Source organism: Myxocyprinus asiaticus, chromosome 39 (assembly GCF_019703515.2).
Source record: "Myxocyprinus asiaticus isolate MX2 ecotype Aquarium Trade chromosome 39, UBuf_Myxa_2, whole genome shotgun sequence".
NCBI classification, from domain to species: domain Eukaryota; kingdom Metazoa; phylum Chordata; class Actinopteri; order Cypriniformes; family Catostomidae; genus Myxocyprinus; species Myxocyprinus asiaticus.
The window spans coordinates 23,730,453-23,794,916 of record NC_059382.1 but is presented as its reverse complement, the minus strand read 5'-3'; the positions used below and the strand labels follow the sequence as shown (position 1 = coordinate 23,794,916).

Here is a 64,464-nt window from a genome sequence, read left to right as displayed (position 1 = left end):
GAGAGATGCATTATGTAAATTGGGAATGTTTTTTGGAATTGCAATAATGATAGGAGGGCTATTGTTTTGTTGTGTACTTCCTTTATTGAGGTCAGTAGTTATCAAAGCCATGGTTAAGCAAATGGAAATGTAAGATGTCAAGAAAATGAGGAAGAGAAATTAAAAAGGGTGAAAATGACTAATAAGAAAATTGTATTTTGTAACTTGAGTATGAAAAGTAAACCATAAATGTGAAAACGTCACATTCATGTGTCTGTTTTATGTTCTGTCTGGTCCAGTTTATGAGAGAATACAATATTTTTAATAATAATTAAACACTATAAAGTCTTGATATCTAAATGTAAAAACCCATGATTATTTGTTTTGTTTTTGATTTTCTATGTGTTTAAATATGTCTGGAGAACAAATTTACATGTGAGTTGCAACTTTATCGGTGTAAACTTGATCAATCAACAAAACTAAGATAGGTAGAGTTTATTATTTTTGTTAGGGACTGTCTGGTGGAGAGATTGAATGAGACCTGTTAGACCCCTGAATAAACAGGGACCTATGACCCCATGCTCTGTAAGGAGAGGGAGTGGGAGGGGTTATACCCCTTACTCTCTAAGGATGGTGTCTGCAGACTTTGAATGGGAGAACTCATTTCTCTTGGTGTCTCCACTCAGACAGGGGCGCCCCGAATTTAGAAAAAATAGATAGCAGATTGTTTTAGTTAAGATTAGATATGTTTTATTTTATTTTTTGTTTTATATAACAGTGTAGACAATGGTTGATCATGTGTATACTGAGAAGATGCCTTTGAAACAAAAATTAAAGGAAAGAACATTAAGAATAATTTGGATCATTTCATGTTCTCTGTTTTTTCAATTTGCTGAAGTTGTGCTCTTAATATCTGTTCTCATGATCTTTGTGTGACAACCTTACCAACATTGTGATGCATTTTCTTAGGTTTGTTCTGTGACCAATCATGCCAGATAAAATGGAAAATAAAGTCCCAACCTCCAATAAGGAGGCAGAACTAAGCAAACGTTGTAAACAGTTTTGCTCAGATGCTCTGATATCTAACAAAATAGAAGTTTACTCGCGATAGAAGTTCTGATTTGAAGATGTAAGAAATATCTTGGACCTATTTGATTGTAAAAATTATTGATAATGCTAAGGAAAAATTAGTGATTGGTAGTAAGTGAAACCCATGAAGAAACATTAAGATTAAAATTGAACATCATAAATAACTTCATACTCATGCATCTAGTCTTTGATACTAACTATGTTGTATTTCTGTTATCATCATTATGTGTATGTTGTTTCATTAACTCAGTCTGGAACCAGTCTCTCACCATTGCAGATGGCTAGGCCAGATGATTTATTAAGCTGATAATACTGCAGGAAGAAGTCCGGAGAAAAAACACTGAGAATGATGTGGGCTTTTATACGATTGATCCTCCCGCTCACATGACTGCTGGTAATCATTACTGATTTAACATTTCAAATGTGGATTCAAATCTCTCTGGATAAGTTGATTTCAGTCTTATACCATCAATGAGATGTATAATTTACCAGACTGCCATCAATGGGTTGAATACCCAGGTCTAAATTGTTCTGAGGGTCTAAATTTAAATCCAGCATCTAACCGCTGATTTATTGATGTGAAAAGTAAATATTACAAACTTGATGGCAAAGTTAGAGTTACCTATTGGATTGGTTACTCCCCCAAATTTTCCAGAGAGTACCCTCACTTTAAAGAAAAAGGTTAGTGGGTGCTACAAAGAGTTGATTGAGTTTCTTTTTCTAGTAAACTATTTCTATTTGGAGATTAATCCATGAAAGTATCACTTTAGAGGCCTACAGTTTCTGCACTGTGAATCTTGGTTTTGCCATTTAACTGAATCATTTGTCAAAAAAAATACTGAGAAGTATAAAAGAATAATAACTGAAAAATCTTATTGTTAAATGATGCTGAAACAGTCAATAAAAAATAAATAAATAAATAAATAAATAAAACAAGAGAATGACGGGAAAAAGAAAGTTGTATTAAATGTAAAGTGAATGTTGGGGAAAGAAAGGCAAATGTTGTGTTTTACTAAATATTTGATAATTTTTGTTTTAGGGATCATTTGTGAAATCATGCAAGATAAGCAGTTGTGAAAAAAGACAGAGATTATTTTCACAATATTGCATTCGATCTCGTTCTGCTCAACTAACAGAATTAAAATCTCTTACTACTGCATGTCAGTTAGCTAAAAGACAAACAGTTAACATTTTCACTGACTTGGTTTATGCTCATGGTGTTTGACATCTATTTGAAGCAATATGTAAACAAAGAGGTTTTAGAAAAAGTAATGGAAGCTTAATTTAACATACAGAACAGATTGAACAGTTGATTTCTGCAGTGATGTTACCTAAAAGATTGGCTATCATTAAATGTCAAACCCACAAAAAGGGCAATGACTTTGTCATTAAGGGAAATAATGCTGTGGAGTTAGAAGCCAAGAAGGCTTCGGGCTGTCAATTGAAGTATTATTGAATCATAACCACAATAGGATGATATAATTCAAAATAAAGGTCCATATGAACATACTACATAGGAAAATAGGGGTGCAAACAAAATCCACAAGGTATATGGCATTCTCATGAAGGACAGATTGTTGCATAAACTACATTTCTCAATGTTTTTATTTATGATGCGCATGGTTTGACCATTGCGCGAGGGGGGAAGTGATAAGTGATAAGGAAAATTAAACAGCAGGGATGTTGGTCTCCATACTTATATGCAAGGATAGACAATTTTCTGTCCATATGTGAAGTCTGTACTCAAAACAATGTCAGAAAAGAAATAAAAACACCTATAGGTAACATACCAGTGCCAGAAGGACCATTCAAGCATTTGGTTATTCAAGCATTTGGTTATGTATTATGTGGACATGATAAAGAAAGTGCATGGAAAGCATTATATGCTTGTAGTAATATGCAGACTTAGCAGATGGCTGGGAGCAGTACCATCAGCTGCTCAGGGGTTAGGAACACTAATCAAATGTATAACAAGAGGGGTAATACCTAGATTCAGAATACCAAAAGGTTCTACAGTTTATGTATGTTGTTTGAATGGACAAAAGAATGTAAGGAATGAGTAGATTCACTGCAGGGCAGTGGTAGCTCAGCAGTTAAGGCTCTGGGTTACTGATCAGAAGGTCAGGGGTTCAAGCCCCAGCACTGCCAAGATGCCACTGTTGGGCCCTTGAGCAAGGCCCTTAACCCTATCTGCTCCAGGGGTGCCGTATCATGGCTGACCCTGCACTCTGACCCCAGCCTAGCTGGGATATGTGAAAAAGAAGAATTTCACCGTATATGTGCAAATGTATAATGTGTGATAAATAAAGAAAATTATTAATTATATTAGATTGAAAGTTCTGGAAGAAGTTTTCGTGAAGATGATTTAAGATGGGAAAGTTTGAAAGCAGTTAATATAATAAATTATTATAATAATCACTATTTTTACTGTTGAAGAATAACTTAAATATTTTATTGTGAGATGTAAAATGAAAAAGAAGGAGTGACTGGAATGACAGCGGAGACAGTGTGGGGGAGTGGAGTGTCCCCCTCCGAGTTCCTCCCTCACCAGGCACTCTTTCACACTCTCAGTCTAAGTTTGATAAGTGTCTGCTTGAGACAGAAATACATAAGCAGATGTTGAAGAGTGTGCTAAAAGCACATCTCTAAACTGTTTTATATTCTTTTGATTTTCTTTTCTTTTCTTTTTATATGTAAAATGATGTGATTTGGCAATGATGTTAGATACAGTGAAATGAAGGAGAGGTTCAAACAGCTTTCCTCATCATGATTAAAGATTTTATATATTCAGAGGACATTTTGAAGTTGTGTTTATACTAAAGATAAGAGATTCAGTTTAGCGTTCATCTGAAAGAATAAATGTACCTTCAAAAACTATCTAGATACTATTACTGAATTAAGGTGATGTTTTTTAATTAAGCTTCCTAGAAGTTTGACAGAGGCTACACTTTATTTTGTTTTGTTTTGATGTTAGTCCCCACCATGATACATGGTCTTTTGTGATGTTTGCTAAAGGAGCAGAAATACAACTTGAATGAAAATTAATGAACTGTAAATGAGTTCAATTGTAGCATTCTTACTTTTACTTTTAATTTGGGCAATTTTAATAGATTGTTGAATTTCGAATAATGCTTTGTGAATTTAACCATGTTTAGAACTGTCTCCATATTTAAGCAGTTGTAGATGGTTCTATTGGCTGTGACGGTTCTCAGGTGATACTCCCTGAAACAACAGAAAATATCTGTTTACTGATACAAATTATTAAGGATTGGCTAATAGGACTGAGCGGTATCAAGACCAGTGTCAAGAGGTGATGGCCCAATGACGGGTAAGACTCTCCAATGGCAAGAAAGGGGGGCAACCTAAGGCAGGGCATCACCATCCTGGAAGGGGTGATATGGGTTTAAGGAAGTGGATGGATGTTTTTAGGTCGGAAGCATCAAAAGGGAGGTATAGAAGAAAGCTGCCCGAAAATTTTGAGTTCCACTTAACCCGAATGCATTTCAAAAACCGCTTTATTAAAACATTTTATCACAGAGTTAAATACCAAGCATTCTGACACTGTGCCAACAGGGAATCATACCCTGTGTAGAAGATTAATTATAGATTTTGGGGGTAAAGTTTTGAGAACTGTTGCAGACAAACGAGTGCCTGACTTATTAAAGAAGTATTGAAGAAACCTGGGAATATTTGTATGATGAAGAATTAAGATTGAAAGATGATTTATTATTTTTACTTATGCTTTTATTGAACTCATATACATTTTAATATTAATGAAGAATGGAAAAGAAGACATGGTGGTGACTAAAGATTAACATTGCTTGTCTTGTTTGTTTATAACCATTTAAATAGAATTGTTTAAAAAATGGGGTACATGATTGGCTAAAAGTAATATAATGATTGGAATAACAATCCTTGTGGGAAGAATAATATTCTGTTGTGTGTTACCATTAGTAAAATTATTCTTGATCCAAGCAACAGTGAAGCAGATGACACTGACCAATGTGAATGATCCAATGCAATACAATTACAACTACCCTGAATGGACAGAAAGACCAAATTGGGAGGAAATTGATTCCTCCAATGAATATATATGATGAAATAAATGATGAGCCATGCCCCGGGATGAAAGTGCTAGCCTAACCTCTCCCCAGAGGTGACCCTCTACGATGCGCAAAGTATCTGGGTTGAAGATATCTACACTACAAAAGAGAACTCTTAATATGATAATGAATATTTGTTTCATGTATTCTACATAACTGTGACAACCACAGGCAAGGCTGAACCAATTGCACGCTCATGATTACAGTATAACATGCTTATAGGTTTAATTTATTGAATGAAGAGATAAGGAGACAGAATATTTTTAATCCATTCTTAATCAAACTTGGATGGAGGCGTTTGGTTCTGTAATCTCCACCGGAGTGCGGTTGCATAATCTGGTCATTGGTGATGAAGCTGTGTGACTTAACTTAGTCACTAAATAGCATAACTGAGGCAACAGAATTATGAAACTGCACTCTGGATAAAGACAGTGAAGGTGAGACTTATGTAAGTCTCAGAGGGGGGATATGTGGCATATTTTTATCAAGTTAAATATAAATTAATCAAGTATAATCAATGTAAATATAGCCATTTTTGTCTACAATTATTTCTAAAGGTCAAGCATGGATTTTACTGTGTGTTTGGGTGTGTTTAGTGGCCTGTGGGAATGAGGCCCCTGAAAATGGAATGTGTAATCACATATGGTACTCATATATGGTAAACTTGAGTCTCATGTTTTGACACTAGAGAAAATATAGGATAAGGCCCTGTAAAGAGGTTCCAGATGGAGAGGGTCCTCTCTCATAGTTTAATGTTTTCTAAGCAGACTAAAGACACAGAACAAAATGTATGGGGTGTATTGGTCACGCCCTAGGTGAATATGTGTATATAGGCCTGTTTGAATACAGAAAGTCAGTTGTGCTAGGAGCAACTCAGCTTTGCTATCTCTGATAATAAAGTCCATCTTCTGGCATCAAAACCCTAAGACTTCAAGAGTGATGTTTCACAGAGGTGGCAGAAGCCACAACAAGTGACAGATAGGGAACGTCCTGGTTACTTGCGTAAACTCCGTTCCCTGATGGAGGGAACGAGACGTTGTGTCCCTCCTGCCACAACGCTGAACTACCCGCTGAAATGGCCGGGACCTTATCTCGGCTCCTCAGCACAAAACCTGATTGAGTGGTTGCATACCAGCTCCTTTTATACCAGTATGTTCGGGGGAGTGGTATGCAAATACCACTCGCCAAATTTCATTGGCCTTTTATCAAAGACCAGAGGTGTCTTGGGCTCCCAAGAGTGACCCCTAGTGTCACTACATCGACACAACGTCTCATTCCCTCCATCAGGGAATGGAGGTTACGCAAGTAACCAGGACGTTTTGTGTTAAAAACGCACACCACACAATTCATCAGATGAGAAAAAGGATGAAGAAGCAGTAAAAACCACCTCATGGTTCAGGCAGTTGTAGCCCTAGCCCGAAGATTCATCTGACCCAGGTAGACTGTTTGTGCTTGGGCAGGTTAACATATTGTTCCCGAGCAGCTTTAGGCTAGAGACAGTAAAACAGAGGCATATACATTATATAAACTACAGCTAACTTCCTTGAAGATCATGAATGAATGAAGGTCATTCTGTGACTCTGGTCAGTTGGCTGTTATTAGCCATATTACTCTGGTCAGTTTCAAATATTTAGATATATATAACCCTTAAAACAAAGAGTACTACACATGTGCTTGGGGAATTTGAAAACTTTAAGTCATGAGCCAGGACATTTGCATTTTTTTGCTAAACTCTTTCATTAAGACATGATGGCAAAATCTAGCAATTTTTTTTTCTTATAAGCACATATTTTAGCATATTTACAGCCTGCTATCTTCTAAATTAAGTTAAAAACACCAGACGAATTAATAATAAGCTATAAAACTCTCAATTGTACACAATGTGCGGTGAACTACGCAAAGGCAAAAGAGACATAAAAGTGTTTTTTAAAACACGTTTTAAAATACATAGTATTAAAATCACGCCATTTCTGATCTTTGAGCAGCATATCTGAGACAAAAGTGAGTAGGACATTTTATTTCTTGTTTCAGTAATATTTAAATATTAATTACTGTATATAAATGACACCTCATAGATGTAACATTTTAAACTTTTATTATAAAGTGTTTTAATATTTCTATATTTCATCAAAGGTGGCCTTGCGTATCCACAGCGTATCCTAAAAAAAAGAGCAATCTGGGTAACTCCATATTAAACAACTAAAGACCAATCTCAAATCTTCCTTTCATAGGCAAGATCATTGAAAATGTTGTTTTCAATCAACTGAACAAATTCTTTAACTCAAATGGCTACTTGGAAAATGTCCAGTCTGGTTTCCTACCTCATCACAGCACAGAGATGGCACTCTTAAAGATACTTAATGATATTCGCTAAAATACTTATTCATTCAAAGTATCAGTGCTGGTATTACTGGATCACAGTGCTGCCTTTGACATTGTCGACCACAACGTCCTCCTTGACAGACTGGAAAACTGGGTAGGGCTCTCTGGGATGGTCCATAGTTGGTTCAGGTCATATCTATAAAGAAGCGGTTACTATGTGAACATAGGCAACCTTGAATCTGAGTGGACATCCATGATATGTGGAGTCCCACAAGGCTCAATTTTTGCTCTGCTGTTCAACATGCATATGCTTTCACTAGGCCACATTATGAAAAAGAACCACACTGGGTACCATAGTTATGCAGATGACACCCAGATCGACCTAGCCCTATCACCAAATGACTAAGCCCCATAGACCCTCTGTGCCTGTGCACTGGCGAAATTAACAGTTAACAGAAAAGAACAAACTTCCTTCAGTTAAATAATGACAAGACTGAGGTCATTGTATTTAGCAACAAAGTCGAAATTCCCAAAGTGAACACATCCCTTGATTCCAGGAGTCTAAAGAAAAAAAACAAAAAACAGCCAGGAACCTTGGTGTCAATTTGGAGTCAGAACTTAGTTTCAATAGTCAAATCAAAGCAATAACTAAATCAGTCTACCATCATCTAAAAAATAAATATATTACTGTAATGAACTCCGCATCTGCCATCCCAAAAAGACCATTAGACAGCTGCAGCTCATTCAGAATGCTGCTGCCAGTGTTCTGACCTGAACAAAAAAATCTGAGCATATTACTTGTCCTCATATCTTTACACTGGCTTACAGCCAGCTCAGAATTTAGTTTACAGTACTATTACTAGTTTATAAATCACTCAATGTGTCAAGTGTTTGTGTGTTTTTGTTCAATTTCATGTTTTCATGTTTTGATTTCATTTCTTTTATTCCTGTTTCATGTGACTTCCTTGTCTTGTCATGTGACCTTCATGTTTCAAGTGTTTATACTCATAGTTTATTAGTCTTGTAGTTTTGTTATCAGTTCTGTACTATTATTGTTCTTATGTTACTAGTTCTGGTCTATGATTGGTTGTCTTGTTTACTTGTTACTCATGTCTGTGTATTTATAGCCCTCATGTTCTCTAGTCGGTTGTCGAGTATTGTTGGTGTGACGTCTTTGTCATTGTTCATGATTATAGTATAGTCAAGGCTAGTTTAGTTTATGTTCTGGTTATATTCTGTTTTGTTTTCACTTTGGATTCACATTTTGGATTTATCATACTTTTTAATATAAACTGCACTTGGGTTCACAATCATCTCGTCATCGTCCTCATCCTGCTCTGCTCTGCTCTGCTCTGCCTGTCTATGTTACAGAATACACGACCGACAAAATGAACCCAGCGGTGAGACTTATGCTCATAGTACATCAAGGGGATAGTCCCATTGAGGAATTTTTTATGGAGTTCTGTGGACTCTGCGACCTTTTGGGTTTCGAAGATAGATCCCTGATATATCCCTATTTTTTCATGTGGGATTAAACGAGCCTGTCTAATCTCTGATGCCACCAGGGGGAATAGACTGTACTCTCCAAGAATATATTGACTTTGCCCTGTTATTGAGTGGTCCTGCCTTTACTGTTGGAGTGGCAGATGAGGAAATCAGCACTCCTCCAGTGGCCACCACGCCACAGTCCAACGCCATGTCACAGTCCACCGCCATGTCTGCCATGTTGGAGTCACCCACCACCACCGCCACGTCAGAGTCTGCCACGGACCAGCAGCCAGCACCCACGCCTACCATGGCCCACGAGCCAGCACCCAAGCCTGCCACAGCCCATGAGCCAGCATCCATGCCTGCCATGGATCATGAGCCATCAGCCAAGCCTGCCAAGGACAACGAACCAGCAACCATGCCCACCACAGACCACAAGCCAGTGCCCACACCTGCCACAGATCACGAGCCAATGCCCATGCCAGCCACGGACAAAGAGCTAGTGCCTGAAGCCACAGCCATCCTAGAGCCAGCGCATGAAGCCTCGGCCATCCCAGAGCGCCTAAGGCCTCGGCTGTCATGTCTGCCTAATCATGCCATGTTGCCATGTCTGCCTTGTCATGACATGTTGTCACGCCTGCCTCGTCAAGCCATGTTGTCATGCCTGCCTCGTCAAGCCATGTTGTCATGCCTCCACCCAAGTCTTCTGTCACCATCTCTGGTCCCCGGTGGTCTCCAGTGCCCTCTGGTCCCCCGTGGTCTCCAGCACCATCTAGATCCCCAAGCCCCACCCCCCACCCAGTTGCCTATTGAACTCATGGTTTTTGTTTATTTTTTGGCATCGGGAGCTGCCCAATGAGGGGGGATATGTTTACATGTTTTTGTGTTTTTATTCAATTTCATGTTTTCATGTTTTGAGTACGTCTTTTATTTTGAAATTTAGTTCCTATTTCATGTGACTTCCTTGTCTTGTCATGTGTCCCTCATGTTTCATGGGTTTTTATTCTCATTGGTTTATGCTTATTAGTCTTGTTATTTTGTTGTCAGTTCTGTTCTGTTATTGGTTCTTATGCTATTACTTCTGGTCTGTGATTGGCTGTCTTGTTTACTTGTTACCAATGTCTGTGCATTTCATGTTCTCTAGTCCTTTGTCGAGTATTGTTGGTGTAATATCTTTGTCGTAATTCATGACTATAGTATAGTCATTGTTCATAGTCAAGTTTAGTCAAGTCTAGTTTAGTTTATGTTCTGGTTATATCCTGTTTTGTTTTCACATTGGATTTACGTTTTGGATTTATCGCAGTTTTTAAAGTAAACTACATTTGGGTTCACAATCATCTTGACATCTTGTCCTGCTCTGCTCTCTACATTACACAATGGCCTAGAGACTTTATACATTGTAGGCATGTTTGTTGAATATAAACCTAACAGACCTCTCATTAGGACAAGTCAGTAAGAAATACCAAGCGTTCACTCAAAACAAGGTGAGACATAATTTAGCTATTATTCGACCCGCAGCTGGAACCAGCTTCCAGAAGAGGTTAGATGTGCTCCAATAGTAGCCACATCAAATCCAGACTGAAAACACATCTGTTTAGGTGTGCGTTTACTGACTGTCTACTGTGCTTTACTTACTGATTGCAGTGTATAATTTTACGGAGTGACTATTTGCACCCCAGTGTAAATAGAATCTGCCATACAGTGCAGGTGTTTTCACCCCAGTAGTCTGAAGGAACCACAGAAATATATGACAAACTAGACAATAGGTGTCGCTGCAGTGGTGTGTAAAGATGGTGTGAATGTGTAGTGTTGTCCAGGTGGCCCTGGTTCGATCCTGCCATTTGTCACAAATTCTTTTGCACCATCTGTTTTCCTGTTTCTACTGTAGAATAATAAATAAAAATGAACATAAAGGTTGATTTCATCGGGTTAGAGTGGAACCCTCTGCTCTCCCCTGAACCCTCGCAGCTTGATGATTGGTTCCTGGACTTGCGGCACCGCTCAAAGCAGCCACGCCCCGCTCCGGTGCCATTCTTCCCGGAAGTGCATGAGGAGCTGACAAAATCGTGGGAGGCCCCGATTCCGCAGTTCCCCCGCTCTCAATACCCTCGATGGCGGGGCAGCCAGGGGCTATACGGCGATTCCCCCGGTGGATAAGGCGCTCGCGGTGCACCTATGCCCGTAGAGTGCCGCCACCTGGCGCAGATGCCCTAAGCTCCCGTCCAAGCCCTGTAGGCTCATGTCATCCCTGACGGCTAAAGCCTACTGCGCTGCTGGACAAGCCACCTCTGCCCTGCACGCCATGGCTCTCCTGCAGGTTCACCAAGCCAAGGCGTTGAAAGAACTGCACGAGGGTAGTTACGCTCCAGATTTGATACAGGAACTGTGCTCAGCAACCGACCTAGCTCTCCAAGCGACGAAGGGCATGGCGAGGTCTCTCGGGCGGACGATGGCCACACTAATGGTCCAGAAGTGCAACCTTTGGCTCAACCTGGTCGAGATGGGTGAGGCCGACAAGACACGGTTCCTTGCTGCCCCCATTTCCCAGGCTGGCCTATTCAGCGACACCATCGAGGACTTTGTCCAGCAGTTCTCGGTGGTGAAGCAGCAGACGGAGGCAATCCAGCACATCCTGTCCTGGCGTGGCTCAAGATCCCGCGCCCCTTCTGCTCATCACCAAGGGCATCCCCCTGCGGTGACTGCACCGGCCCAGCCCCGGCGTGGAGCCCACAGCAGGAAGCAGATGCCACCCATCTCACAGTCGGTGCCTAAGAACCCATGGACATCGTCAAAGCGCCCCTGAGACGGGCGACCCAAGGACGAAGGAACCCACTCACCTGGAGCTGGTAAGAAGACCACTCCATCCCCCGGTGGAGGGCCGGGTGGAAAATCTTTTGTTGCCTTTTTGTTTGATTTCGCCGCATGCCCAAGTGGCTGCGGTTCCCAACAGTTCAGCAAAAGAGCAGTTTCCTTCCTCCCTGGGCCACATACCCAGTGTGCACGGTCATCATCACGACTACCATCCACTGGTATTTTCTTGCAGGATTGGCGCTCCAGCGGTGGTCTTTTCACCCCTGACACCCAGCTGTGGCACACAGCCTCCCCCGATGTGGCAGTCTCCACGGGTTACGAGGACAGGCCTCTTCCTCCCCCGTCCCAGGCTGTTCTGGGGGTGGTCACAAGGAGCCAGGTAAGTGCTTCGATATCCCTAGACTCAACATGGCCACGACGTGGTGTGGCACCTCGAGCTCCGCCCCACCGCGAGGCCCCACCTGCCAGTACGTCTGACGACGTTGTCCCCTTGGTCCCCCTTGCACGGAACTTGGACACGTGGCTTCCGCTTTCCAATCCGTCATGATGGCTGATCCAGACCGTCCGACTCGGCTACACGATTCAGTTCACCAGGCGACCGCCCAGGTTCAGCGGTATTCACTTCAACTTGGTCAAGAACAAAAATGCTGCTACCTTCCGCGCGGAGATCGCTACCCTCCTACGGAAGGGCGCGATAGAACCTGTCCCTCCAGCCAAGATGAAGAAGGGGTTTTATAGCACCTACTTCATCGTACCGAAAAAAGGCGGTGGGTTGTGGCCAATCTTGGACCTGCGAGTACTGAACCGGGCCTTACACAGACTCCCGTTCAAGATGCTGACGCAAAAAGGCATTCGGGCGAGCATCCGGCATCAAGATTGGTTCGCGGCGGTAGACCTGAAGGATGCGTACTTCCACGTCTCGATCTTTCCTCGAAGACTGCCCTCCTGACTATGCTCACTTCCATGAAGAGGGTAGGAGACCTGCAAGCGTTCTCTGTCAGCGAAACGTGCCTGGAGTTCGGTCCGGGTTACTCTCACTTGATCCTGAGACCCCGACCGGGCTATAATTAATAATAATTATAATTATTACACATATACAGTGAAATTCTTTTTTTTTCCACATATCCCAGCTAAGCTGTGGTCAGAGTGCAGGGTCAGCCATGATACAGCACCCCTGGAGCAGATAGGGTCAAGGGCCTTGCTCAAGGGCCCAACAGTGGCATCTTGGTGGTGCTGGGGCTTGAACCCCTGACCTTCTGATCAGTAACCCAGAGCCTTAACCACTGAGCCACCACTGCCCAGGACATGCCACCCCTGGTAGGGCTACGAGCCCATTCTACCAGGGGTGTAGCGGCTTCCTGGGCCCTGGCCAGGGGTGCCTCTCTAACAGACATTTGCAGAGCAGCAGGCTGGGCAACACCCAACACCTTTGCAAGGTTCTACAACCTCCGGGTGGAACCGGTTTCATCCCAGGTAGTGGCACACAATACAAGCGGATAAGCATGGGATAGCTGGCCAGGTGTATCGCTTGTACATAGCGCCTTCCACCTCCTTTTGAGCTGAAGACGTGCGCCATTAATTCCCAGTAGTGTTCACAAGCTTTGTTCCCTGGTTGACTTCCTCCGAGCCCTGTGGCAGTCGAGTTTTCAGAGAGACTCGCTGCCGGCCCAGTACACGTGCTAACTAAGAGTCCTGTTCTGGGGTAGGTGCTTCCCTGTTGGCAAACTGCGTCTTCCTTGGGCAGAACCCCTCTCCCCCAGTCTCCATGTTTGTATTAACTTCTCCCCCGTTGGGTAGGATCTACCTTGAAGTCTCTCCACATGGTTTGAAAGACCATGTGACGTATTTTTCCTCTTAAATATCCCCCCCTCTTTGGGCGAGGTGTGGTCTCCGCGGTGTCTTCCCCTTGGGAGGGACACCCCCGACTAGACCTGGTGGCCCAGTCAGATAATCCCCCTTCTTTTTTAGGGAGTGGAAAAAAGAGAAGGGGAAAAGAGGCCACGACTGGGTTAAACCTGTCTCTATCACTTGGGTAGTCGACTTGTCCCCAAAGGGCCATTCGACACTCATAACTATGTTGGGGGAGGTTACGTGTCGACCTGGTGAGTAGTCTGCCCAAAGTAGTCTGCCCACCACACACTGCCAGTTCACGTAACACAGTTCAGCCAATTGTGGTGTTTCGTATAGGGACCCCTAGTGTCACTACATCGACACAATGTCGAGTGAGTGACAGATAGGGAACGTCATGGTTACTTGTGTAACCTCTGTTCCCTGATGGAGGGAACGAGATGTTGTGTCCCTCCTGCCACAACACTGAACTACCCGCTGAAATGGCCGGACCTTGTCTCGGCTCCTCAGCATAAAACCAGAATGAGTGGTTGCATACCAGCTCCTTTTATACCCGTATGTCCAGGGGAGTGGCATGCAAATACCACTCACCAATTTTCATTGGCCTTTTATCAAAGACCAGAGGTGTCTCGGGCTCCCAAGAGTGACCCCTAGTGTCACTACATCGACACAACGTCTCGTTCCCTCCATCAGGGAATGGAGGTTACACAAGTAACCATGACATTTTCCTCTGGAAAACTTCCTTGTATCTTGGGAGCAAATACATTATTTAATGTTTTGCATGTAAATTTTTTTCAGCAAAACACATATAATATCTGTCAAAGCCAATTTATCTGCGAAAAGCATGGGAAAGCAAAGTTTTCTTTTTTTTTGAGCAGCATTGATGATTTAGCAATGATGCACCACCTGCCTGACAAACAGCAGCAGTCTTCTATGTCCCTGTGAATATTCAGTTAGTACAACATCTGTTAACGAGTTCGTCTGCCCATATAACCTCCAGATAATAGTTAAACATATGTAGCTTGCTGTCCGCAAATTTGTGAAAACGATGGCATCATGGGCACGCGTATTATGTGTTCAGTCTATAGGCATGCACACGAGTACTTCAAAACAATGCGCGAGACATTCAAAACTATAATGGCGGACTACAGGACTGTGTTTGTGCTGCTCAAGATTTTGAGTTTATTGATGCTTCTCCAGCAAAGTGTAGATTTACTGCATCACTACTACGACCAGCGATTGCCATCTTCATTGTTTGTATTCACCGCTCTGTGGAAGAATGCTTATGTGTGCAGGCGTGTAGTGTTTCTTTACAAAGTGACATCGCCAACTACTGGCCTGGCATGCATAATACAGTCGTTTTCACAGATCCGTGTGAACGGGGATCATTTTGAAAATGTTGTCGCCTGTACGTGAAACTTTTCAAAAAAGCAAAGGAAAAACGTTTCCGTTTTTAGTACATCGTTGTCGTGTAAACGTACCCTTAGTTTTTAGGTACAATTTTTCCTTTTGTTTTCGGTGGTCTGTCAGACATATTCCACTTTGACCCATCTAAAGGCAATCTGAATTTTCAAATCCCATGCTATTCTTTGGAATGTGAATATAAGGTGTTTGGTCATTCCTGAATGACATTGTCATAAATTACATCTCCTTATGTAAGGAGTGAGAGGCCAAGACTGAAAAGATAAGCAGACTTATGTCAACAGCAGGGAGACGATAAATTCACTTAAACAACAGTCATGACAAAAAAAGACAAAATTTTCTAATTACAATTTTAATTACTTTAATAACTTTTTAATTAATTAATTAATTAATTAAAGTAAACAATTATATTTTTACATATATCAAGCAAACAATATATCTAGTATATAGGTTGCCTGCCAATAGAAACTCACTAGATATGAATTAACTGTAATAGGGATCATACTCTGCAAATGCAAATGCAAATGAAAATGCAAAAAAAAAAAAAAATATATATATATATATATATATATATATATATATATATATATATATATATATATATATATATATATATATTTCTTTTTATAATAATAATAATAATAATAATAATAATAATAATATATTAAAAGGTTTACTTGTAATTAGTAATCAATTTGTGTGACCTCTCACACAGAAGAAGGGGGGTTTTGTAGAAGTCAACTCTGTTCTGAGAGAAACTGTGGGCAGGTCGTAGCATGCTAACTCGACTTTCTCATAATACATATCTCAAATTGGTGTAAAAAAAATTCTCATAGACACTTTGCCAAAGTGGATTGGTCCAGACCTGTTTGTTTTTATTTTTCCACTTCATTGCTCTCAAATCTAAGTTTGTGTTGTCTCATAACCTGCTCTGATTTTAATGTGGTCTTGTTGTAGTGCTTCACTGATTTGTCAGCCGTTCCATTTAATTTAGCATGCTAAATTATTCTAGATTAAGAATGAATTATATCATGCCACTTGTATGGCAAGGTCATTGTTGAAAGACTGCTGGTATCATCTAATCTGTGTAACAGGTGTGGGCAACCTGCTAAAATAATTCCAGGATAGTGAGACAAGTTAAAACTCATCCTTTAAATTTACCCTACACCTAACAGCTACACTTTGAAACCTACCCCCAAACCGAACCTGTGCTCAATACAGATCCTTAGCCCACCTCAAATGTAATTCTTTGCCTTTATCCAGTCTGCAACTCTACCTCAACCTTAACTATTCACTGCTATGTTTGTGAACTTGAAGCATCTAATTGATCACTGTTTTTGACCACAGAGAATCCAACAGAACAAAGTTGGAGTCCATCAGGTCAATCTAATGGCCTTTCTTGCAAACCTTTCAATTGAATGTGATAGTAAATCTACTTTACATCTACATAGTGTCAGATGTAAAGTTCACATTTGGGTCACACAATTAAGATTAACTGTGTTGAATAAATCAGCTGTCGTGGAATTTACTATAAAGGTTAAGGGAAACTGTAAGGGTTTGTTCCAAAACCTACAGTGCCACCAGAGGCAGCACTTTAAGACACTTTGAGTTTGTTCCTCTGTTGTACACTGCACACAAAAGTTTAAGTTTGGTGAGCTCTGACCTGCCAACCTGGATGATGAGAATATGTGACCAATAGAAAATCAAAATGTCACATGCTGATCTCTTGCACTGTCCGAAAAATTTCACATGCTCAAAACATAGTGTGACTGCCCCTATAAGTGGGACTTCTGTTCAAATGCATCCGGATGTGGGAGACCAGAAACACAAGCTGTGACCAGTGTTATTATCATTAAGGAAAACTAAAACAAAAGCCAAATGAAAACATTTTTGTTAACTGAAATAAAACTAAAAAACTAAAATGATTGGTAAAAAACTAAACTAAAACATTGAAACTAAACTAAAATACTTTTTTATAACTCCACAACTAACTAAAATAACATAAACATTACCTTGAATTAATTTTTGTTTTATTTTATGTTTTTAAACACACTGTGGTGAATATGGGCAAAGTGGGATACTTTGGGATATTTTACTTTTCGATTTTAATTATGATCCAAATGCCACAGAACCTGACATTATACCATTAAAGAAAGCTTAGGATGTCTCACACCTTAGTCAAAAGCAAAAATTAAGAAATATTCAATACTGGGGAAAAAAGAACCTTTGGAGACCCTCTTTCGACCAAATCCCAGATTTTTTTCAGGCAGTGCTTTTCCCACCGGTGGTCATGTAATAAGCTCTGCCACACATCCTGATGTAAAATCATCAATTTAAAACCTCAACAATTTTCAGATTAGTTTAGTAATGTTTTTTAACATTTAAGGAAATACATATGAGTCAAGCTTAACTGTCCCTCTTTACATATTTCAGAGCTTCAAGTTTTTATTGTTGCTGGAAAGTGAATAGACTGTTTTTTTTGTTTGTTTTTTTTATCCCCTTTTCTCTCCAATTTGGCATGCCCAATTGCCAATGTGCTCTAGTTCCTCATGGTGTTGCAGTGACTGCCTCAGTCCTGGTGGTGGAGGATGAATCTCAGTTGCCTCCGCTTCTGAGACAGTCAGCCCACGCATCTTATCACGTGGCTTGCTGAGCATATTACCGCGGAGACTTAGCACATGTGGGGGCTCATGTTATTGACCACGGCATCCATGCACAACTCACCATGAGCCCCACCGAGAGTGAGAACCATTGACACATGACTCTACCCACCCTAGCAAGGGCCAATTGGTTGCTTAGTAAGCCTGGCTGGAGTCACTCAGCACACCCTGGATTCCAACTCGCAACTCCAGGAGTGGTAGTCAGCATTTTTGCTTGCTGAGCTACCCAGGCCCCTGTAGACTGTATTTTCTGACATTTTTAACAAAATATTATTTATTAATTGGGATTTATTTTTTATCAAAACCTAAAGTGGAGACACTTCATCAAAAGACCCTGCTGCATTGAGCAAGTATCAATCTCCTCTCGACTTCCTCCTCTAGTGTTTTTGCTGCTAAAGTTGACTATTACCAGATCTTTAACATTTCAGATCCCGGAAACAGTTTTTAACTTTCTCATCTCTTCTCTATCCTCCCCCACATCCTCCCACTACTTCTCTGACTGCTAATGAGTTTGCCACTTTTTTTACTTACAAAGTGGCAACCATCAGCAGCCAGTTCTCACATCACACATCCACAGCCATTCTCCACACACATCCTATCATTTGTTTTGCTCTTTCTCTCCTCTCTCTGAGACTGAGGTCTCCAAAGTACTTACTTTCTAACCATCCAAACACCTGTCCTCTTGACCCTATCCCCTACCATCTTCTGCAAGCTGCCGCTCAATCAGTCTTGCCCACACTGATACACATTATCAACACTTCTCTTACAACTGGTAACTTTCCCAACACATTTAAGCAGGCTCGAGTAAACCCACTGGTCAAAAAAACAACACATAACCCCACAGTAGTTAATAACTACAGACCGGTCTCTCTCTCACCTTTCCTAGCTAAAACTTTTGAGAGGGTTGCATTCAACCAGCTGTATGCTTTTCTGTCACTGAACAACCTACCTGATAGAAATCAATCTGGTTTCAAAAAAAGGACACTCAATGGAGACCGAGTGACACTAGTCAGTACCTGAAACCTGGCAAAAGCTAACTCCAAATAATCTGTCCTCATTCTCCTTGCTCTGTTGTTGGGATTTCTGGGTGATCTGGTGGTGAGTCATTCTGTTTTGTCATGCTTCCCACTTTCCCCATGTGTCTTTGTTTATTTGTTATCCCGAGTGCTCGCAGTTTGGCGGGTTCATTTTTCTGATTATCTCCACCTGTTCCTTGTTTCCCTACCCTTTTATAACTCCCTCGTCTTGTGCCAGATTGTGTTGTGACTTGCCTCATGATAGTTTTGTCTCCTGGCTGTTTGTCCCTGTTGTTCGTTTTCTTTCTTTTGTCTCCTCATCTTTGCCAAACCTCCATTCAAGGAGACTCACACCGCTCATCATCCGGTCCTTCCCTCCCGCTTTTCACCTCTCTCCATCGGCTGTGTTCTCCGTTCCGGTCTGGCTGTCAACAGCTGAAGAGTCCGGGACCTCCATTCCCCTCAGCCCTGTTTTTCAGCTGCCATCTGCTCTGTGCACATGTGTGCTGTTTTGTTTTTTACTTTGTTTTTCGGTGTGTCAGTAAAGTTCAATAATCTTCCATTGCTCTCTGGGTCCTCTTTCACAGCATTCCTAACAATACAATCTGGCCAGCATGGACCCCGCCGAGTAACCAGATCTGATGTTGGCAGTGTCGCTGCAGGGGGTTCTGCTGGGTTGCCATGAGATGCAACTCACCACCACAAAGGTTTTAGAAACCATGCCACATCAACTCGCCGATCTCACAGAGCAGATGCGGCAGCTGCAGAGCCATATTCCTCAAAATCGAGCCCATGCAGGTCAGTCGAGTTCGTCTTTCTGTGGAGGTGATGTCGGATCATGCTGGGGCTCTGTCTGTACTGTGCCAAACCAGACCAACGTGTGTCTGGTAAAAGCTGCCACTCACCAGACGGTACCCACCAAGAGGGGATGTCCAGAAGGTCTGTTGTTTATTCCTGTGTTGGTCAGATCACCCATCCTCCAGTGGTGCTACACATCCAAAATCACCAGTAATCCAGGAGTCAGACGCACATTGGCACTGGTGCGTCAGAGGTTCTGGTGGCAAACGATGACAAGGCATGTCAGTCAGTTTGTGTCGGCCTGCCTGGTCTGTGCTCAGATCAAATCCTTCATTTGCCCATCTGCTGGCCTCCTCCAACCCCTCCCTATCCCTTCCTGTCCCTGGTCCCATATTGCTCTTGATTTTCTTACTAGCATTACCCCTTCCCTGGGCAATACCATGGTGTTAATGGTGGTGGACCGTTTCTCCAAGCTGCCCACTTTATCCCCCTCCCCAAACTCCCCTCTGCCCAGGAGACAGTGGTCACTGTCATGTAACACGTCTTCCACATCCATGGCCTCCCGGCCCATGTAGTTTCCGACAGAGGTCCGTAGTTTGTCTCGCACTTCTGGAGAGATTTTCGCTGGTAGCTAGAGGCCTCTGTTAGTCTGTCCTCTGGTTTCCATCTGCAGACTAACTGCCAGACAGAGCGGGCTAATCAGGACCTTGAAAGGATGCTCCATTGTCTAGCCTCCCAGAACCATGCCACCAGGAGTCACCATCTCTCCTGGGTTGAGTATGCTAAATACTCTCTGCCAGTGTCATCTATGGGCATGTTGCATTTTCAGTAGAGTCTTGGTTACCAACCTCCTTTTTTTTCTTCCCAGGAGCTAGACACTGCCGCCCCCTCAGCTTTGGCATTTGTTAGACTTTGTCGTCAGACCTGGGCTCAGGCTCGGAGGGCTCTACGGGAGACAAGGGACTGCACCAAGGCCCATGCCAGTTTGCGCCACTCTGCCCCATCGGTCTACATCTTGGGCCAGAAGGTCTGGCTGTCCACTAAGTACCTCCCGCTCAAGACCTCAACCCATAAAATTTCTCCTTGGTTTGAGGGTCCTTTTCCTATTGCTAAGATCTTGAGTCCAGTGGCGGTATGGCTCAAACTCCCTCCCTCCTTGGGTAGAGTCCATCCAGTCTTCTATGTTTCCTGCATTAACCCTTATGTCCATCCCTCCCTTAACCCTCTTAATTCCCCTGTCCCTCCTCCTCCCCTCGTGATTGACAGGGCTCCTGCCTACATGGCCCAGTGGCTGCTGGATGTCAGGCAGATGGAACGGGGCTTCCAGAACCTGGTCGACTGGAGAGGCTATGATCCTGAGGAGAGATGTTGGGTCCCAGCTCGGGACATCCTGGAACTATCCCTAATCGATGACTTCCACTGTTGTCGCAGGTCGGTTCCAACAGGGCTCCTGAGGGAGAAGGTAATGTCGGGATTTCTGGGTTAGCTGGTGGTGAGTCATTCTGTTTTGTCATGCTGCCCGCTTTCCCCATGTGTCTTGTTAGTTTGTTATACCGCATGCTCGCAGTTTGGTGGGTTCATTATCTCCACCTGTCCCTTGTTTCCCTTCCCCTTTATAACTCCCTCGTGTTTGCTATCTTGTGCCAGATTGTGTTGTGACTTACCTCATGATAGTTTGGTCTCCTATCAGTCTGTTTGTTCCTGTTGTTTGTTTTCTTTCTTTTGTATTCGGTGCCAGCTTCCAGTCATACTCCTCATCCTTGCCAAACCTCCATTCCAGCAGACTCACACTGCTAATCATCCGGTCCTTCCCTCCTGCTCTTCACCTCTCTCCATCAGCTGTGTTCTCTGTTCTAGTCCGGCCATCATCAGCTGAAGAGTCCTGGACCTCCATTCCCCTCAGCCCTGTGTTTCAGCTACCATCTGCTCTGTACACCTGTGTGGCATTTTGTTTTTGACTTGTTTTCTGGTGTGTCATTAAAGTTCAATAATCTTCCGTTGCTCTCTTGGTCCTCTTTCACAGTGTTCCTAACACCTGTGTGCTTCTTTTGACACATTAATCCACCAGATCCTTCTGTTCACCTTCTTTGACCTGGGCATCAAAGGAACTGCGCTTGGCTGGTTTGAGTCATACCTCAAAGGCAGATCCTTCAAGGTCTCCTTTGGACTAGAGGCGTCTAAATCACACCAGCTAACCACAGGTGTTCCTCTGGGATCATTGCTTGGACCAGTTGTCTTCTCGATATACACAACTTCACTCAGACCAATGGCACATGGCTTTTCCTACAACTGCTATGCAGATTAACTCTAATTATGCAGATGGACTCAAGATGGCGCTGAGTATAGCTTCTGCGTTGTGAGCTCCGACACAACATTGTAGTTTTTTGTTTGTTTTGTTTACATGTTTGTCTGCCTTATTGTCTACGACAGACAAACACTTTTGGACATTGGTTCTGCAATTACACACCGTAAACCGGGCTTCAAATTCCTTAATGCCGACCCTCTGTTTACAAACAGGCCAGCGGAGCCCTTTGTCTGGGCTGCCCAGCCGCGGAAACGCAAAAGGAAAAGGGGAAACAGAGCCGGCGTTCTCATCAGAGTAAGACGTCGTGCAAATCGACCCCCGCTACTCAGTATTCTACCGGCAAATGTTCAGTGTCCGGACAACAAGCTCTGCAAGCTGAGAGCATGGATCTCTTTCCAACAAGAGACGAGGGACTGCTGCATTATCTGCCTTACAGAAACTTGGATGTCTGCGGAGATTCCAGACTCAGCCATTGAACCCGCGGGGTTCTCCGTGCACAGAGCGGACAGAGCGAAAGACCTCTCAGGTAAAAGCAGAGGTGGTGGTGTATGTTTCATGATCAACAAATCCTGGTGTGATCAGAGGAATGTACATTCTATCAAGTCTTTCTGCTCTCCTGATATAGAAATTCAATTGGTGTCGACCATTCTGGCTACCGAGGGAATTCACAGCGGTCATTATCACTGCTGTGTACATCCCGCCACAAGCCGCCACAGACTGGGCACTCAAGGAACTGTATGGGAGTATAAGTGAGCAGGAAACCGCGCACCCTGAGGCCACGTTCATTGTGACCGGGGACTTTAACAAAGCCAATCTCAAATCAGTCGCACCAAAATACCACCAACACATTAGTTTTAACACACGAAGGGACTGGGTTTTGGACTATTGCTACTCTCCCTTCCGGGATGGCTACAAATCCCTCCCCCGCCCACCATTTGGCAAATTGGACCACTCTTCCATTCTGCTTCTGCCCGCTTACAGGCAGAAACTGAAACAGGAAGCACCCACCCTCAGAACGATCCAGTGCTGGTCGGACCAATCAGACTCTAGGCTACAAGATTGTTTTGATCACGCGGACTGGGAGATGTTCCGGTCCGCCTCTGATGACGACATCGAGCTTTATGCTGGTAGCGTAACGTGTTTCATCAGAAAGTGCGTAGAGGATGTTGTTCCGACCAAAACAATATGGATCTACCCGAACCAGAAACCTTGGATTAATAGCGATATTCGCGCGGCACTTGATGCGCAGACCTCCGCTTTTAATTCCGGGAACGCGGAGGAGCATAAACAAGCCCATTATGCCCTCCAAAAAGAACAGCAAAACGTCAGTACAGGAACAAGATTGAAGGACAGTTTATGCATCTGGTCTTCAATCAATCAAAGAGGGCTCACTTCACCCCCCTCTTGATTTCACTCCTTCAGGACAGCAGATAGAAAATAGCCTCTTCAACTTAATCCTTCAGGTCTATATCCCCATGCATTCTTTGCGCTCAATGAACGAGTGGTGCCTGGTGGTCCCATTGCAATGAGTCACAAACCTTTTCTTGTCTTTTTCATCTACGCTAGCTTCTGTACTACTCTAGCTACTCTAATTTGGCAGTGTGATACTGCATATATTGTTGACTTTCCTGTTATGTTCCTCATTTGTCCCTTTGGATAAAAGTGTCTGATAAATGTCTAAATGTCATGTAAATGTAGAAGCCCTTGCGCATAACATCATAGCCTGGTCCATTGCATGGTCTGAATTTGTTTTTATGTGTTTAAAGCCTAGTCTGACCGTCCCTTAAAGGTGTCATGAATTGGATTTTTATTTTATAATGTTCCTTGAGGTCCACTTATAATGTTCATGTGATTTTTTTCATTAAAAGTAGTCATAATTTAGGAATAATTGGTCATTTTCTATACAGTTTTTGTGCCTCTAATTCAAATGCTCCGTTTTTTGGGGCATGTTTTCTTGAAGACTTCAGTGTAAATGCCCACTATTGTGATTGGGTAACATCTTTACATGTGGATAAGTGTAAACGTCCCCACCATTACACACATGTGGGGTTGTTTTGAAAACTTCGGATGGTTAAAAAAATGACAACTGGAGGAATTCATCCATACATGTTTGAGCCAGATTCTGATTCCGAATTTGAAGAAAATTAACCCCCTCCACCAACACCACGGATACTGCAGTCTGTGACAGCATGGTAAGTAATCACTGTAATTTACTTGTCTATTTGTGTAATAGGTATTACTTTTATTGTTGTTTAAACCAAGACGCGACACAATAGTGTGTATCTTGTTACATAGTTGGGGCATTTTCCAACGGTGAAACATTTCCGTGTTTTACAAATGCTGAGTAACGCATGACAGTACCAAATAAAGTGTAAATACATGGTGCCGTTCGTCATATAACCATCTTTCATAATATATTCAGTGTAGTGACAAACATGTACGTTCATTACAATGAGTCAGGTTGTCATTAAAAAGAGATTGTCTAAATATATTGATATCAATACACTTTAAGTGCATCTGTGGCAATTGTGCCATCATGCCAAAAGAACAAGAAAATATATGCGGCTTAGAGATCCCTGTGCATTAAAACTAATACACGAGTGTCTAAAATCACTAGGCTGAAATCAAATACTCAGTACACATCTAACAGTCTGTAACATACGAAGCAAAACAATTAACATGGATACTCACACTTGTTTGTTGTGACATCACTGTCGGGTCCAGTATAGTTGGCACTGCATCAACTTTTTTAATTTAAATCTCTCTGCAAAGCCTGCTTCGAACTGTGTCTTGTTTGTGAAAGAATCATCGGTAAAATGCAGTGAGCAAACAAACACGTTCTTACTGACATGATTCGGGACTTCATTAAAAATAAACATCAGCCACTCTTTCTTAATGTTGGGATCCTTGCGAAGCAAATGTAAGAAATCTAGTTTCCCATAACCTGGCACTGCACAACATCTTGACATCTATGTGGCCATCGTGACACACCTCCTGTTGCTTCAAAAATAATCTTACCGCTCTAACAGCAAGAGCGGTGGGCGGGCCTAAGCAGTGTCGACGATAAAGTAGGCATTGATCTGTTTATGCATAGGCTGGCCTGTGCTGATGTAATACCTCACTATGACGTATTAGTGTGGAGGAAGTAGAGAACAAGTCATTTTGGCACCTTGGTTTCAATTAAGCTTTTTTTTGGACTAACGAAGAAGTTTTTGGTTCTGAAATTTACAGTATGTTTTTATAGTGCTATGAACTCTTATATGTCAAGATATCATGGTAAGTTTGATTTTCCAGTGCATGACCCCTTTAATGCTTTGTTTTTTCTTTTTTCTTTTATTAATTAATTATTTTGTTTTATTTTATTATTAACAATTTTTATTGATTCCATTCAACAAATTAAATAAACATGACAGAAAATGTGGAATAAAATTATATAAAATTAAACCCTTCCCCACGAACATTACCCCCCACCCGACACAATCACGCACACCAGTGGTCATAAATATTTAGAAACACACACAAAAAAAACAAACACAAAACACACAAAAAAAACCATAAAAAGTAAACTTTCAAAAAACAATAAAATTGCACACACACATTTAAAACTACAGATCCCTCTCCACTGCCCCTCCCTGAGAGCCTTCCAAAAAGGCCAAATATCTGCACCATTTTTTTATCAAATAAACCCAGACTGCCCAGCCTTCTATGCGACATCTCCTCAAATGCTGCTACCCTGCCCATCTCCGTGCACCACTCTCGAAATGAGGGCACTCCAGCCGACTTCCATCCCCTAAGAATAACCCATCTGCCGATCATAACAATGGCCAGGGCCCAATTCTTTATGTATTACTGACTGCCCCATCACCTAAAATACAAAGTCTGGGGCAAAATGAAATTTGAGTGCCCAATACGTCACACATAAAACTCTGAACTCTCAATGAAAATTCTTGGATCTTAACACACCACCAAAAAACATGGGTTGTGTCCCTATTTTCTGATTGGTATCGCCAGTAGGTGGGTGTGTCTTTAAGACCAAGGCGATACAAACCAGAGGTGGTCCAATTCAATTGATGTAAAATCTAAAATTGCATAAGGCGCACCCTTGCATCTCTAGGTGTAGACTTGACTTTTTTTAGAATCCTAGCACACACTCCCTCCTCCAATACCAAGTTTAAATCTTAATTTCATAATCTCTTGAGAAAAGCCGAAGCTCTGTCCCCCAGACTCTGAATTAGCAGGGAGTAATACACTGATGCCTCATGACCTTTTCCAAAAGCAGTAATCACCACACCCAGAGTATCTGCTGCTTTAAGGGGGTGTATGCTACTCCCAAAAACAGTACAGAGCAGGTGGCGCAGCTGTAAATCCCTAAAGAACTGAGACCTGGGAATCCCAAAATGTTGAACCATATTTTCAAAGCATCTCAACACTCCACTCTCATATAGGTCACCAAGCATATTAACCTCCCTCACAATCCACTCTGTCCAGCAGAAAGGGGACTTATTAATACATAATTTTGGGTTCAGCCATATGCTCGAGTCTACATTTAAATAAATGTCTGAATTAAAAACTCTGGACACTCTTGTCCATACCGAGTGCAAATGCAAGATAACGGGGTGTAACTTAACTTCTCCGGTTAGTTTGATAGAAAGGCTTTGCAATGGTGAAACAGGGGCAAGAACTTCCTGTTCAATACTAAACCAGGGAGGGGCTCTCTCAGGTGGAAGTGAATGCATAATAATAAAATATAAATCTTGGGTAGGCCTAGCACACCTTTGTCAGTCGGCCTATGTAATTTACAGAAATGTAATCTGGGATGTTTACCATTCCATATGAAGGACTTCGCTATGCTATCAACTTGCTTGAAATAAGATAGGGGAACATCTATAGGGAGAGATTGTAGCAGGTAGTTCAATTTTGGAATACAATTCATTTTAATAACATTAACCTTTCCAGTCATAGATAAATGTAATGAAGCCCATCTACCCACATCGCTCGAAAACCTTTTTATTAAAGGGTCAAAATTAACTCTAACTAAATCACACAAATTTATTGGGAATAAAATACCCAAATAATTAATTCCCTGTTTGGGCCACTGGAAGGTGCACAGCTGAAAAACTGTTACAGGGCAATATGCTGTCAGAGCCAAAACTTCTGATTGAGACCAATTAACTCTGTATCCTGAGAATTTAGAAAAGGAATTAATAATTCTGTGGAGACAAGGCATAGATCTAGTAGGGTCGGAGACAAATAATAAAATATCATCTGTGTAAAGCAAAAGCTTATGCACCACACCTCCCACCATCACCCCTGGAAAATCATCCTCCTTTCTTATCACGACTGCTAATTGTTCCAGGGCAAGACAGAACAATAAGGGGGAAAGAGGGAAACCCTGCTGGGTGCCTCTATCCAGAGTAAAATAATCTGAAATTAATGCATTCGTTTGAACTGCCGCTAATGGGTGTCTATAAAGTAACTTAATCCACCCAATAAAAATATTCCCGTACCCTTACATTTCCAAAATCTTAAAAAGATAATCTCATTCTACCATATCAAACACCTTTCCGACGTCAAGTGAGATGGCAGCGACTGGAGTCTGATTGTTCTCCACTGCCCACATGACATTAATGAAATGCCTAATGTTATCAGAAGAGTTATGGCCCTGAAAAACCCCCACCTGATCTATATGTATAAGAGATGTCATAACTTAATCGGTTAGCCAAAATTTTAGCCAATATTTTAACATCTAGCTGGATCAGGGAAATTGGACGATAACTCTTACACTCACTTGGATCTTTGTCCTTTTTAAGAATCAGACTGATCCATGTTTGCATCATGGTTGGAGGAAGTTTTCTATTCTTTAATAATTCTGTATAAACTTCTAGCAAAAGTAGAGCCAGTTCTGTAGCATAAGATCTAAAAAACTCAGCAGCAAAGCCATTTGGCCCTGTAGGCAAGGCCTTAATTACCTTGCCAAGCTCCTCCAAGGTATCTCAGAATCAAGAGAATTTTTTTGCTCAGTTGTCAGTTTAGGAAGTTCTAATGGTTCCACAAAATGTCTAATATCCTCATCAGTATACAAAGACATGGAACTATAAAGATCAAGATAGAATTATTTAAAAGCATTATTAATATCAATGGCCGAGGTAAATATTTCACCACCAGCAGATTTCACTGAGGGAATGGTAGAAAAAGATACTCTCTTATTTATCTAGCCAGAGGTTTCCCTGCTTTGTCCTCCAACTCGAAGTATGACTGTCTTGCCCTGAATAGCCAAAACTCCCAGATGGGTTCAAAAGTTTCCAAATATCTGCAAGACAAAGATTTTTACACATCCTTTGAAGTATCAGTGTAGCTCTAGGGGGCTTTCATACTTTTGCTTCACTATGATCAAAGACTGAGTCAATCAAAAGATTAAAGTCTCCTCCCAATATTATATCATGAAGGGTGCCAGTGGCTTGCAACATCCCTTCAAGATCTATAAAAAAGCCCTGATCATCAACGTTAGGTGCATAAATATTAGCCAAAATAAGAATTTTCCCCTGAATTTCAGCTAAAACAATAATGACTCTTCCTAATTTATCTTTAATCTGTTTGAGACATTTGAATTGTAGATGTTTACTTATCAGCGTTATGACTCCCCTGCTCTTACTCGAGCCAGCACTAAAGAAAACTTGCCCACCCCTTATCCTCCCAAATTTTTCAGCTTCCAGCAGAGAAAGATGCGTTTCTTGAAGAAACACTATATCATATTTTTTATGCTTAAGAAAGAAATAACCTTCCTTCTTTTTATGGGGTGCCCCAACCCATTCACATTCCACGTAGAGAGAGACAATCCACTCATATTAACATCTGACATTTTGACATATAATAAAATATAGATTGTTTGTCAAAAACAAGATTATAAAGACCACATTCCAACATTAGTGCAACAATCAAAGCCCAAACATCCCTCAGAACCAAACAAACAGAAAAAAAACATGCATATGACAGCGCCAACTGGCGTCCATCCCTCCAAACTCAAACAGTCCATGCACTCCTAAGAGAACCCCCGTGACAACTTTGCCGTCGGATTGCTCAAGTCCGGTGTTTCTATGCAAATTTTGTGAGACAGAATTACTCAACAAAAGATAATCTATAAACCAACTCCAGCCAATAGGCGGAATAAGCACAAAGAGCATGTAGATTCATCCATAGAACTGTCCTGAAGGTGTGTTACTCTACAAAATAAACTCCAGCTGCTAGGCGGAACCAGCACAAAAAAAGCGCACAGATTCCTCAAACAGTAAAGCGAATGTTCAGTGAGACGGCACACTTGGCTGCAATGTGAGTACAACAAGATGACTTACTCACTTCACTGACTTTACAAGAAATACTCCACAAAACAAACTCCAGCCAATAGGAGGCATAAGCACAAAGAGCATGTAGATTCATCCATAAAACTGTCCTGAAGGTGTGTTACTCTACAAAATAAACTCCAGCCACTATGCCGAACCAGCACAAAAAAAGCGTGCATGTTTCTCAAACAGTCAAGCGAATGTTCAGTGAGCCGGTCCACTCGGCTGCAACATGAGTACAACAAGATGACTTACTCACTCCATTGACTTTATGAAGGACATCGTTTGCTGTGGGCGTGTGAATGTTTTACGGCCATCCTTAGAATCAATTCTCAATTTGGCCGGGAATATCAGTGCAAAAGCGACCTTCTGTTGATGTAAAAGTTTCTTGCATTCCTTGAATCGATCACATTTCTCTCTTGTTGAATTCGCAAAGTCTGGGAACAAGAAAATGCTGTGGTTCTTCCAAGAAAGCCTTCCTTTACTCTTCGCCTCGCGTAACACTTATAGGATGATCTCAGAAATTTGGCCGGAATTGATCAGGGCCTGTCTCCCTCCACGGATCGCCGAACAAGAACCCTGTGAGCTCACTCGATTTCCAACTTATGGCCTGCTATAATCCAGGAACTTCAACATATCCTGTCCCTCACCTCCCTCAGGAATTCCGATGATATGGACGTTATTCTGCCGGCTACGGTTCTCCATGTCCTCCAACTTCTCCCAGACATACTCCAAATCCACCTTGGTCACTAGCAGATTAGCAGATAATTCCCTCTCCGATGACTCCAGGTAATCAATCCATTTCTCGACATTCCCCATTCTTGTAACCACATCAGTGAACTTCACCTCCATGGCAGTGATCAATCCTCCAAGTCAGCAACGACCTTTGTCGTTGCATCTCCCGCTGCATTTCCCGCACCCTTCCCGACCAAATCGACTCCCTGGCTTGCGGCCTGCTAGGGGGCATCAGCTTGAGCACGTAAGTGTCTTTTAATGTCTCCAGAACCCGAGGATTTTGAATTCTTTGACATATTGTCCTCCTAGAACAGTTATGGAACAGAGTGTATGTCATTAAAAGTATTAAAACTAGCAAAGTGTGTAGAGCTTGCTGTTTACATGCCCAATCCTCACATGGTGTCACGTGACTGCTTTGTTTTTTCTTACCTTGAAGGCTCCCCTTGGGGAAGGGGCTCTGCTTTCGTCCGCATGCAGTGCAATGTGAAATTTCTTCGCATAAGCTTCCCAGATAACACACGTACACCTCTGAAATGTCTGTTTAAAAGCGTTTCATCTGGAAAGCATGATAAACATCTTAAACAGAGCATATACAAGTTTGTCACAGATCCTTGTCTAAAGAATCTATCTGGAGTTTTCCCCATCTCCCTTTAAAACCAGAATGGTGGGCTTTCTGCCATTTTTCAAGGAAATAGAGAGAACGAGAGATTGTGTGAGTGTGATTTCTCTCATAGAGATGAGTAATGGCAATTTGAAAGGAGGAGCTTTTGTGTGTGTGTATCTGGGGGGTGGGGGGGGGGGGAGGTTTAAGTGGTTTACGATGCCTTTTTTTTTTAGGTTACAAACTGGTAATTACAAGGGTATTATGCTATAAATGTGGTTTATGAGGACATTTCTAGTGTCCCCATAATTTAAATAACTTAAAAAAAACATACTAAATGATGTTTTATTGAAAATGTAAAAATGCAGAAAGTTTTTGGTGAGGGTTAGGTTTAGGGGTAGGGTTAGGGTTAGGGGATAGAATCTATAGTTTGTACAGTATAAAAATCATTATGACTATGGAGAGTCCTCATAATGATAGCTGCACCAACATGTGTGTGTGTGTGTCACAGTATCACTGGGATCCCTGCTAATACCAAGAATGTGCCTGGAATTCATAAATGTACTGTCAAATCAAGAGAATAACATTTATTGTGTGCAGATATGCTTCCCAGTGATTATGAAGTCATAGGAATTCAAATTTATTTTTTGACCCCATGGACTATGAAGATGGACAATGTGTTTTGGTTCCCATGCTGATTTTAAAGTGCTTACAATAAACAGTGCATATAGCTTTCTAATGTTCCCAATGCACACTTCTGCTTGGATTGTAATCAGAGTCATTTAAGAAGGTATTTAATTTTGAAGTGTTTAATTCTCAGCCCTTTAGCTGTCTCATCCTGCACGGCTAAGTGCCAAATATTGTCCGCCTGCAGCACAGTCTTTCCCTGCTTTACCTTGTCAATCACACCTCGTACCTCCATCCATGTCTCAGCATTTGTGGAGACATGTCTCTGAATCCTGTAAGCCAGTGTCATAGACACCTTGAATGTAAGCAGAGGCATCTTGCCAGCACTCAGTGTTCTGAGGAATAATGTACAAAGGTAATGTTCACTCAGGAACACTGAACACAAATTCCATGTGACAGTGTCTTGGTCTGGTACGGTTTCTCTCACTCTTAGTTCTCTTTAGGGTATGAAAATGCTTTCAGATGGAGATGCTCACAGGGGTCAAGAAGATTGGGGAAAATGTTAACAATGATTGTCAAAATAATGCTGTATATAAATGGAATGAAATAATAATAAATGGTTTTGCGTAACATCAGATTAACCTCTGAAGGTCACAACCCCAAAACTATTCTTTCCCATATACTCAAAAAATATTCTTAACAGAATTAAGACTTGAACAAATAGTTGAAATAAGATATATTAAATATGCCTAACTTTGCAAAGTATAAAATCAGTTCAGTTAATGCCACAGCAAGTTGATTTGCCATTTTACAAATCATATTGTTGAAAAACTTGTGCTTTTGTTTACTTAATGGAAAAATTCGCCCAAAAATAAAAATATCTCATCATTTACTCACCCTTATGTCATTGCAATTGTGTATGACTTTCTTCTGCAGAACAAACCAAATATTAATCTGGAGAATATCTCAGCTCTTAAGCTCCACACAATGCAAATGAATGGTGAGCAACCATTAAGGGATCAAAATTAACTCTGACTAAATCAGACAAATTTGCTGGGAATAAAATCCCCAAATACTTAATGCCCTGTTTGGGCCACTGGAAGGCACCCGGCTGGAAGGCCGTTACTGGACAGTACGCTGTCAGAGCCAAAGCTTCGGATTTAGACCAATTGACTTTGTATCCTGAGAATTTGGAAAAGGAGTTAATAATTCTGTGGAGGCAAGGAATAAATCTAGTAGGGTCAGAGACAAATAATAAAATATCATCTGTGTAAAGCAGAAGCTTATGCACCACTCCTCCCGCCGTCACCCCTGGAAAATCATCCTCCTTCCTTAATGTGGCTGCTAATGGTTCCAGGGCAAGACAGAACAATAATGGGGAAAGAGGGCAACCCTGCCGGGTGCCCCTATCCAGAGTAAAATAATTTGAAATTAACCAATTTGTTTGTACCGCTGCTACAGGGTTTCTATAAAGTAACTTAATCCAACCAATAAATGTACTCCCGAACCCCTACCTTTCCAAAATCTTAAAAAGATAATCCCATTCTACCACATCATACGCCTTTTCGGCGTCAAGAGAGATGGCAGCGACCGGAGACTGATCATTCGCTACTGACCACATGATATTGATGAGACGCCTAATATTATCAGAAGAGCTACGGCCTCGAATAAACCCCACCCGATCTATATGTATAAGTGATGTCATAACTTGACTTTATCGATTAGCCAGAATTTTGGAAAACATTTTTACATCTAACTGGATCAGGGAAATTGGGCGGTAACTTTTACATTTGCTTGGATCTTTGTCCTTTTTTAGAATCAGACTAATCCGGGCTTGCGTCATGGTTGGAGGAAGCTTTCCATTCTTTAATGATTCTGTATAAACTTCTAACAAAAATGGAGCCAGTTCTATAGCATAGGATGCCTGTAGGCAAGGCCTTAATTAGCTCGTCAAGCTCCTCCAAGGTTATCTCAGAATCGAAAGAGTTTTTTTTTTTTTTGCACAGTCGTCAGTTTAGGGAGATCTAATGGTTCCACAAAGTTCCTAATATCTTCATCAGTGGATGAAGACCTGGAACTATAGAGATCAAAATAGAATTCTTTAAAAGCATTATTAATATCAATGGCCAAGTTAAATATTTCACCACCAGCATATTTCACTGAGGGAATGGTAGAGAAAGACTCTCTCTGCTTTATAAATCTAGCCAAAATTTTCCTGCTTTGTCACCCAACTCAAAGTATGACTGTCTTACCCTCAATAACCAAAACTCCACTTTCCGTGACAAAATAGTATTATATCTATATTTCAATCGGGTCAATTCTCTGAGGCCATCAGATGACATACGGCGCTTCAGCTCTGCCTCGGCACTTTTAATATTTCCTTCCAACTCCACAAGTTCTTGTGCTTTGGATTTTTTAATGAATGAGGCATACTGTATGATCCGACCCCTAAGAACCGCCTTAAGTGCCTCCCAAGCCACGCCCACAGAGGATACTGAGGACCAGTTGGTCTTCATATAAACACTGATTTCAGTCTTTAACATTTGTTGGAAATCAGGATTTTGCAAAAGGGACACATTAAGGCGCCAACTATATGATTTCTTTTTCTCTGTATATGACAACACCTCTAAACTCATCAGAGTGTGATCTGAGACTAAGATATTTCCAATTGAGCAATCAACAACAGATGAAATGAGGGACTCGGACACCAAAAAAAAAAAATTATTCTAGAATAAATCTTATGGATTGATGAAGAAAATGTACAGTCCCTACCGGATGGGTTCAAAAGTCTCCAAATATCTGTAAGACCAAGATTTTTACACATCCTGTGAAGCGTCAATGTTGCTCTAGGGGGTTTACACACTTTTGCTTCACTATGATCAAGGACTGAGTCCATCAAAAGATTAAAGTCTCCTCCCAATATTATATCATGAAGGGTGCCAGCGGCTTGCAACATCCCTTCAAGATCTATAAAAAAGCCCTGATCATCAGCGTTAGATGCGTAAATATTAGTCAAAATCAACCATTGCCCTTGAATTTCAGCTAAAACAATAATGACTCTCCCTAATTTATCTTTAATCTGTTTGAGAAATTTGAATTGTAGATGTTTATTTACCAATATAATGACTCCTTTGCTCTTCCTTGAGCCAGCACTAAAAAAAATATGTCCACCCCATATCTTCCCAAATTTTTCAGCTTCCTGCAGGGAGAGATGTGTTTCTTGAAGAAACACTATATCATATTTCTTACGTTTAAGAAAAGTAATAACCTTCCTTTTTATGGGGTGCCCCAACCCATTCACATTCCATGTGGAGAGAGACAATCCACTCATATTAACATCTGACATTTTGACAAATTAGAAAAATAGATTGTGTGTCAAAAACAAAGTTATACAGACCACATTCCCCATTAGTGAAACAATCAAACCCCGAACTTCCCCCTGAACAAAACAAACAGAAAAAAGAAAAACGTGCGCATTAACCCTGCGCACGAAAGCACCAATCAGTGACAATCCCTCAAAACTCAAAAGGTCCATGAACGCACACGAGCCCCCATGACAACTTTGCCATCGGATTGCTCAATTTTGCCTCACAAATTTGTGAGGCAAAATTACATAACAGAAAATATTTTGTAAAATAAACCCAGCAAATAGGAAGAATGAACACAAAGAACGTGTAGATTCATTCACAGAACTGTTTCAAGGATGTGATCTTCCACAAAACAAATGCCAGCTGATATAAAACCATTCAGATTCCTCGGACAGACAAACGAATGTTCTGTGAGCCAGCTGTTATGAGTTCAGCGGATGACGTAATCATTCCAATGTCCCATAAAAACACTCAATAAAACAAACTACAGCCAGCAGGAGGAATAAGCACGAAGAACGAACAGATTAATCCACAGCTGTTCCAAAGGAGTATTATTCAATAGAACAAGCTCCAGCTGCTAGGCGGAACCAAGACAAAAAGAAACAAAACCGGCATCCCGGTTCCCTGGATGATCGAGTCAATTCACTCGGAGGCCACATAAACGTATATTCCATGACTTACACAATCTGTCAACTTTATAAAAGACATCCTTTGTGTGATCATGTAGATATTTTGTGGTCATCCGTACTGTCTATTCTCAATCTGCCCAGGAACTTAATTGCAAAAGTAATCTTTCATCAATGCAAAAATTTATTTAAGGAAAAGTGTAATTCACAAAACAAGCTCCAGCCGCTCGGCGGAGCCAACGCAGTTTATAAAAGCCAGATTTGGACATGTAAATACTTTGCGACCGACCTTCGTTTCTATTCTCAGTTTGGCCGGGAACATCAGAGCAAACGAGAAAAAAGCTTCCAAAAAAGCTTCCCTTTGCTCCTCGCCTGGCGCAACACCAGATCTTTATCAGATGATCTCAGAAATTTGGCCAAAATCGATCGGGGCCTGTCTCCCTCAGCAGATCTGTGAGCAGGGACTCTGTGAGCTCACTCGATTTCCAGCTTGTGGCCTGTTATGTCGAGCAGACTCGGGAAAAGCTCGTCTAGAAATTTCACCATATCTCTGCCCTCCTCATGCTCAGGATTTCCAACAATTCGAACGTTATTCCTGCGGCTTTTATTCTCAAGATCTTCAAGCTTTTCAAGAAGATGTTCCAAATCAACTTTTGTCGCGGGCGGATTAGCAGTTAATTCCCTCTCCGAAGATTCCAGAAAATCAATTTGACTCTCAACATCAGACACTCTTGTAACTATCTCAGAGAATTTTATTTCCATCGCCGTAATCGATCGACATATTACAGCGAGATCCTCCAAGTCAGCAAGAAACTTCGTCAACATCACCGACATGTTGGACAACTGACGCTGGATCTCTTCTCCCACTGCGCCATCCAAATCGAGTTCCCGGTCTGTAGGCCTGTCGGGACTTTCATCCTGAACACGTAAGTGTCTTTTAATGTCTCCAGAGCCCGAGAATTTTTACTTCTTTGCCATGTTTTACCTCAAAGAGCAAATGTGTAACTGGGTGTATAAAATTTCGCCAAATTATAAAATGAAAATAATCAAAAATTTAGCAAAGTGCGCAGAGCTCGTCGCTCACACGTCTGCTTCTTGCATGGTGTCACATGACCTCCTCCAATAAACAGATATTTGATAACTTTGCAAATTTATTAAAAAGAAAAAACTGAAATATCACACTGACATAAGTATTCAGACCCTTCTCAGTACTTTGTTGAAGCACCTTTGGCAGTGATCATAGCCTCAAGTCTTTTTTAATATGATGCAACAAGCTTTGCACACATGGATTTGGGGATTTTCTGCCATTCTTCTCTGCAGATCCTCTCAAGCTCTGTCAGGTTGGATGGGGACTGTCAGTGGACAGCCATTTTCAGGTCTCTCCAGAGATGTTCGATTAGGTTCAAGTCCAATCTCTGGCTGGGCCACTCAAGGACATTCACAGATTTGTCCCTAAGCCACTCTTGCATTGTCTTTGCTGTGTGCTTAGGGTCATTGTCCTGTTGGAATGTGAACCTTCAGCCCAGTCTGAGGTCCTGAGTGCTCTGGACCATGTTTTCATTAAGGATATCTCTGTATTTTGCTGCGTTCAGCTTTCCTTCAACCCTGAACAGTCCCCCAGAAAAAAAAAATGCAACATGGTGCTACTACTACCATGCTTCACCATTGGGATGTTATTGTGCAGGTGATGATCAGTGTCTGGTTTCCTCCAGACATGACGCTTGGAATTGAGGTCAAACAGTTCAATCTTCGTTTCATCAGAACAGAGGATCTTGTTTCTCACAGTCTGAGAGTCCTTCAGGTGCTTTTTTGCAAATTCCAATCAGACTTTCATGTGTCTTGCACTGAGGAGAGGCTTCCATTTGGCCACTCTGCCATAAAGCCAAGATCGGTAGAGTGTTGCTGTGATGGTTGTCCTTCTGCAAGTTTCTCCCATCTCCACACATGATCTCTGGAGCTCAATCAGAGTGACCATTGGGTTCTTGGTCACCTCTCTTACCAAGGTCCTTATCCCCCGATTGCTCAGTTTGGCCAAGTGGCCAGCTCTAGGAAGAGTCCTGGTTGTTCCAAACTTCTTCCATTTAAGAATTATGGAGGCCAGGGCCTGGGTAGCTCAGCAAGTAAAGACACTGACTACCACACCTGGAGTCGCAAGTTTGAATCCAGGGCATGCTGAGTGACTCCATTTAGGCTTCAAAAGCAACCAATTGGCACGGTTGCTAGGGTGGGTAGAGCCACATTGGTTAACCTCCTCATGGTCACCATAATGTGATTCTTGCTCTTGGTGGGGCGCATGATGAGTTGTGCGTGGATGCCGCGGAGAATAGCGTGAAGCCTCCAAACTAGGTCTCTGCGGTAATGTGCTCAACAGGCCACATGATAAGATTCGCGGATTGATGGTCTCAGATGCAGAGGCAACTGAGATTCATCCTCTGCCACCCGGATTGAGGTGAGTCACTATGCCACCACAAGGACTTAGAGTGCATTGGGAATTGGGCATTCCAAATTGGGGAGAAAAGGGGAGAAGAAGAAAAAATGAAAAACAATTATGGAAGCCACTGTGCTCTTGGGAACCTTCAGTGCAGCCGAAATTTTTTTTGAGCCGTCCCCAGATCTGTGCCTCGACACAATACTGTCTCTGAGCTCTGCAGGCGGTTCCTTTGACCTCATAGCTTGGTTTTTTTCTCCGATATGCATTTTCAGCTGTGAGACTGTATACTGTATAGACAGGTGTGTGCCTTTCCAAATAATGTCCAGTCATTTGAATTTGCCACAGGTGGACTCCAATCAAGGTGCAGAAACATCTCAAAGATGATCCAGAGAAATGGGATGCACCTGAGCTGAATTTCAAGTGTCATAGCAAAGGGACTGAATACTTATGTCATTGTGATATTTTATTTTTTTATTTTTAATACATTTGTAAGTTATTAAAAATCTGTTTTTTGCTTTGTCATTATGGGGTATGGAGTGTAGATTGGTGTGGGAAAAAAAAAAATAATTTTAGCATAAGGCTGCAACATAACCAAATGTAAAAAATGAAGGGGTCTGAATACTTTATGAATGCACTGTATTAATCTTTGTTAATGTTGGTTGATAAAAATACAGTTGTTCATTTTCAGCTCATGTTAGTTCATAGTGCATTAACTAACATTATCAAATCCAATTTTTGATTTTAAAAATGTATTAGCATATGTTGAAATTAACATTAACCAAGATTAATAAATGCTGTAAAAGTATTGTTCGTTGTTAGTTTATGTTTACTAATGTTGTTAACTAATGTTATCATATGGAACCAATTTGGAAAATGTTGCCATTTTAATTAAAAACTTCAAATTTATTACAAATTCATAATATGTACACAATGTACAAATATGATTACTCAATTCAGGTTTAATGGAAATTTTTCATACAATTGAAATGCGTTAATTTTAAAAATAGACAAATGTTTTTGAATGTATTTTGTCTATCCTTGTTATTGGTGTCCCTTGGATTTCACAATGAACACAATGACAAATGACCATTTACCAAGCTTGTGTATACATGACTTAATATGACTTGTTAGCAGAAGACTAGATCTAAAATAAAGGGCTTGCCCCAAATATGTAAAGTTAATTAGCTTGTTTCTTTTAATAATGACCTTATCAGTAGATTCATAGAGTGAACCTCAAGCGTAAAGGTCTTCTATTGATACCCAAAAGCATGGCAGTAGTTGACAAGGCAATGTAAGCTAAACTTGACATCACACCATTGTTCGAGACCATTATGAAAACAGCATAAAACACCACCAAAACACATATACTAAAACACCACCAAAACACATATACTAAAACACCTGTACAATGTTGGCTTTATTGTCATACATGTTGTTTAAATATATACAGTAAGTGACATGCACAGAACTTCCAGAGAAGCAGATTTCACGGTAGATCAAGTAGCAAATTAGACCCTTGTTCAAACATCATTAGGGAACATGAGACGACAAGAAGGACAAGTAAGTAAGCCTCTATAGGTAAAGATAAAATGATAACATCCATGGGGAATTTCTCAAACTCTCAGAGAAGCCAGTTGCCCTTTAACTGACATACTCATGAACTGTACACAAAGAATAAAATAACGTGCTAACTTCCATGCTATTTTTGATGATGATTGTACTACTCTTCACATCTTGTTTAGTCCCTACAACAACTAAACTTTTCGTGACACTTTACATCAATGTTCTTAATCTTAAGGGATTATAACGGGGTTTATTATTGACTAAGAAGTCATCTAAAAACAAATTATAAATCATTTATATGCATTTATAACTACATGCATAAAAAGGTTGACTTTCATGCAAAATCTGCCAAATAGTGAGCCATGTACCTCACATGTTATAAATGCTTAATAACACTTGTTGAACATTAGTAACCCATGAAAATGTACCTTAATGTAAAGTAGATAGATGTGAAAAATGTATTAAGGAGTTGCGAACTTTGGAAATCTATGTACATAAATAATTTTTTTTATATAGCATACATACATTTTGTTATTAAACTATAGCAAAATGACATAATCAATTTGTTTAATCTAACTATAATAGTCTATTTCTGAAAGTTGCCCTTTTTATGCTATATCTGCAAATCAGTGGTTTATAATGCATTTGTAAATGACTTAGTTATTAGTCATTACTGACTATAAATAAATGACTTAGTTATTAGTCATTAATGAATCTTTTTATAAACCCTTTACAAAGGAAACTACTGTACAATGCAAAGTGTTACCTATATTTTTATAGGTTATATAATTTGGCACATTTATTTATTTGCAGCTAAACAAAGCCAGCTTAAAATGACTTTAATTTGTCACAAAAAAAAAAAAAAATTATTTCCCATTGCTGCCCAGCTGTGAACCTAATTCATCTGCACCTCTAGCTACACATCAGCAGACCAAATATTAACAGAAGCTGCACACAAATCTGTGTTAATGAATGAATATCTTAAATATCTTCTGAAAACAATGAAGGGTTGCAGATGTATGTGTCTTTGTGGCCTTCATCTTCTTCTTCCAGCAGCTTCTCAAGGGCCAGAGTGCCCTCTGTGGCCTGGGGAGGCTCCATGTGCTGAGGCTCCAGTTCTGGTGAGACAACTGGCAAGGTCAGGGGCACAGGGAAGAGCTGGGTGGCCGAGAGGGTTGGTTGTATTGACGGGGCCTGCATGACAGGGCTTGGGATTGTAGATAAAGGCTGGGCCCACGGAATGTAAGTCAAGGAGGAATCTGGGACCTCCTGAGGCAGAGTTGAGTTGAAGGTGCTCATGGTCTAATAGAGAATGAGATTAGGGATCAGATAGTGGTGAGCTCATATGATAATATGTGTTATTTTTGTTATTTTCTGGAAAAACTTCCATCTCATATTTATGACTTTTGGATAGCATTTACTAGAGTGTATTTGATCCAAGGCTGCAAGCCTGCTTCTATAACTGATAAACAGAGGTGGGTAGAGTAGCCAAAATCTGTACTCAAGTAAAAGTACAATTACTTAAAAAATAATAATTACTCAAGTAGAAGTAATAGTACTAACATGAATAATTACTTGAGTAAAAGTAAGAAAATATCCAATTAAAAGAGTACTCAAGTAGTGAGTACCTCGTTACTCTCACAAATGACATAAAGGACGTAATTTACCCTATTTTCCATTACATAATACACATTTAACATGTATTACAGCATTATTATTATTATTATTATTATTATTATTATTATTATTATTATTATTATTAATGGGAATTCTGTCATCATTCACCATCATGTTTTTCCAAACCCATATGACTTTCTTTCTTCCATGCAACACAATAAGTAGAGATTAGACAGAATGTTTGCCTGAGTTCCTATGTAATGTCAGTGAATGTGTTTATATATATATATATATATTGAAAGTGAATGGTGACCGAGACTGTCAGTCTCTAACATTCTGTCTAACATCTTTTGTGTTCCACAGAATACAGAAGGTCACACGGGTTTGGAACAACATGAGTGTAGGGAAATGATGATAGAATATTAAATTATGGTTATTAATTTAAAGGGATAGTTCACCCAAAAATGAAATATATCTCATCATTTACTCACCCTCATACCATCCCAGATATGTATTACTTAGTTACTAGTTAAATCCATATCTTCAGAAGTGATATGATAGGTGTGGGTGAGAAACAGATCAATATTTGTAATTTTTTGCTAAACATTCTTCTCCCTGCCCAGCAGGGGATGGTGTGGAGAGAAGAATGTGAATTAAAATGTTGGTACCCATTCACTTGCATTGTATGGACCAAAAGAGCAGAGCAATTCTTCTAAAAATCTTCATTTGAGTTCAGCAGATGAAAGAGATTCATACACATCTGGCACGAGGGTGAGTAAATGATGAGAGAATTAGCATTTTTGGGTGGACTATCCCTTTACATTTGATGTACACTCGACGACGGTTAATTGCCCATAATCCACTGCGGGGAAGATGAGCTGAGAGTTTACTGCTTCCTTCATTCCTGCAATGTTTTATTTCAATGCTGAATGTATTAAATTACTTTTTGACAAATAAAGTAACATAATAACATATAGAGAGGCAAAACATACAGATACATTTTAAAATGTTCAATTTATTTATATTTATACAGAATTTTGCCATTAAACTGAAGAATTCTTTATTTCCTAAATAATTCACTGAGGTGATATTATTTTAACTCAGGAGACAGCACACAGTGGAAATGATAATTCTGTGGATGATTTAAATATTCAGTTATAGGTTATGTAGGTTATGATAATTTGGTTGGATGAGGGTGCTATACACCCTGAAACGCTACCCAGCTTGTATTGGAGTTAAAAGATACTAAAGTAAAACAAATAAATACAATTATGTACATTTGATAAAATGTGTTTACTCTTTATATTAACATATATATTAAAAATGTCAAACAGAATGAAGATTTATTGTATTAACATATCATTTAATAAGAATAACAAGTAAAGCCCAATTATTATAAAAGTTCATATGTGACGTTGTTTCTGCAACAGCCCCAGAGCACCAATGCTCGGTGCATACGTCCACATCTGAATTCACTCACTCATTTCATTCACTCACTGCTGAGATATAGTGCACTCACTGCCATTCACTATATAGGACATAGTGAATGAGTGAACGATATTGGACATAGCCACTCTCTTTGCCATACGATCGCCTCTCGCCCGCACATCTCTCACACATGCGTCCCGCACCCATCGTTGTGCACGCGCAGAAATGCTGTCTGTTCACGCGCCAGTTGTCAGTCACGCGAACGGCAGAACAAAAGGCATTTACATTTAACGTGGATGTTTACATGGATTTATACAGTTAATCCGCCAGAAGTAGCTGCAATAGTTGCCAGTACACTCGTGTGTGGGGTAAATGCATAAATACTGCTAATAACATGCGGGACGTGGGACAAAGCGCACTGGTATATTGCTGCACTGATTTAAAAATGTACACTTAAAAACTGATGTCATAAGAGCCCAGTTACAGAATCACCCTGAAAATGACCATCACCATGACACAGAAAAGCCTGCGTTATCATTAGAGCCACAACTTAACTCAGAATGCTGCCTTAAAGTGGAGCTGCAATTTTAATCTTGAAATATGCACTTGACTTGGTGTTAAATGAAGGCACTGCATGACGAAACTATTCTTTTTTCACTGTGCGGAGTGAAGAAAGTGTTTCACTTGAAGAGCTTGATGCTGCAGCAGTGATGGACTCGGCTTGTGTGACAGTCTGTGACAGCGCGCACAGCTGAACTTCCGCTGTCGTAAAAGCCCCATTCAATAATCTCTCAATAAATTACGCATTAATTAAAATTAATCCCAGTAATGTAATGACAGGAATGCTGCCAATTGTTACGAAGTAAATGTATATTATTTTCATTAGAAATTTACTTGAGTGAAAGTAAAAAGTACCCACTTTTAAACCTACTCTAAAAGTATTTTTTTTTCCCAAAACAGTGACTCAAGTAAACGTAATGGAGTAAATGTAGCGTGACTACTAACCTTTGCGGAAAACTGATGCTTTGTTTTTCATTAATATGCGTTTTTAAGTTTTCACTAGACTTTAGCTATATGCACCAATAATTATGTGTGTGCTTTAAATTTAACAGTTTGAACACGAGGCTTTAATAAGCTTTGGAATATTATTTCTATGTGACTGAGAGAGATCAGAATTCATCCTTGTTTCTTAGAATCGGAATATGGTCATGTTTAATATATCTATGCTTATTATCTAAATGATGATTTACACATCTTATAAATTCTTAGGTATCTATTGATCATTGCTCTCTTTAATGCACTCTTCTCACCTTACCGCATACAAGATAGCTAACTCAACTCTTTTGATACTTCTGCGTTTACTTCACTGAATTAGAACATTGATACTTTGATACTGAATGTAAAGTTTGATTTCAAATTTAAGTTGTATACTTTGATCCCTAATTTTACTTTTATTCTAAAAGAATTTTTAATTACATTTGATAAAAAATTTGTTATTCCTTTTATGCAACTAACCCCCTTTTAGGCATTTATTTAGTTGTCTGCTGACTTCTTCACAGATTCTAACCTGACAAAAAATAGCAGTGGCTATTGATTTGTGGCTCACCCCCAGGTTGGTGAAGAGAGGTGTGTGGGTGAAAGTCAGCATGGAGGAAGGGCCCACCACAGTGTAACTTGGACAGATGGGCTGGACGTACATATCAGTGGTGCTGGAGGGGTCATGATGTTGGCAGTCTGGAGAAGACCAGTGGCCAATGGGCTGGAGAGCAGCTGTGCTGGTGGGCTGGGCGAGCCATCCTGTGTAGAGCCCGCTGACATCTACTACTGAATCATTAAGACCAGTCTGGTTGGCTTCTACAAAACTAGAAGCTCCTTTTAGAGATATTAGAGCATAAAAATGATGTTGGCCAAGCAGTCAAGGAAACTAAATGTTTAGATGTTACTCACCTGCGTGTGTGTATGATGACAAAGTGTTGCTAGAAATCACCATCTGAAAAATAGTCCATTATAAGTACAGTTTGTATATCTTCAGACACTTCGTGTGTATGTTATTAGGCATTAGAATTGATATTGTTGCTTTATGTAGACAATTACAGTACATTTCAAATATTAGAAGTATTCCACCTTGAGGGTCAATTGGCTGGAGCCAACATTAAGAGAATGTTTACAACCTCTTCCTACAATCAGGATTGGAATCTCAATTGTTCACAGAACATGATAGCAACAAACACTAAGCTTCCACTTAACAAAGTGCTCTAGTACTTTGTAGTTATAGCCTTGACAAAACTCTTGGTGCCTAACTGCCAGCTGTAAATCTCTCTTGGTATTTATGCATGAGATGAAAAATCAATATCATTAAACTTAATTGGGTCTCTAACACAATTCCAAAATTCCTATGAAAGGTCCTTGCATTTCCAATAGTACCACAGCAAACTGCTGTGTATCTAAATGAACAACCCAGTTTAAGTGAAAACAGGCAATGCATGCAGACAAGCAGTAAGAATAATGAACATAAAAAGATTGCTACGTTATTTAATCTAAAAAAGACATTCTGACAACATAAGAAGGAATAGAATGTTTCTAACGAAACCTGACAAAAAACTGTCCAAGTCCTTTTTTACTCCTAAATCAAAGAAACCAACAAGAAATCATATTTTTGCATATTTAAAATGAAGCTTATTTTTAGGGCCATTTAGATTTTTTCTATTTTTACAGTGACATTATCATTACTCTAACACTGTCATTTTTTTTACTCTATTACAGTGAATATCATATCGTGGCCCCGTTTCGTGGCTGGCCACAGGGAAAAGTCCCAGTTCTCCCGATGGCCAGTCTGCCTCTGTGTTGTACAATGATTTTGCTTTTTTTTTCAAATTAAATCTGCAAAAATAAAAAGGCAGAATCAAGGGAATACTATTATAATGCATAAATATAATTAAAATTATATATATTTGGAAACAATGAGATTACTAAAATGCCCAGACGTGTTACAGTAATGAGATAGACGCAATAGTCGCGTGATAGTCATGTGTGATCATGCCCCATTCGAAAATACTGGTAACTTTTGCACTGGCTATTTCCCTGAATGAGAAGTTGTAGCATCACCTGAAAGGTTCAGTTTTAATGCTATGTGAAAAAAGAGTTGTGAGATTAACATTCTGAGCACATACGAGGTCAGGACGTGCTGACGTACAGTAAGATAGAGATGATTCAGTTAATCTGGAGTCAAAAGAATTTCATCAAATTGGACATATTGTGAAATATTTCCATTTAGTCTGAGGAAATAAAAGTATTTTATATTTAAGTGTGGACTGTAGAGGAAATCTCATAGTGTATGATGCTTCACATCTCAAATATGAAGTCAGATGGTGAGCAGGCAATGGAAATAGTGCGCAGCCAGAACACTGGACCACAAAGAAATGGAGATGGCAAACAAGCACTCAAAGTGGAGAAAATATTTAATGCAACTTTCAATTCATGTCACAGCCCACATGCTCCACCCGAGACCGCACTCAAATGTGCTCTGCCCGTTTCTTTTGAGACTACATTTCAGAGTTTAACACCATTTTGGTGCTGATGTGAAAAGTTGCAAAATGTAAAAGGAGACAATCTTCATTGCATGTGAATAGCAGATGTGGTACATTTAAAAGTAAAGGCAATCCAATGGTTTTATTGCAATTTACTGGTAGCATGTGTGAAAGGGGTTAATGATAAGGTAATATATTACTATGGCATGATCAATGGTTTCTCCGATTTCAGGGGGCAGTTTTCATAATCAAAAGTGTTTGTGGCTTATTGAGTGAGTGTGCATTAAATATATACTGTACAGTATATATATATATATATATATATATATATATATATATATATATATATATATATATGTATATACAGTATATATACAGAATATATAAGCTTAGTGGTGGGATGAATGGTTTCGCCAATGTCCACAAAACAGTAGGAGAAACTCAAGGCCAGATGTTATACACAGTCCAAAGATTTTTAATGCAACAGGTCGAAAAACAATTAAGCCTGAGCAGAGCATTTTCTTCATAAAATGATTTACATGCCAAGGCAAGTGGTTCCACTTAAATTCCACTTAAATACATGATAGGGACCTGCTGTTGCCCCCAGCACAACAATGGCTTAAAAAATATGTCTCCCAAACAGAGATAAATGTTGAAAGTAATGGCATTGAGCACATGCAGGGGCTGGCTTACAGATGACCTAGCTACCCCTAAAGTAACAGACGCAGATAAGAGGATCTTGGGAAGCAAATAACTCAGGTGTCATCAGCTTGTTAAAGAGTTTTTGTATGGCATTAAAAGAGAGTCAAAGAAGCTTTGCAAGTTCTGATCTCTACTAAACCACATTTTGCTAAAGGCAACAAATAAGCAAAATTAACAATAGCATAGTTGCTATCAGTAATTATTTCACCCCATTTTTAGATTAATTTAATGTGTGAAAGAGGCTAGTGAGTGTATATTTTCATTTGTTGTCAAATATAATTAGAAGGTTGGTAGGCAAGCCTCTTGGCAGGGCCACAAACTGATTTGCATAGGCCCCATGCTAAGCCCTATGGCTGTGTGGGTGGATAGTTTAACTGTCACGATAAAACACCAAGATTATAAAAGCAAACTCCCCTTAGAGTTTGGATGTCTTTCTGCATTCTATTAAGTAACATCAACTGGATATTCATATTGCAATATTTCTCAATCTTGCAATCAATTACAGTGTTGCTCAATCATCCTGGGATCCCCAGCACGTCACGATTTGGATGTCGGGAATGAGAAACACTGTTCCAGAGCATGTTTAGATATATGGTAATCTAATTCATTCAAATTTGCTTTCATGACTGTAATCCTTTATAGCCTCACATTTGGAAATCTCCTCTGTGTATTGGATGGATTAGATTAGAAGAATGAAAACAAGTAAGAACATGCATGTAAAGTGAATAAGAACCTTTAAAAGGGCAGTCTTCATAATCAAAAGCATTTGTGTCTTACAGAGTAAGTGTGTATGTGCGCACATGAGGCGTTTGAAAAGTGTAATTCTTACAGCAGTGGGGGGTGCCGCTTTGGCAGCATTTCCTCTTTTTCTACGCAGCAACTCCTTCACAGGGTCTTTGACTCTCACTCCCTGGTATGGCTTGGATGTGGGTGCATCTGACACTGCTGTACAAAAAGACACACCTTAAATTCTCTTGACAGAAATGAGCACACAACATGACAAGTGTTAAAAAAAGCTTCGACTGCACTTTAAACATACTTTGAGACATGTATGGTTTCTGTTCCATGCCAAGTTAAACATAAGGTGTGGCAAAAAGGTGTTGAAGGTTTCAGTCACATGACAAATACCTCTTCACGTTGGGCCTTCTCATTGTTTTTTAAGAACTCAACTGAATTGTAAAGCCACTATAAGAAATAATTACTCAAGTGCTTTCTTTGTTTCAGGGGGCAACATAATTAGGGGCAACATAATAAAAGGTTTGGATGATTCTAAGGGAAAAGACAAGAGGCCCAGCAGAACCCCTGACTCTTTTCCTGCATGATTTTGTGATAAATGGCCACTTTGCACAGGTAAGCTGAAATAAAGACTGATCTTAATTAATAATAAAAGATGATCTAGTGTGTGGGATACCCCTTTAGATGTTCAGTGGTTTTCCCCAAAAGTACTTTTTTATTTAAATGCTATGAACTCGTGTGTGGACACATCATTAACCAGGCTTGGCTGGATCATGCGGCAACATGATCAAACAAGAGTCTGCATGTTGTTTCCGACAGTTCAGATACACTACAATCAGTTTAACTTCCCCAGTGGTGCGATCAGAAGCATGTTGCATTAGCAGCACGGGAGACATGGGTATGGACCTTGTGTTGAAACCAGGAAGTAATTGCGTTCACATATTCATTGACGAGCATGATTCGCAGGTTGCATTTTCGCATCTAACATTACATTTTTACTCCACTGATGGTTAGGTTTAGGTTTGGGGTTTCGGCTGGGTGATAAAATTAATAAAATATACATTCCTCTTCACCATATCACAGCCTGTACAGCTGAAAACAGCTTGCTTTTGGCACCTTCTGTGGACATTTTACTCGGACAATGGAGCACACATGTGCCCGTACACCAAACAGCAGTTACCGGTTTGGCCACTGGGGGCAGTGTTTGGCCTTTTGGTATGTATAGACCAAATCTAACTAAAGAAAAGTCAACCTACTGTTTCCCATTTCACTGTAAGATCAGTGTGCATGCAAAGAGGATTACACTAAACAGCTCGCTGCACACCACAAAACTTGTGCAACTCATTAGTATAAAACAGACAATTTTCTACTTTGATGCCCTAAAAAAACAAACATCTCATAAGGCAAAACAGCCCCAACATTGATGAGGAAAAGACTAGAAAACACCCTTGAACGATTTCACCTTACAGGGAGGGGGGTACCCCATTGAGCCTCCTTAGTGTGCCACTAGCATCCCCAAATCATCCCCAAATTCTCTGTACACTGTGTCCTCTGCGTCAGTTTCCCCAGAAAGCAAGCTGAGAGCAAAGCGCTTTGAGTGTCATGTGCTCGCAATTAACATTATTAATCTCAATTTAATTGCTGTGTGCCTGACAGGGATAAACATCAGCAATATACATGTACCACCCTCCTCATCATATTCATCATATTAAAAAGCAATCATATCATACACGCAAGCATGCAAATCGTCAGACAGGCAAATCCGTTTAGACGGAGAAGAGGAGGTGAGATGCAAGGTCCAAGCTGGCAACAAATCAAACTCAAACTCTCCGTGTGGTTCCGCAGAAGGAGTAGAAGGAGTGACAGGAGGAGAGAGGAGCAACTTCGGCTTTAAGAACGAAAGCGAGCCGAGAGTGAAATGTTTAGCGGAATCAATATCAGCGAGCTCAGTGTCAGCGTGGGCTCAGCCCAAGCAAAAACAGCGCTCGTACTGAACAGGAGGAAGGAGGCACACAAGGCTGGGCCAGTGACACTCATGCCCTCAGACAGAGGGATATATCGCTTGTTTATTCATGTACTTTTGAAAGCATTTGCAAAATGTCATCTTTATAAAGACATCATTGAGCAAAAGTCTCTTTCTGTTTTTTGTTTTTTTTTCACTAAAAGAAACACAGTATCCATACACAATGCATAATATAAAACACGGTAGTGTTAAAAGAATACATTGTTCATCAGAGCACAAGCAGGTAGGTGAAAGTTTCAACAAGTGCCGTTTCAACAACGAATTTGTGACCCTGCACAAAACAATTCTGATGAAATGGTGTTGTGCTCTGGTTTATATGCCCATGATGACACGTGCATCAAGGGCAGTGTGTCAAGCGCCATCTGCCAACAGATTTGTGTGATTTTAAAGGGCTTCAGAGATTATCACTCCTGGGAGGAGTTTCCCGTAGCATTAGCTACTGACGCAGCATCGAAGTGACTGACCTGAAAGGTGCTACCCTAAATGTTACAACTAAACCCAATCGATTGTTGCTATAAAAGCAGATGAAAAACGGAACAGCTGAAGCAGCCATGTCATTTTATGGCTTTATGCTTCTTTGGGCTCACATGGGCTTGAGTAAGCTATATATAGTTGGTTATGTAATGCAAGCATTAAAATATATTGTGTTTCAAATCATGCATTGTAGTAAAAGTGTTTCGATATAATAACATTGTATTGTGTGGGGAACAGAGCAAAACGTAAGTGTTTATGAACTGTAATCTGCCGTTTTACTCGTAATTTGTGTGAAAATGTATAAGAATCATTGTTGTTGTAGCCACTCTTAACTTCATCAGAAAACTGTAGCCATACATAGAACGAGACACGAAAAAGTAATTTTGCTAAAATGTAGTGTGGCAGCGGGGGCGTGGTCGAGCGCCCGTCCGGAGAGAGAGAAAGCGGTAAGAGCTCTTACACCTGAGCTAAATTATGTCTAACACCTGTCTCTAATTCCAGTGAGCTTGGGGAGAGCGGCATATAAACAGCCATGCCACCGCCAGAAGAGAGAGAGAGAGAGTCTGGCACAAGAGTCTCACATTGAAGCTACTGAGTTCGTGATGCTAAAGAGTTGTGATAAAAAAATTTCTGATGATTAAGAGGCTGTGACCAGGAGCCTGTGATGCTAAAGAGGTTGTGAAGCTGAAGAAGTTATTGTGTCAGTTGTGACTGTTACCCCTAAGTTTGTGATTAAAACTCACCTGAGACCTGAACCTTCTTGTCCCAGTGACCTCCTTCCCTCACATGTAGTTATAAAATTTTTACTTTAACACCAGTTTGGCTTTAAAGCCTGGACCTCCATGAATTATGGACCAAGCTATGTGTAAATTCTATTGTAATTCTCTCTTGTAGGACACTGATTCTTGAGATAAGGGACAAAACATGTCCAACATAAAAAATCACCTTTATGTTAAATATCAAGAAATTCATAATAATAAAAATATTTTAAAAGTTTAATCTAAAGGAAACGTGTATACTCAGGGCATTCATTACTTTTTTCGTGTTTTAAACAATTTCATTAGAATTTTTTTAAATGCATGCTTTTTACTTGTAACTTAACAAGTAACAAGTAAAATACATGTAAAATAAACCAGTCCTCACAATGTTAAACTGCCAAACAATGTGTTTAAAAATGAAACATAAATATAAATATCAAATGAAAGGTAGGGATCTTTAAGATATCAAACAATACGTAAAGTAAACTTTAATTTAAAGTTTAATTTATTTTGCATAAAAAACTGCCTATAAAATTTGTGTCTTCACTTTGTGTCAATTCCGTCAGATTTTTTTTTTATAATCTTGAATAAATCAGATGATGTCATGGTCAGCTATAACTCTGAGTAGTACCCTTTCCCACTTCCTGCTCATGGTGGATGCAACAGTAGGACATGTGGCCTGGTAATATACACTACCGGTCAAAAGTTTTGAAACACTTAACCAAAATGTTTCCCATGATCTTAAAAATCTTTTGATCTGAAGGTGTATGCTTAAATGTTTGAAATTAGTTTTGTAGACAAAAATATAATTGTGCCACCGTATTAATTTATTTCATTATAAATCTAAAATTGAATTAAAAAAAATAAATAAATTTTGAAATTGATGACTTGGACCAAATAATAAAGAAAAGCAGCCAATAAGTGCCCAACATAGATGGGAACTCCTTCAATACTGTTAAAAAAGCATCCCAGATGTCAAGAGTACATGTCTGCAAATTCTAGGCAAAGGGTGAGTACTTTGAAGATGCTCAAATATAACACAGTTTCGATTTATTTTGTATTTTATTTAGTCACAACATAATTCCCATAGTTCCATTTATGTTATTCCATAGTTTTGATGACTTTACTATTATTCTAAAATGTAAAAAAGTATAATAAAGAATGAGTAAGTGTTTCAAAACTTTTGACCGGTTATTTTGTGTTTTTAAAAAAAAAATTTAAACAAACAATGTTGAAGTCTCTTCAATCACAGCTTCAACATGTCATCCCATTGTGATAATTTCTGTAGAGAACTGTAAAATAAATTTGGCATTTGAGTTTAGGTTATAGAGTCAGCTTTATCTGAGGGGAAAAAAAAAACAAAAAAATGGCTCATGGTTAAGATGGAAAAATATTTAATTTTGTGAACCCTGTCAGAATTTTAAGAATAGTGTGAAAACAGAAAAAAAAAAAAATATATAGAATGTATTTTATTTCTTAACTCCTTTACTATACACTATTATTAGATAATTAAAGACTTTACACTCTTGTTGGATAGATCAAATTAAAATAGTATGCTTTTTAGTCAAGGGGCCTAGCCAGGAAATTACTTTTGCGTGGGCCTCAATAAAAATGGATGAGTCGGATTTTCACCCAAAAAAAAATTTCAACATTTTCCTTAGCAACAGAAAGGCAGCACATTCAACCAGTTCTTTCACACTTTCATAAGCAGAATTTATGCATTTATTATTATTATTATTATTATTATTATTATTTTATAAATATATATTTGAAATCAAAAAATAATCTCTAATATTCTGGGTGGACCTGGGTCTATTTTGGGTGGACCCAGGCCCACCCCAGCCCACCCTTGGCTATGCCACTGTTTTTAGAGTGTCTTTATGAAGTGAACAAATGTCAATTTTTAGCATTTTCCATTTCCATGTTCCCTTAAATGGTTTGTTAGCTGAGACCTTTTTCTACAAATGTATCCATTTCATATTAATTTAGTATTAATAAATAAAAAATAAGATTTAAAACCTGTTTTGTCCCTTTTATCAAGAATCAGTGAGGGGGGAAAATCAGCTTGCCTTCAGATAGCCTTTTTCAAGAGACGACTTTATTTTCAATATTCAGTATTTAAAACTTAAAAAGCAAACAATTCCATTAGAAACACTGTGTGATCAAACATTCTAATATGTATATGTTCATTTATTGTGTATTATATAATTAATTCAATTAAATGCTTTGTTGTTTTAATTGACTATTCAACCTTAAATGTGGTTTCAGTGTCTTGTATTGAACATGCAATCATGCTTATGTTTATGTTTATTTATAATGATAATATTTATGAAAAAAAAAAAAAAAAGTTGTTAGGAGATGTAATAGGATAGGGTGCTCAAAGTGTAAAGTTGTCAAGGGGCCCAAAAATCCTAACGGCACCCATGGCCATGACGAATGGTCTGAGCCATTGTGATATTCTGGATGAAATAATTATACAAATCCCATTTCCTAATCTATTCAAATAAAGCAGCTAACAAATGTAAACTATGGTGCAGTTTCTGATTAAAAATCAATTTCCTTATCTTCTCATATGACACTCTCTCCAATCATGCATGATGAGATCTCAGGAGCTGTGGCCAATATTTTGAGATCTGTTGCTCAACTACACTTAAAGCTCCAAAAACGACAAATTGAAACCCTGAAGCAAATTCTTTCAGTTCGGAAACATGAAAAAAATACTTGTTTTTTTTTTTTTTTTTTTCTGCATTGTGAACATCCCAAGACCAACTAGTTACTGGAAGGCAAAGAAAATGTTTCATTAAGAGAATGGGACTACCGTGCATCAACATTTACTGTAAAAAAAATTAAAAATAAAAAATAAAATATATATATATATATATATATATATATATATATATATATATATATATATATATATATATATATATATATATATATATATATTTGCGGTTGTTGTACCAGTACTTGCCGGAAAATTCACAGTATAAGATAAGAATCTTTAGGCATTACATCACAGCATTTTGGTGAATGTAATATGGTTTCCCACTTATGTTGAAAATTGTGCTGTCAAGATCATCTTAACTTTTTTTGTATGTTATTTTATATTTATATATAGGCCTAAGAGCAACATTAAGGGAACTGTCCAGTCCAAAAGGGCTGAACTAAGGTAGAAAGTTTTGCCAGTATGCCAAATATTAGGGAATGTAGTTCAGGGCTTCAGAAATGTTACGGTATGTATGTTATTCTCCCTCTATTGAAATAAGTTATGCTAATAACTTTTGGTTTATGCTAATGAAATTGGTGTACATAAACTTGTGCCCTATTGTCTGTCATGTAAATTTAGGCCTGTCAGTGACATGCAAAGAATGAGTACCGTTTTAAAGATTTTTTGCCAACAGTTTTGTACTCTCAAATATATTGTACAATGAGCTGCAGTGATATTATTTCTATTACCTTTGTCATTGATAAAGGGGCAAAAAACATTCAAACTCTAAAAAAGATATAAAGGCAGCATAAAAGTAATCCATACAACTCAAGTGGTTTAATCCATGTCTTCTGATGTGATATGATAGGTTTCGGTGAGAAACAGACCAAAATGTAAGTTCTTATCTGCTATAAATATTCACATCTGCAGTCTCAGCAATACTTTTAAAATACTGCTGTCACCAAAAAGTAAAAAAAATAAAAATAAAAATAAAATAAAAAAATTGAATCAATATGTCTTATTGATGTATGATGATCCCGATTTTTGCAGTTCTAACCTGGCAACCATTATGAACATTTATACAGTGCATAGTGTTACCCACACAAAGACAAAACACTGTTGGAGTTACACACATGACACTAAAATAATGCAATCCACATTAACATAATCTAATGTAACATAACAAATGCCAATGTAGGCTACATTACTAATAATAAAAATATGAAGAACACAATCATTTAAATTAAATACAGTCAAATCTGATGTCACACTTTAATGACTGATAATTAAATCATTCTGTGAGTCACACACGCTTGAATGCAATTCTCAAAGTAGAAAATCTGATAGCGCTTTCACTATTTGCAAAACATTGTTTGCTTAAAAGTCTCTCACACTCTCCACACCCCATTGTGAGTAAAAGTATTTCACTAGAACATCTGTTTCTTCTTAAGGGTAAAGTCTCAATGTTTAAATATCAATAAAAAATCAGTAATGTACTTGTTCTGAGCTATATATCACAGATTCATGACACGCACATTGGTCTTTGTTAGAACAGGCTGGAAAACCAGCTGTAAATCTCCATAACTTTATCAATGGATCTGTCAAATTTGTATTTTTCCTTTAATAAACACACTAGACTGTTCTTTCTTGTAAAAGTAAACCACTGAATCACCTTTCAGCTATACTCTTAACATGGACATTATGTCATGGTTTGAGATTTATACATTTGAAACACAAACAAGCAGTATTAACATTTAACTCCTAAACAGACAGTTTTCAACATTGATGGATGAACAGAAACTGTAAACATCAACAAGCATAAAGAGTCCACTACAGTTGTACAATACAAGCACAGCAAGATTTAAAAAGTACAAAAAGAGGAACCTATGCAGCTGCAAGTCTTTTTTTTTTTTTTTTTTTTTTTTTTTTTCCAGGAGGAGGGCAATTGAACAGTTTTGCATATCAAGATTAAGCCACTCCAAAGTACGGCTGGTTTAAAAAATGGTACACGTATTTCCAGAGAGTTCTGTTATAAGTAATAACCATTATAATGGAGGACATAACTTACAGGCAATAAATATCATATACTGAAACATGACCTTTAACTCCTGTTCACTTTCACCTCATACATTTAAGTGGAATTTGGGTGGACCCGTGCACCACATTTGAATTATTTCCGAAAAATACAAATAAATAAATTATATATACAGGGATCAGCTCTTTGTATTAATGTGTTGACCTTACTTTACTAGTCTTGATAGTAACTGCCACTTTACATACTGCATTGGAATGAGAAATTGAAGGCACCAGTAAAATAATGCTGTTAAAATCAGTCTGAACGAAAAACAAAAAAGTCTAACAAAATGGTATTATAATCATCTAATGGATCATCTTTAAAAAACATTTTTTTTAGTTCAGATAATCAAAAAATGGTCAAGCATCAGCCTGAATTTCAATGAATCTTTGTTTTTAGCCAGATTAATCATTTGTGTCACTTGACTTCTCAGAATGGATAACAGGCAAAAATAGCAATCAATTTGTTTCAATCTTTTAAACGTATTAAGAGAAATCCTGCTGAATAGTTTTTCATCTCTGAGTCATTTTAGAAATGTTTTATAATGTACTCTATTAAAAACAGATTATTTGGATGGATCTGTATTTTGCAATGTATTTCATATCTTACATTTGCGTACAGCAAGGAAATGCATGTGAAAAGTGCCAATCTAAATGTTTATAGCATGTATTCAGAAATTGTACTTACATTTCCCCATGTGCAACCTCTGATATGTATTATCAATCTTAATATCTATTCAAAAACTTTTCAATTTACTTCCTGAGATCATCTCATAATTGTCCAGTGGTTGGTTGAGTGGGCTGCCTTATAAAAGTGCCAGCATTGCAGTTTCAAGTGATGTCACCACAAAGAGAGGTTCACGTATTATCCACATTAATTTAGTACCACCGGTTTACCATCAAGTGAATTCAAAGCTTCAGCAAAACACATGCTTATGTAAATTATACAGGATATGTCAATAACTGCTCGATGAAATTAGCTGAGAAAGTTCCAATCAACCTGAGAATACCCATTTTCTCTTTATTTCATATTTGTTAACCCGTGTACCAGGGGTATCTTAGAGTGTGCCACAGATTTACCATGAGGCATTGCATTGTAATCTGTTCTCATCTGTTGATCAGCAGAATTTATATGAATCATACTGCCAAAAATGCACCAAAGACAAATGTATGCATCTTGGAGATCATCCATTTTAGGTCTATTCCAACAACCCAAATGTATTATTTAATTATGTTTTGATTAAAAAAATACTATTTTTTTAATGCATGGCTGTTGAACAAATAAGTATTTTTGTAATTTAGATTATTTCCCCAACCAACCCCCCCCCCCCCCCCCCCCACCCCTACCCCCACCCACTCCCATGGAGATTTCTAAAGATTGCTTGATATGCTCTATTTGCATGCCCCTTGATTAATATGCAGCTCACAAAGATAAATTTAACCTTTAATCCTTAATGATAATACTCTTACAATTTTATGCTTTTTCTTAAGTGGTTTGTTGCAACTGGGTACTGAGCTGTACTGATAAACCACATAATACAGCTGTAAATTAAACTTTTTTCCATTGAAATGTGCTATTGATTCACTTTAATTGTACACTTTACAATAAGATTCAATTTGTTAACATTAGTTAACTACATTAGTTATACAGCATATATTAATCTTGATTAATGTTAATTTTGACATTTACTAATTTTTGAAAATCAAAAGTTGTTGACATTAGTTAAAGAACTGATTGTATTTTCATAAACTAACATTAACAAATAAATTAGATTTATAAAAACTTTAATATATTTTATATTGTTCAATGTTAGTTCATGATGCATTAACTAATGTTAACGAATGAAACCTTATTGTAGTGTTACCACTTATTATTTTTTTTTCCTGTGGGTGCAGTTGTTCAAATCTGAGTCCAAAATTAGGCTGCTGAGAATTTGTCTACCCCATCTGAAACTGCCAAGCAAGTCAATTTATTAGTGTTAAAAGGAAACACCTGCACCCACTTTGAGGTTCATTGACCACTCAAGCCCTGAAGCTCATCATGTTCCTTTTTTCAGCTCTTCTATTATTACACAAACAATCACACATCTCAGCAACAAAAAACAGGGAACAGCATTTTCTACATATAACAAATACATCTTCTCATAATGTAATATAATTATGAAAACACATCTGGACTGCATTTGGTCCATAGAAAATAGAACCGATATACAAGAGTTTTCTTGAAGTTCTCAGCTCACAAATATTTAAACTGCCTCTGGGAAAAGCTCCAGTTTAATGAGAAAAAAAAGCCAGAAAGCTAAAAAACAAAACAAATAAAACTTACTTCATTCTTGTGTGAGAAGACAGACCTTCCTTCTAAGTATAAATGAGATACAACTCTGTGCCAGACAGTTAATGCATGAAAGCATTCTCTGATGCAAACTACAGTGTGGGCTCAATGCAAAGAAGCAATCAGTAGGCCTCATTGGACTCTAAAGAGTGAATAAAGAAACAAATTTCTTTCTACTAGGAATACTTTAGAACTTGAAACCAATTTGTCTGGGGTTTTGCATGAGATAAAGTTCAGGAACATTAGTTTTAACAGCACAACCTTAGAGCCAGTAAGGTCATTTGGATGAGGAAATAAGGTCTTGACCTTATTACGTGTTGTTCCTCATTTTACAACCTTCTCAACCATCTCTTCTTGGGCATCTCCACTTTTAATGTTTCTTTTTATTTATGTTTTCAACTTGTAATTTTCCATTACAATGTTAAAATCCACATATTAGCATATTATTATTTCTGATAAAACTGTACTTACAGAAAAGAGAAAGGGATAAAACAACTACAACTGCCTCAGGCAACTTGAACGTCCTAATTTACTAGTTCAGTTAATTTGACAATTTGAGGTTCAGCACAGAAGGGTTGAGTATCATCTTTCACCTGTTTTGCTATGAGGGTAAATACCACAATATCTGTGGTGTTGAAGGTGACAGCCTCTGCTTTAAGACAGAGTGGTATAGGTGATCTATATTCTGAAAAAATAAATTTGACATGAAGCAAGGCTTTTAGAAAAAAGTAATCTATCTTTAAATGCAGATTTCCAAAGAAAAGCATTTAATTTTATGAGCTCTTATGTCAGGTAATGTGGCCTTAGGAAGACCAAATGTAATTTGTTGGTTTATTAGAGGATACTTCACCCAGCAATTAAAATGTTGTTATAATTTGCATACCACTTTCTTTACTCTGTGGAACACAAAAGGCGTGGCAGGCAGAATGTAAGCCAGTCACCATTAGTGTTGGAGAATAGTTAACTAAAAGTAGTGACGATACTAACTTAACTGCATTTTTTTAGTAGTGTGATAGTACAGCTATTTTCACAATAGAGTTTTTCCTGTAGCAAGATACATTTTCCATTTGGACAGTTCATGGAAATGAATCAGAAATAAGAATTATTTTATATTGAGTGTTGGGAACTTTGATTCATTTTAGTAAATCAGTTGTTTTGGATGGTTCATGAAAATAACTAGTTCACATAAAGATTAATTGAATCACTTGAGCCCTGTGCAGCCTTAAAGGGAATTTTCCTGCTTTTTTGAAGATATATATTTAGTTAATTGCTGCTGTTTATAACTACATTTCGATTAAGTTATATAAAAAATGGTGGTGACCATAGTAAATGTGTTGTTTTGGTGGGAACCATGGTTTTACTCTGGTAATATTGAAGATGCAATGACCAGGGGTTAAATTGGGATTTGGGGGTGAGGAATTTAACATCGTGCTCAGGTTTAGGCTATAAATGAATACATGTGAATCATGTGTGAATCATTTGATACATTAACATCCACACAAGTGGAAAGTGTATATGATGTCGTATCTTAGTTAATGTTACACTTGACAAGCTCCAGACATGCACAATTAACAGAGACTGCAGCCATCCGATCTGAAATCACACCGTGAATATTTTCATTCATAAGGTTTACACGTTAGAAATATTGGCTGCACAGATTCACAAATTCTTTGTAATTTTAGATGCGTTTATTTAAAATGTAACTTTATCCTTGTGCTTTTTGGATAATCAGTCATACAAATATTTTTTATATTATTCGGATTAATCCGTAATTTGTTTTGAAGACATTATTTGTGCCTTTCCAAATAAGGTATTCAGCTTCGGGCACATCCCTACATAATTACGTGAAAAATTTGGTTTAGTAGATGACAAAAAAATTAAGAATTATATCACATGTATTTTATGCATTTTATAAAAATCAGATGACAGCTGGGACAAGTTACCTTCTTGCCTACTGGGGGGTCATCTTATAAAACCGGCTAAATTTATATCTAATGTTACAATTTAAAAGTAAATGCACATTGTTCTTAACGGGGGAAACAAACACCTTCTGCACGACTACCTTTTACTGAACTTGTTATTCTGTTAATATTATTGGTAATGAAAATATTTACATTAAATTATAAGAGTTTAAAATTCTTCACTGCCTCGTGAAAAAGCATTTTCACTATAGTGAATCCCACTGTATATTTGCTAGAAAAAAAAATCTAAAATAAAATAAAACACAAAATAAAAATAAAAATGAATTCTGAATAAAAAAAAAAATGGAGTACACATCAATATACAAATAACAGTGAACCTTTTACAGTGTGTTGGTCGAGTGGTCTTTTGTTCTCAAGTTGTAGGCCTATGATATTTTGATCTGATGTCGCTTTGGATGTGATTGGTTCCTGATTCAAAACCCCTTCAGGTATTCAGCTTTTCAACAAAACTAAGCAAATCAGTACTGCATATCACTGGATATAAGAAACGGGTGAGCAGTTGATTCCATATTACGCAATTTCTATGAATCAGAGATCGGACCAGAGTGCGTCTATGCGGGGGTACGTGGTCTGGTGCCACTCTTGAATATTTTGCCACTACCAGCGTCTGCAACTGACTAGAGCGAAGCATGATGAGCTTGAAATATTTTTGAACTAGTGCACACGCTAAATAGACGGAATGCGTCAAGAGGGCTTTAATTTTTAAATTCAACATCATACAGTCCTGACATTGTGTGAGTGACACTTTGAGGTGGTGTACTATCATCCTGAAGTGAAACTGTTCTTTGGAAACAAGGAGTTTCCTTTAAATAGCTATCTGAATGTAGACAGAACACATCTTATATATTACATTTTAGAGGGCTTTAAGTTGGAAATTCATCATCAGACTGCCCTGATATTGTGTGAGTGACACTCTGAGGTGGTGTACTATCATCCTGAAGTGAAACTGTTCTTTGGAAACAAGGAGTTTCCTTTAAATAGCTATCTGAATGTAGACGGAACACATATATTACATTTTAGAGGGCTTTAATTTGGAAATTCATCATCAGACTGCCCTGATATTGTGTGAGTGACACTCTGAGGTGGGGTACTATCATCCTGACATGAAATTGTTCTTTGGAAACAAGGAGATTCCTTTAAATATCTATTTGAATGTAGACGGAACACATTTTATATATTACATTTTAGAGGGCTTTAATTTTGAAATTCAACATAAGACAGTCCTGATATTGTGTGAGTGACACTCTGAGGTGGGGTACTATCATCCTGACATGAAATTGTTCTTTGGAAACAAGGAGATTCCTTTAAATATCTATCTGAATGTAGACGGAACACATTTTATATATTACATTTTAGAGGGCTTTAATTTTGAAATTCAACATAAGACAGTCCTGATATTGTGTGAGTGACACTCTGAGGTGGGGTACTATCATTCTGATGTGAAACTGTTCTTTGGAAACAAGGAATTTCCTTTAAAAATCTATCTGAATGTAGATGAAACACATTTCATTTTAGAGGGCTTTAATTTTGAAATTCAACATCATACAGTCCTGACATTGTGTGAGTGACACTCTGAGGTGGTGTACTATCATTCTGAAGTGAAACTGTTCTTTGGAAACAAGGAGTTTCCTTTAAATAGCTATCTGAATGTAGACGGAACACATATATTACATTTTAGAGGGCTTTAATTTGGAAATTCATCATCAGACTGCCCTGATATTGTGTGAGTGACACTCTGAGGTGGTGTACTATCATCCTGACATGAAATTGTTCTTTGGAAACAAGGAGATTCCTTTAAATATCTATTTGAATTTAGAAGGAACACAGCATACATATGACATGTTAGAGGGCTTTAATTTTGAAATTCAACATCAGACTGCCCTGACATTGCGTGAGTGACACTCTGAGGTGGTGTACTATCATTCTGAAGTGAAAATGGTCTGTGTAAACAGGACATTTCTCAATGACAGTCTGACAATTTTGTGCTTAAAAGTCAGATGGTCTTTGGAAATGTATTCCTTATTATTAAGTTTGCAGGTGTTATTTATTTATTTATTTGTTATTATTAAAATAGTTTATTTTTTGTTTAATATTTATTCATTTTGTTTTATGTAGTTATTTATGTATTTTTATTTATTCCTTTATTTATTTTTTCATTCATTATTGACAGACTGACTGACTGAATGTGAAATGATGTTCACCGGAAAGTCGCTTTTATTTTGAAATCAGTTCTTACACACTCTTACCATAATGCATAGTATATATGAGCAGTATTGTAGCAAAGTACTCTGGGCCCCATTGCTATTAAAAATTACAGTTTAGAATTTGTTGTGGGACACCCTGGAACTGTGGGTCCTGAGAATCATTACCACCTTTCACTCCACTAGCTATGGCCCTGTATACATGTACTGCAAAACAACATGGGGGCTAGCTTGACAATGTTTTTTCCAAATGGAGGCTGGCCTGACCGCAGTAAATTTAGCATGTGTGCCAGGCAAAGTTACAGCCTGTGTGTACATGCCACTTTTCAGAGTACCTGAGCAGGCAAAGACCTGCTGAACAAACAAATCTTCGCCAGCACACAAACTTTCAACACAGCAGATGCATGAAGGGACTGACACCAAACACAGCTTCTGCTTGATATGCTCCGTCCTCGCCCATGGTTGGTGGACACAGACAGGGGACCAAAAGCTAATCCCTAGACTAGAGGCTGACAATTGCATCTTATATTTACTGAGTCAACTGAACTCAAGTATGGGCATGACCTGTTGTGAAGACAAAAATAAAAAATAAAAAAAATAACTTGGAGCCATTGATTACCTGTCACATTTGGCTTATTGTAAGTATTGCAAAACAAAGGGGCTTGCAGTTGCACATGCTCAGGCTGCATTAAAAGCCATAACACATAAACAGAATAAACAACAAAAGCCTTCTAAAAAAAACTCAAGACTTGAATAATGCAAGAATGGGCAAGAGTTTTTCAAGACAAGACAAAGGTCAAAAGATTAATCTGAAGCCACACTATAGATTCACTGCTATCACTGGCAGATTAAGAGAATGAACGAAAGAGAGAATAAGATTGAGTGGGTGGTAGGAGAAAGTGAAACAAAACAGATGATGGTAGGTGTAGTGTAGGCTGCCCCAGCCCAAACTGACATGAGTGGCCAAAACCCAGTAGGAGATTTCAAGAGAAAAGCCATTATCAAGTTACTGTTGCACAACAGTGAATTTTTGTGAGCTGTGTGAACAAAACTATGATTACAACACCTTCAATCCAATGTTCTTATAAAAGCAAAGATATTTCAATGCAATAAATTAGGAATGCGGCAAAACAAAATTTGCATGCCGATACCACTATCCAATTATTTAGAACATCATCTGCTGATACAGATACCAATAGTTTGGTGGTTGTTATTTTTTATGCTGCCTTGTTTCAAATCACTAATACAGTAATTCATTACACAACTTTGAAATAAAAAAAAATAAAAAAATTCATTTTAAATTTAAGTTTATTCTCTGTGTTCTACATGTCTTCTATGTTACTGGTCTCAGTTATTAACAAAACACTGAAACAAAAAGTGCATCATTAACTCAATTCTGAATAGTCTCTTGCCAGCCTCAAAATAAACTGGTAATTTTCCCAGTTGGGCACCTCATAAAGTTGGTTGAGAGTACCCAGAGTGTGCAAAGCTGTGATCTAGACAAAGTGTGGCAAAGTGAGTTTTTAATTTTTAATTTAATTTCTAAATTTATTTTAATGTCCTTAACTCACATTATCTGAATGATGAAGCTTGTCCCTTTTTAGCCAAAGCAGCTTCCGCCTTAGCTTTAACAAACTCATCATATTCCTTGCCGTGTCGAGCTTTAAGGTGAGTAAATACATTTGTTGTGTTTAAAGTTTTAACAGTAGTTCCACCTTGTGAAATTCTAGCAGTGCAAAGCTTACAAATTGCAACTCTGCTGTCATTGTCACCCAATTGGAAGTAATTCCACACAAGAGACTTTTTCTGTCACACACACGATTTGTAGGCTAAATGTCTGGTGCATTTTCTGCCCCCTTTTGACAGGAAACAACCGGCGCTGATCATTGGCTGTTTTTAAACAATCGACCATTATCCGATAATGCAGATAATTGCTTTTAAAAGCTGATATCATTGTTTGGCAGATATATCAGTGTATCTCTACAATAAAAACCGAATATATTATTTGAATGCAAGAATAATTAAGTGGCAAATATTAAAAACAAGCTGACTTTGCAATGAACAAGATGTCACTCAACACCTTAACATCATGGTTGGGCAGGTTTTTGAGCTACATTGGGTTACAACTTGCCAAGGTACAACACCTCAAACTATCACCAAGCAAAACCTGTTCATTCTACACTGTAAAAATGCTTATAGGACAAAATCGTTACCAACTTGTTTCATTTTTATTTATTTTTAAATGATGTAATGTAAAAATATATCTGAATAATAATGAATAATTAAGTTGTAATTTATTACTGATAAGTAGGCACAAATTATTGTTTATTTCTTTTAAAGTCCCCAGAATGTTTCCTTGTTCTATTTTTCATGCCATTTTCTTTTTAAACATCTGGACAGATATCTCAAACTTCATAATGGAGAACTGACAGTCAGAACTTGACTTAACTGACCTTTGTGTCTTCACTGTACTTTTCATAAATTAATCATCTCTTTATAGCTAACAGAACATTATCAATCATTGGCAGACATTTATCTTCATTTACATGTATTTGAACTAATCATGGTAACTTATTGCTGTCCACCTGGGTGATTTGTGTGACACTACTGGAGTTCACACAAACACTCAAAAGTCTGGAAACACTTATTTATTATTAGCCTGAGACTGTCCACATTATAGATTAAAACCATAAAGTAGCTCAGTTAAGTAAGGGAGACCAAAAAATGTTTGGCAAATTAAAAACTCCTTCAAAAAAGCCACACTTTGTCTAGATCA

General features: G+C 38.9%; 1 protein-coding gene across 3 annotated transcripts; it reads right to left on the bottom strand.

Annotated features, from left to right (window-relative positions):
* Positions 1-40,019: 40,019 nt before the first annotated feature.
* Positions 40,020-57,635, bottom strand: LOC127430009 (POU domain class 2-associating factor 1). Of its 3 annotated transcripts, none has more exons than XM_051679408.1 (5): positions 57,500-57,635; positions 47,233-47,348; positions 44,122-44,164; positions 43,781-44,046; positions 40,020-40,431 (listed from the first exon to the last, which is right to left on the bottom strand). In XM_051679408.1, the coding sequence occupies exons 3-5, from the start codon at positions 44,162-44,164 to the stop codon at positions 40,111-40,113; spliced, it is 630 nt and encodes a 209-aa protein (XP_051535368.1). In that variant the 5' UTR covers positions 47,233-47,348; positions 57,500-57,635; the 3' UTR covers positions 40,020-40,110. The 3 variants fall into 3 exon arrangements, with proteins under 3 accessions (XP_051535368.1, XP_051535365.1, XP_051535366.1); XM_051679405.1 differs by lacking the exon at positions 57,500-57,635 and adding an exon at positions 55,862-56,059; XM_051679406.1 differs by lacking the exon at positions 57,500-57,635 and adding an exon at positions 55,862-56,059 and having other exon boundaries at positions 47,233-47,345.
* Between the last annotated feature and the right edge of the window lie 6,829 nt (positions 57,636-64,464).

Excerpts from the sequence above, each read along its gene's own strand:
- LOC127430009 (XM_051679405.1), bottom strand. Across the intron at positions 44,165-47,232 it reads AAGCGGCACCCCCCACTGCT|ATGGTGATTTCTAGCAACAC; the intron begins GTAAGAATTACA and ends ACTATTTTTCAG. Across the intron at positions 40,432-43,780 it reads CTCTCTTCACCAACCTGGGG|ACCATGAGCACCTTCAACTC; the intron begins GTGAGCCACAAA and ends ATTCTCTATTAG.